Source organism: Moschus berezovskii, chromosome 9 (genome assembly GCF_049115385.1).
Source record: "Moschus berezovskii isolate FMDL1 chromosome 9, NW_MosBer_1.0, whole genome shotgun sequence".
Taxonomy (NCBI): Eukaryota; Metazoa; Chordata; class Mammalia; order Artiodactyla; family Moschidae; genus Moschus; species Moschus berezovskii.
In genome coordinates, this window is record NC_142468.1 from 57,312,746 (window position 1) to 57,372,442 (window position 59,697).

Here is a 59,697-nt window from a genome sequence, read left to right on the forward strand (position 1 = left end):
AGAAAACAGAGGTTAGAAATGGTATGTGGGAGGCTTTTCAAGAAGAAATAAGCTCATTTCATTCAGCACAAAAATGAACATCCAAACTCTTCACTGCTGAAAGTGTCCAAAGCTGTTAGCTTCATCTTGTAGCTAAGGCATCTGAAAGAATCATGCTAAAGGACTCCTAATCACCCAAATATCCCATATCCGACTCAGTAGGTATAATTATCCATTATGGGTATTTTTCTGAGTGACAGAGAACAATATCCTGGCTGAACATCCCTCTGCCATGACACAGAGATGATGGTCTCAAGCTATCTTGAAGGTGTTAGAGCCATCTTTATCCATTACTAATATTAACAGAGGACAAAACTTAATACTCTCTTTGCTCTGTATTTGTTAAATCACTTCTTGCCTTCATTAAAATGGATGGCCCATAATTGAGTCGGTAGTATGTGTATCACTGGAAGCTGAACACATGTTTGTTGGTTTTATTAATGTCACAGATTTCTAGGGAGGGTCTACTCAAAAACTAAGTCTAGTTTCACAGACACAAATAAATTATGATATAATTTTGAACAAATTCAGCCTCATCATAAAGGAAAGATACTGATACTTACTATTACCCTGCCCTTGAGGGGCTCTTGTAAAGCACTAAATAAAGTAATAGAGGCATGCATACATGCATAGATTTTCAGTGATATCTGTGCACACTTAAAAAGAACTCTACACAATATATTATAAAAATCTTGATGCTGTGTGTCCCTAGTTGCCAGCTCTCTACACCCGGGGCAGATTCATGTCAATGTATGGCAAAACCAACCAATATAATATTGTCAAAAAAAAAAAAAAAAAACAACTATCTAAATTAACAAGACCTTATCTATTAGGATAGCTATCAGAGTATTCCAAATTCTACTTCTTGTAGTACCCTGTCCCAACCATTTGCCTTCCTCTTTTCATTAGCCCTCAATCCAGAAGCCCTGGAGATTTGTTCATTAATTTGTGTACCTATTTAGTGATGTGGCCAATTTCTTAATCCCTTATCAAATTTCAGGTACCATTCTTCAGTATGTTTTATAGGGTGATGACACAGCAGTGATCAACACTGATGAATATACCCTCTCTCCAATTGAGGGGGCAGACAAAAATAAACAAGCAAATATAAATATATAAGTATAAATATGTAAATAAAAATTAAATAGATGCATAGAGTAACTAGTATATCAGGTAAGTGCTAGGGAAAAAATAGAAAGCATGGTAGGGAGATGGAGATGGCTGATAGAAGGCACCTGCCACTTGAAATTAAGTAATAAATGAAGGCGTTATGGGGAAGATAAAATGTATCAAGGAATTTAAGGTGGTTGTGGAAGGGAGCAAGGTGCATATCTGGGGAATGAATATTCCCAGCAGAAGGAACAGTCAGATGGCAAGAGGAGGAGGCAAGAATGTGCCTAGAGTATTCAAGGACAGAAAGGATGTCAGTGCGTGGGAAATAGAGTGAGCAAAGCAGAGAGAAGGAACAAGTCGGGAAGAAACAGAGGCCCAGATTTCTAGGCCTGTGGAGGCACTCTGAGGACTTTGCTTTTTAAGTCACTGAAGAGATCTGAGCAATACGACCTGATTTACGTTTTAACAGGATCTCTCTGGATGCCCTGTTGATTAGAAACTGCAAGAGAGTAAGGACAAGCTCTGGAAGACCGAGAGTTGACTCAAAGACATGATTTATTCAAAAACGCACCTCTTACTCAGTGACAATGTAGAGCAGGGACTGGCAAATAATTGCTCACAAATCACTGTGAGCTCAGCATGTTCTTTTATGACTGCTGAGCTAATACTGAACCTCACACTTTGAAAGGCTGCTGAAGAAAGAGGAGGAGGAGAAGCTACAGAAACTGCATACGGCCCACCAAGTCTAAGATACATATTTAAAAATCCAGACAATGTTTTCCAACACCTGATGTAAAGCATCTGGCTGGTAGTAGGTCCACAACAAAATTGGGAGGAGGAATACACGAGTGAATTAGCTGCTGAAAATATTGTAAAGTGACAGGTATCAAGAAACATTCACGGTTTCACCCTTAACCTTCAGAAATGATGCTATTTTCATTGAGCGGTTGAAAAATATAATCTAACTTTCAAAACAACAAATCAGAAGGCATCTTCTCACATAAGCAACGTCATAAATCACTGTCAAGTAAAACTGAAGTAGCAACAAATCAATAACCAAAAACATTTTTATGGAAAATGTTTAGAAAGCATTTGCATCTTCATTATCTAATGTAATCCTCAAATAATCCATGAAATAGTTATTATTATTTTCCCATTAGTAATTAGGAGAAGGCAATGGCAACCCAATGGCAACCCACTCCAGTACTCTTGCCTGGGAAATCCCATGGACAGAGGAGCCTGGTAGGCTACAGTCCATGGGGTCACGAGGAGTCGGACATGACTGAGCGACTTCACTTTCACTTTTCACTTTCATGCACTGGAGAAGGAAATGGCAACCCACTCTAGTATTCTTGCCTGGAGAATCCTAGGGACGGAGGAGCCTGGTGGGCTGCCAGCTATGGGGTCGCACAGAGTCCGTACACAACTGACGCAACTTAGCAGCAGCAGCAGCATTAGAAATTACCACATACTAAGTCCTTAGTGATTGCCCAAGAAAAGCTGAAATCTTGAGTGTTACACCTATTAATGCCAAGGTTCACCCCCCCTCCATGGAAATGCTGGATGCTAAAACTGACAGGGATTTTCAGCTCAACGTGGCAGACTAGGACACATATTTACTTTCTCTTCTTTCTGAAACCATATTTAAATAACAGTGCAAAAATACCAAAATTGACAAGCCAATAAAAGCCAAGAGGTTGTGGAAGTCATCAACTGCCATTTCTAGAAGGCAAAAAATGAAACAGAGTGATGAAAAAAATAATTAAGGAAAGATTGTCCTAAGAAGGGTCTGCACAAAGCCAGTTAGCTTTTGGTGAATTCTGGTTTTAGTAAAGGGCAAGGAGACAAGAGGAACTGAAAAACAAGGAAATTAAAGTTATTTTAGGGAAAAAAGTTACTCGAATGAGCTCCAGAGACCACTCAGCCTGATGTCATATTAATTCATGGATTACAATGGATTGTTGGTAAGCAAGACAAGGAAACAAGGAAGAAACAAAAATCAAGAGATTGTTCCTTACTGAACTCTTCTCAAACGAGATCAAGGAATTATGGTTAAATGCCATGGCTGTAAATCATTTCTGCTCCTAGAGAGGTCACATAGGGCTTATGACATTTCTCGCTTTTTTCAGACATAATTTCAGTCTGAGAAAAACCTTTTGTGTCCTCCAATCTCAAGTCTTATTGGGGATGGAAGTCCAAATTTACTCTGACATACTATAAAAAGAATCTCAAGAGCAGAGGGCAAAACTAATTTATAATATATGAATTATGTCCAGTGTTATTTTAAATATATTTTAAACAAAAATATATAAATAAAGTTTCACTGATCAATACAATTCTGGGTTCTGAAACCTCTACATGTCACATGTCTAATGTGTAACACACAATGTCAGCCCAGGAGAAAGAAAACACTCCAATGAAGTAAGCCAAAGAAACAAGATTTAAACTCAATAAAGCCATGTTAGACTAGGATTTTTCAGTTCTTTCCTATTCTTTTGAAGCTTCTACCTTGTGAATAATAACATGTTTCCCTTGTCCTAGACACCCAAGAGTGCGTCTTCTCTCCTGGGCATAAGAATCTCTAGAATTATATATAGTAGTAAAGAGTGGACCAAGCTGACATGCTCACAGTGACCAAATTGTACTATTCTAAACTGACACACACAAAAAAATAAATAAATAAACTGACACAGTGCTCCACTATGAAGCTGCAAAAACTTATGTGTTTGCTTTCTAGATGTGAATGAGTTGCCTCACTGAACATACTCCAGGAAGGCCATCCATAGAAATTGGCTTCTAATCCATACAGAATAATTCACTGGTAAATTTCTTTCAGGAAAGCCCACGCTTTATCTAGACTATAATCTTTACACATCTGGATTCTTCAAACTAGACCAAAGGGAAAACCTCCGCTGGTGCTATGCAGACAACTGGTGGTCCCCAGCCTGCATCTTCTGAGATCAGAACCCAGTGCGGTAGGTGATCAACTCATGAACTGAGCAAAAGAAAACCTTCTACAGGGTAGGATATAGGCTCATTATCGGTATGACACTTCGGGCTAACTGTCATCAGGAGTACAAGAAAAGAACAGTAATACATGAAGCATGTATGACCAGGAGGCACCACAGCCCAGAGAAGGCTTGGTTCAAATCCTGGCTAAGCCATTACTATCTGCACACCCTGAAGAACAGTCTAAAGTTGAACTGTTGTACCAAATTTCTAAAAAGACGTGAAGAAAGAGCCTTACCTGCCAGGAAGGGAGGTTGTGGGGGGCAGCATCCGGCCAGGTGAGGGCTCTGCATTCCCTGCCGGCTGGTGATGATGGCAGAGGAGCAGCAGTGGAGAAGGTGCTCCTGGTTCCAGGTCTCGCAGAGAAGCTGGGGAGGTCCCCATAGGTGCTGGACCACCCCCCGATAGGATGGGTGGCTCTTGCACTCAGCTTTGCACAGGCCTCTGAGACACAGGCAGGGAAGGGCTGACCTATACAAATGCAGGCACCAAGGGGGCTGCATGAGAAGGTGCTAGACAGGATGAGCTCTGGAGGAGGAGGCCCCCCACAGTCCTTAACAGTCTTTGCATGGTGGCCCCTCTGGTGCCAAACACCTGCCGCCCTACAGTGGGAAGTCTCAGCTGCTAGAGAGCCCGGGAGGGGTCATGCGCTGGGGCCCTGCCCTTCGCCCTGTAATTTGCCACGCCCGCGCGCGCGCGCGCAGCACAGTTTCTCTGTGACACGTATACCATGGACTCATCACAAAGGCCAGGCTGAGGACTCCCTCCTCCACTGCATGCTTGACCACGAGAGGAGTCAGAAGCTAGGGAGACACTCTCCCAGTTTCACACTCTATTCTCTGGCCGTTTGGTGCACAATCAGTACTATATGGGCAATTTACTCTGTAAATTTGTTTCTGCGCTCCGCCTCCGGCACCTGCAGGGCCGCCGCTCACTGGTTTTGCTCTCTCGGGATGCCATCACATCTGGCCGGGACCAAACCGCTGCTCCAGCTCCTGCTTTACACCCTGGTCTCAGGCTGCTCAACCAGGATCGAGTGCTTTTATTATCCAGCATTTGCATGATGCCGAAAAGGCAGTACACCATCCAGCAGGCTGGGTACTCCCGTGTGGGCGTTCCGCCCCTGGTGAAATTGAGGGTCTTGCCGAAGAAACAGCCCATCTTGTCCACTCGTAATTCCATGGTGTTCGGACCCTCAAGAACTCTCAGAATTCCTCCCCTGGGGGGGGCGAAAAACTATGCTCCTGCGTTCACTACCTGAGCTACCTGCTTGGGTAGTCAAGCCTGGGAAGCTGGTACCAACCAGTCACCTCCCACTTCCTTGCGCAAAGGAGAGAGAGGTGATTGCCCAAGAAGAGCCCAGGGAAGGCATGACAAAGGAGGAAGGCCACGCAGAGGCCGAAGGAGAGGACAATGGTCTGTACCACAATGGGGATGTGACAGTGACACCCAGGCCCCAGGAGACCAGCGGGGTCCTCGCATCCCTGCAGTGCAGTCCTGAGCCTCCAAACCTCCTTCCGGTGCACCCAGAAGGCAGCTTCCATGAGAAAGACCAGGCGTCTCGGATGAATTCTTCCTCCGAAAGCCCCGCCATCTGCTCAGCCGGCACTGCTGGAGACGGCCAGCCTCCCTCGCAGCCTGGGCCCCTGGCCACGGTGCTCTCTGCCCCACGTCCGTGCTGCAACCTGCTGCCCGAGAGGCCAATAGAAGTGCTGGGTGAAGACCACCGACCCAGCTCCCCAGAGTCACTGATGTCTGGGAAGGTGCTGCAGCATGAACAACCTTCAGACACCCCACGGAGAAGCTCTTCGCCCCTGGGATCTGCCAGCAGGAAGCACCCCATCAAGCGGAAGACACCCCTGCCGCTTTTTCTGCCACTGCTGCCACCACTGCCGCCTCTGCCGTGGGGTGGCAGCAACCTTCCCCCTCCTCCGAACCCTGAAACAAAGCATGGAGCATCAGCGGAACATAATCCTGAAGGATTCAAGGAAGGCCATGCGACGTCGCAGTGTCCCTCCGCCTGCCCCAGGGACAAGAGGCTCCCTGATTCCGGTCAGTCACACTTTGGAGGTCCCTCCTACTACCAGCAACTTGGCCGACCGGAACTCCAGATTCCTCAATCTGGCTGGCCGTCCACGTTGCCTGACAACTTGTATGGATCAGGGGGCAAGATACACAGCCCCCGTGTACTGTCATGCTGCTATTGCTGCACGTTCTCGTCTTCCTCCAGTTTTCAATCGCACTGTGGGAATTAACCTTAAGGAGGATGAAGGCACTCGGTGTTCAGTCAGAGCAGCACCACCTTTTACTAATGACCTCTCCAAACCACTGAGCACCCCAACCCTCTCCTTACCACCACCCTCCTACAAAACTGAATCCCCAACACCCATGTGTGTAGATTCTCCCCCTCCCTTATACTTACTCACCCCTCTTCCAAACCCTCCCATCGCCCCTGCTGTTCTAACTGTGCAGCCCATCACTTCTACTGCCGTCCCTTTTACGACCACTGTCACAGCATCTGCAAGTGTAACTTCCCTGTTTTCTTCAGATCTGGGCATTCGTGCCATGGACACTACGCCCCCTTCTCCAGCTGTGATTTTTCGGTCTCTCCCAGGGATTGGGGTGCAGCAGACACACACTGCACAGAGACCAGGGACGACAATCTCATTTGTGACCATGGCCCGCACTTCAATTTTTAACTATCCCTTTGACTCCCGAACCAACCCGCAGCCCACATTTGCGAGCACTGATAAGCAGCAGAGAGGCTCTGTCTACCCCAGCAACCCATCTGGGGCTCCATCTGAGGCTCCGGCTGCCGTCTTCCCCGGGCCCCCACTTGCGTCTCCGGCTGCCATCTTCCCCGGGCCCTCATCTGGGGCTCCGGCTGCCGTCTTCCCCGGGCCCGCATCTGGGGCTTCGGCTGCCGTCTTCCCCGGGCCCCCACTTGCGGATCCGGCTGCCGTCTTCCCCGGGCCCTCATCTGGGGCTCCGGCTGCCGTCTTCCCCGGGCCCTCATCTGCGTCTCCGGCTTCCATCTTCCCCGGGCCCTCATCTGGGGCTCCGGCTGCCATCTTCCCCGGGCCCACACCTTCGGCTCCGGCTGCCCTCTTCCCCGGGCCGTCATCTGGGGCTCCGGCTGCCGTCTTCCTCGGGCCCACACCTTCTGCTCCGGCTTCGTCTTCCCCGGGCCCTCATCTGGGGCTCCGGCTGCCGTCTTCCCCGGGCACCCTCCTGCGGCTCCGGCTGCCGTCTTCCCCGGGCACCAACCTGCGGCTCCGGCTGCCGTCTTCCCCGGGCCGTCATCTGGGGCTCCGGCTGCCGTCTTCCCCGGGCACCCACCTGCGGCTCCGGCTGCCGTCTTCCCCGGGCCCGCATCTGGGGCTCCGGCTTCCGTCTTCCCCGGGCCCTCATCTGGGGCTCAGGCTTCCCTCCTCCCCGGGCCCACACCTTCGGCTCCGGCTGCCGTCTTCCCCGGGCCCTCATGTGTGGCTCAAGCTTCCCTCTTCCCCGGGCCCACACCTTCGGCTCCGGCTGCCGTCTTCCCCGGGCCCCCATCTGGGGCTCCGGCTGCCGTCTTCCCCAGGCCGTCATCTGGGGCTCCGGCTTCCTTCTCCGGGCCCCCATCTGGGCCTCCGGCTTCCGTCTTCCCCGGGCCCTCATCTGTGGCTCAAGCTTCCCTCTTCCCCGGGCCCACACCTTCGGCTCCGGCTGCCGTCTTCCCCGGGCCATCATCTGGGGCTCCGGCTTCCGTCTTCCCCGGGCCCGCATCTGGGGCTCAGGCTTCCCTCTTCCCCGGGCCCACACCTTCGGCTCCGGCTGCCGTCTTCCCCGGGCCGTCATCTGGGGCTCCGGCTGCCGTCTTCCCCGGGCCGTCATCTGGGGCTCCGGCTGCCGTCTTCCTCGGGCCCACACCTTCTGCTCCGGCTTCGTCTTCCCCGGGCCCTCATCTGGGGCTCCGGCTGCCGTCTTCCCCGGGCACCCTCCTGCGGCTCCGGCTGCCGTCTTCCCCGGGCACCAACCTGCGGCTCCGGCTGCCGTCTTCCCCGGGCGCCAACCTGCGGCTCCGGCTGCCGTCTTCCTCGGGCAACAACCTGCGGCTCCGGCTGCCGTCTTCCCCCGGCTGTCATCTGAGGCTCCGGCTGCCGTCTTCCCCGGGCCCTCATCTGGGGCTCCGGCTGACGTCTTCCCCGGGCCCTCATCTGGGGCTTCGGCTTCCCTCTTCCCCGGGCCCACACCTTCGGCTCCGGCTGCCGTCTTCCCCGGGCCGTCATCTGGGGCTCCGGCTGCCGTCTTCCCCGGGCCGTCATCTGGGGCTCCGGCTGCCGTCTTCCACAGGCCCTCATCTGGGGCTCCGGCTGCCGTCTTCCCTGGGCCCTCATCTGGGGCTCCGGCTGCCGTCTTCCCCGGGCACCCACCTGCGGCTCCGGCTGCCGTCTTCCCCGGGCCCGCATCTGGGGATCCGGCTGCCGTCTTCCCCGGGCCCTCATCTGGGGCTCCGGCTGCCGTCTTCCCCGGGCAGTCATCTGGGCTCCGTCTTCCGTCTTCCTCGGGCCTTCATCTGGGGCTCCCGCTGCCGTCTTCCCCGGGCACCCTCCTGCGGCTCCGGCTGCCGTCTTCCCCGGGCACCAACCTGCGGCTCCGGCTGCCGTCTTCCCCGGGCCGTCATCTGGGGCTCCGGCTGCCGTCTTCCCCGGGCCGTCATCTGGGGCTCCGGCTGCCGTCTTCCCCGGGCCGTCATCTGGGGCTCCGGCTGCCGTCTTCCCCGGGCCCGCATCTGGGGCTCCGGCTGCCGTCTTCCCCGGGCCGTCATCTGGGGCTCCGGCTGCCGTCTTCCCCGGGCCCCCATCTGGGGCTCCGGCTGCCGTCTTCCCCGGGTCGTCATCTGGGGCTCCGGCTGCCGTCTTCCCCGGGCCCGCATCTGGGGCTCCGGCTGCCGTCTTCCCCGGACCCGCATCTGGGGCTCCGGCTGCCGTCTTCCCCGGGCCGTCATCTGGGGCTCCGGCTGCCGTCTTCCCCGGGCCGTCATCTGGGGCTCCGGCTGCCGTCTTCCCCGGACCCGCATCTGGGGCTCCGGCTGCCGTCTTCCCCGGGCCCACACCTTCGGCTCCGGCTGCCGTCTTCCCCGGGCCCCCACTTGCGTCTCCAGCTGCCATCTTCCCCGGGCCCTCATCTGGGGCTCCGGCTTCCGTCTTCCTCGGGCCCACACCTTCGGCTCCGGCTGCCGTCTTCCCCGGGCCCTCATCCGGGGCTCCGGCTGCCATCTTCCCTGGGCCGCAACCGGGGCTCCGGCTTCTGTCTTCCCGGGGCCCCCATCCGGGGCTCCGGCTTCCGTCTTCCCTGGGCCCCCATCCGGGGCTCCGGCTTCCGTCTTCCTCGGGCCCACACCTTCGGCTCCGGCTTCCGTCTTCCCCGGGCCCCCATCTGGGCTCAGGCTTCCGTCTTCCCCGGGCCCCCATCTGGGGCTCTGGCTTCAGTCTTCCCCGGGCCGTCATCTGGGGCTCCGGCTGCCATCTTCCCCGGGCCCCACCTGCGGCCTTGGATCCTGGTTTCCCCAGGTCCACTATCTAGAACTCCAGCCGATAACTTCCCCATCCCTCCATCTAGGGTCCGGCCGCTGTCTCCCTGCCCCACTCCCCCATCTATGGCTTCAGCTCCTGTTTTCCCCAGCCCCACATCTATGGCTTCAGTTCCTGTTTCCCCCAACCCCCCATCTATGGCTTCAGCTCCTGTTTCCCCCAACCCCCCATCTATGGCTTCAGCTCCTGTTTTCCCCAACCCCCCCATCTATGGCTTCAGCTCCTGTTTTCCCCAGCCCCCACCTATGGCTTTGGCAGTTATCTATGCTCCAGCAGATGGCATCTCTACAGATGCCAAACCAGTCTTTGACACAGATGCTATAGAAACAACACCTGCTCCTCAGACTGTTATTTTCCAGTCTACCTCTGACTCCAAGGAGAACCACTACCCATATCACGTGGCTGTTCTTGTTTCTGAGAACACAGCACCCAGTGGCGGCAATGCCTAGACCCAAGCCTCGACTTATTTACCTGTGGAGTTGGTCATCAGAGGTACCCACATTTCAAGTGAAGCTTGAAACCCAGAAACTTGGACTCAGAACTCACCCTTCAGCCCACATCTGGGGCCAACAATAGGAAGAAGCCTAACAAGTCTATCCCACTGGGAAACCCATTAGCCCTAGCACAAGATAAAAAGCTAACCTCTTCTGCAGTCCAGCCACCCAGAAGAAGCATAATGGATTCAGGTTTGCCAGATCCCCTGTCTGAGACCACCACCATCAACCTGCAGCCAGCCTTTGTCTACGACTCAGATATTTTCCCCAGGTATGTATCTGCTACTACTGGTTTTGGAGAGGATACCACAGTGCCCGGTACTGGACGCTGATACTTGTGCCTTAACACAAATTTCTTCTCTTTGGCGATGGGATTTGTAACTGTAGCTTTTCTACACTCATGTGGATCCTGAGTGCAGTGATGGGAAGTGGTAACACCCCGACCTCTAACCTCTAACCATAAGGATGGCAGTGTCCCCTGCCATCACTCTACCACCTGGATTCGGCTCAGGTAGACCCCAGGCATTTGGATTCAAGTTGGAAGCAGATATGTGCCTGGATGCTGGGATGGCGGCTTGCCCTTCCTACTGCAGCAGCCATGCTGCAATGAGATGCCCCCAGGTGATCTGGCCCACAGTAGGAACACTAGTGGTGCTGGGTGCCCCACACAGTTCTGTCCAAAAGTTAGGTGGGCCAGATGCTTCTGAATAAGTGAGGCCTAGGGCATTCACACCAACCCCAAAACTCCCACCAGCCATAGAGGCTGCAGGTCCCATCAACAGTGGGCCTGATCTGGTACTAGCAGACAGCAAGCTACCGTCTCCAGTCCTCTGCCATAGCTGCCCCCGTCTAGGGCCCCAGAAGTTTTTTACTCACGAATGATCCCCTCCTCCCAGAGTGCAGGGGACAGTCCCTGGAGGAGGGTCTGAGTGAGGAGGGGCAGACAGTAGCATCCAGCGGGGAGAGAAATGACAGGAAGGGGTCCTCCCTCAGGTCACAAGCCAGCGAGGACTAAAACTGACCTGGATTTCCTTGAGACCTCCCTCTCCCTGCCTCCTCACCCCCAGCCTGGGAAGAAGGGAGTCAGTTCCATCTTACCTGTGGTTTGGGGATAAGGCAGTCAAAGGAACTTGTTTTCATTTCTAAATTATTCCCATGAAGGTGGCCTGGTCCTTTCCTATCGTCCTTCAAAAGTTCTCTCACAGGAGTAATGTGTTCTCTCTTTCCTCATGTGGCTCAATCCTCTCCTCTGAGGAGGTGGTGAGGGACAGGGCTAGCCTGTGAGGAGGAGGAAACGTGGGCCTCAAGGCCCCAGGTGCAAACACTCGAAGAATCAGGGCCAGGCAGACCAAGGAACAGTGAAAGCCTCCAGCGAGGGGCAGCCCTCCTGCTGCTCTCGTGTCCTGAGTTTCATTTGCCACTATGGGCTTCCCTGGTGGCTCACACAGTAAAGAATCCGCCTGCAATGCGGGAGACCTGGGTTCGATCCAGGTTTCAACCCCTAGGTCAGGAAGATCCCCTGGAGAAGTGAATGACAACCCACTCCAGTATTCTTGCCTGCAGAATCTCATGGACAAAGGAGCCTGGTGCGCTACAATCCATGGGGTCACAAGAATCGGACACAACTGAGCGACTAACACTTTCATTTTCATGGCTCACGAATCCCTGCTTCTGAAAGACTTGTTAAAAAGGAGGTTTCCCAGACACCATCCCAGTGGGTGAGGGTGGAGCCCAGGAACATGCAGGTTTAACAAGTTCCTGGTGATTTCCATACAGGGTCTGTTCACCATGCCTGGAGAACTTTGATGAGCCCTTGCTACAGGCATACTAAGTCACTTCAGTTGTGTCCAGTTCTTTGCGACCCTATAGCCCACCAAGCTCCTCTGTCCATGGGATTCTCCAGGCAATACTGGAGTGGGTTTCCATGCCCTCCTCAAGGGGATCTTCCCCACCCGGGGATTGAACACGTTTCTTTCAACTCCTGCATTGGCAGGCGGGATCCTTACCATTAGCGCCACCTGAGAAGCCCGAGCCCTCCCTACTCACCCCCATAAACATCCACACATTTCCCCAAACAGCTGCACGTTCTTAAGGAGAAGTTTGTCCTGCTCACTGCTAAGATCCAGACTATGGAGGAAAGGGCCTTGCTGAACAAGCGCCGGGACAGTGCGCCCATCCTGCGACAGAGGGTCACTGGTCAAGGGAGGCCCGTGTACGAGGGTCAGGCCTGGGTGTTGGCAGCTGTTGCTTGCACAGGTACAGAGCAGACTTGCCTGCCACACCCAGGCAAGTTACCTTGGCTACCGCACAGAGTGTCTGCCTTGCTTCTTGCATTGCCCGGTACCCCCTGCCCCGTGACATCTCCAAAAGCAGCCACTGCCTCCACTCCGCAGCATTCCCCCACCTCCACCACACCTGTGCCTGCTTCCCATGCACCATCTGGCCAAGATGGCTTTTTCCCAGCCACTCCTCCCAACCAACTTCTGCTCCTTTTCCCAGATTCAGCAAAGCTGTGCCCATCTGGCGAGCTCTGCTCCCAAACTCCCCAAAGCTCCTCCCTGCCTCTGCCCCGGAAAAGCCAGTCCCAGTGCTCTGTTGAAGCCCCCCGCTGTCCACTCCACCTGCTGTGTATCTTGTCTGTTTCTCATTACTTGGCCTGCATGTAGCCTAGGGCAGGCGGGTGTCAGCTCCCGTGCCCCTTCTTTCCACAATGTCACCTGGCATTTAGGACCATGAAAGTGCCCGGTGTCCAGAGGAGACACTGAGAACACTAGCCGTAGACCCCATCCCTCGCGTCCCAGGCCTCTCTGGTGCCCTGACCCTCTGCTCGCTTGCCCGCAGTGCTGCGAGGCCTGGGAATCCCTGCCCGTGTCGTTACCGCCTTCACCTCCGCCCAGAGCACCAGCGGGGGCCTGCTGGTAGACGAGTACTACAACGAGGAGGGGCGGCGGAATGGAGAAGGCAACAGAGGCAGAGCCTGGTGAGAAGCCCAAAGGGGATGCATGACGTCCCAGACCTGAAAGGGCTCCAAACCCGCAGCTGTCCTCCACGGGAACCACCCCCCCTCCAAGCAGCCCTGCTTTGAATAGGTCTTCCGGATTCTGGAAGGCAGGATTCTGAAGGTCAGGGTGAATGTGAGATGCACGCCCCTTCCTGGGAGTATTGGAACCACTCGTCCACAGTGTCCTCCCAGCCACTCAGTATCAGCTCTGTCATCTCCAGGGCTGCTTCCAGACTTTTCCCTCCCACTTGTATTGTTCCTTTTGCTTCAGGATCTTCCAGACTTCCACAGAGTGCTGGATGGCCCGGCCTGCTCTGCCTGAGGGTTATGACGGATGGCAGATTCTATACCCAAGTGCTCTTAAAGGAGGTGAAGGTAAAGCCTGGGGTGGGCCTAGGACCCCTGGGTTACACAGTGCTGCAAGAGTACAAGGAGTCCCTTGGAGAGGAAGCAGGGGCAGCAGGTGGTCCATAGTGGGTCTGCAACCCCTAAAACAGAAGGGGTGGCAGGACTGATGGTGAGCAGTGGGATGCTGGCCCAAGCCCCCCAGGAACAGAACAGTCACAGAGCCAGGCACGCAGGAAGTGCTCAACAAAGGCAGCCTACTCCTGTCATGTCTGCGCTCAAGCTGGCTTAGGAACTCCCATGTCCTCTGTAACTCTGAGATCTCGTCCAGCTTCTGAGAGGGCGCCTGCCACAGACCATGACCAAAAAGCTTTGTCACTAAAAGTGAGCCTCACCTCCTCTGTGCCCTCAGAAACCCTGCCTAGTGCCCACCTCTGACCTTGATTCCAGCAGAGGGGCAACAGGGCGTTAGGATGGGGACAGAGGTTTGGCTGCTCTGACCGAAGCCAAGGTCTGGGTGTGGTTCCTGTCACTCACTGACGTTTCTCTCCCTCAGTCCTGGAGGCCTGTGATCTGGTCCCAGTCGAGCGGTCAAGGAGGGGACAGTGCAGCTGACCCCTGCAGTAGCGGACATTTTTGCCTCAATAAATGCCTCATGTGTGGTCTGGAGGTGCCGTGAGGACGGGACCCTGGAGTTGACTGACTGCACCCCTAAGGATTTTGGCAATAATATCAGCACCGAGAATGTGGACGGTGACCGCCGTGAGGACATCACACAGAACTACAAGTATCCTGAAGGTACCAGGCAGTGGGAGGCTTCTCGGGTGGCTCAGAGGTAAAGAATCTGCCCACCAATGCAGGAGATGCCAGTTCGATCCCTGGGTCGGGAAGATCCCCTGGAGTAGGAAATGGCAACCCACTCGTTTTCTTGCCCAGAAAAATTCCATGGACAGACTGAACGGATACAGTCTGTGGGGTTGCAGAGGGTTGGAGACGACTGAAGCAATTTAGCATGCACGCACCAGGCGGAAGAGGGCCCCAAACAGCAACAGAGGGAAAGGAATGGGCCAGACACATGCAGGTCAGGGAGACGTGCTGTCCGCTCCCCATCACATAAAACAGGACTGCTCAGCCCTGTTTGACTTTATTCACATTTTGGACCAGATATCTTTGCTCTCTGGGAGGCTGTGCAACCTGGGACATTCAGAAGCCTTCCTGGTCTCTATCCTCTAGATGCCAGCCCCTCCTCAACCACCACCACCAGTTGTGACAACCAGAATGTCTCCTGACATTTCCAAATGTCCCCTGGGGGCAAAATTGTCCCCAGCTGAGAACCACTGCTATAGAACAGAATACTTAATACCAAGCCCAGGTGACTTCCCTGGTGGTCCAGTGGTTAAGACTCTGCACTTCTACTGCCGGGGGTTAATCCCTGGTTGGGAAGCTAAGATCCCACATGTCACATGTGGCATGGCCAAAGACAAAAGAAAAACCAAGCCCAGCTGCCAGGAAATATTCTCTGTCTCCTGCTGTTTTCCAACACTCCCCACCCTCCCTGTGGATTCCCCTCCACATTAGTTATTAGAGTGCCCCGCTGCCCTGTCCTCCCATTTGTCCAAACAAGGAGGCCTGCACTGTTCTTGAGCCTCCCAATGGCACCCTCACACCCATCTCCTCATCTCCTTCCCCACTGCCTGCAGGTCTCTCAGGGCCTCTTCATCTCTTTTCTAGAGGATTATAGTAGCCTCCTAATTGGACCCCTGCCTCCAGTTTCCCCATCATTATTCCACCTCTAACTTACAGTTTCCAGAGTGAGCTTCCCAGGACACAAATATATTTATGTGACAGAATATTCCTGCTCCAGAATATTCCATGGCCTCCATTTCCCTTGGAATAAGTCCAAACTCCTTCACTTAGGAAAATACAAGTTCCTGCAACTTGTGCAAAAACTAGCTTTCCCACCATTCAAGGGGCAAATTCACAGTACTTGAAGAACTTGACCCCTGAGTGACTTGGAAGAGGCACACTGTATCTGTGGTGCGTTTGTCTAACACAAACCTTTCTTTTAACTACATGTGGCGCAAGAGGTTTGCAAGGCTCTTGTGGCCTTGGCAAATTTGAGCAGTAGTGGGTCAATGAACCTTAATCCTGAGCTTTTATTAGAAGGGTCTATACCTGCTGGGTAAGAGGCCTGCTTTGTTTATTCCATTCTTCAGGATCTTCTCAAGAAAAAGTGGTGCTGGAGGAAGTCCAGAAATACGTAATGAAACACAAGAAAGATGGTGACATCTATCCTCCTTGTTGTGAGACTGAGATCCTCTACATCTGTTTTTGAAAGCACCGAGTTCCCTAGCCCTGGGAAAGAATGTAGAGTTCTCTGTGAACTTGTTAAAGCCCAGGGACCAGGAGAAGGAAGTGCAGCTGGCAGTTGGGCTGCAGGCAGTGTACTACAATGGCGTCCTTGCTGCCAAGCTCTGGAGGAAGAAGTCTGTCCTTACACTCAGTGCCAACTCAGGTAACGCTCTGGGGACCCTTCCTAACACTCTACACACCCAGCTCCCACCTGTATGGCAGCAGCCATACAGCAACCCCTGCAGATTTGAAGACATGGTTTCTAGTTCCTGATGGGCTCGCTCGCTCTCTGTCTCATTCACTACATATTTACTGAGCTTCACACAGGAAAAACAAAACCCACAATTCTGATTGTAGTCGTTTGAGTAAACAGACTGTGGAGCAGGGTAAGAAGTGTTTGACGAAGTAAACACAGTACAATGGTGGATTAGCATCTCTCCCAGGCTGGAGCAGGCTGCCCCCAGGTAAATCAGGCTGCCCTGGGTCTTGAAGGATGGGTAAGGCAGTGTCAGACAGAGAATTGAGTCATGGGCTTTCCAGGCAGAAGGGACATATGCCCAGGTTCTTCCTCCTCCTTGAGAATCTTATGTAATTGATCTGGAGCCGGATCCAGGCACTGGACTTTTTTCAGAGCTCCCTGTGTTATTCTAGGGTTGAAATTCCCTGGACTAGAGCAGCTAGTTCTGCTCTAGTTCTCATGGAAAAGTTCTCCAACTTTGCTGCATGTAAGAACCAACTGGGGGAAGTTTGATGCTCACCCTGCACCCCAGACCAATTAAGTCAGAAACTCCACAATTTGACCCAAACATCAAAAATATTGTTAAGTCCCTGGGTGACTCCAATGTGCAGGCAAGAGAATCAGTGGAATAGAGCTTGTTTACATGATTGCAGCTCCCTCCTGACTGGTCCCCCTGCCTCCAGTCTTTCCACCCTGTTCCCTTTCCAAGAGTGGGAGGAGTGGAGTGGGGGAGTTGTGTGAGAGCCAGACTGGGCCAGATCTTGAAGTGGCTTGTAGATGCTGCTCAAGAGTTGGGTTTTATTCTCTGGGCAATGGGAAGCTGGTAAAAGGTTTTAACCAGAGGAGTCAATGGGATTAGAAATTCATTTTTGAAAAAGAACTTTTGGTAGAATGGAATGGAAGGGGTCATATTAGAGTCATGTATCTCAACCTTGTCTGTATGTTCAATCACCTGGAGAACTTTAAATATACTGATTCCTAGGTTTCTTGGTCGGAGTCTGTTTTAATTGACTTGGGGTGTGGCTTGGCATTGGGAATTTTTAAAGCTTCCCATATGATTCTAATGTATATCTAATGTGTATCCAACAACCACAAATTAAAGTTGGAAGGTTTTGAAAAAATCGAAGGACAAAGTAAACTAGCAAAACTTTTCAAATGAAGTCATATTATAGAGGTGGGCTAGATTGAACTTGTGTATGCGGCTAGAAGGTGCTTCCAGTTTGGGTGAGCCTCTAAACTAGGGCCAATGGGAAAGAACAGGTTTGGGGAGAAAGATGACGCGTTCTGTTTGTTGCATGTTGGGTTTGAAATCCCAGAAGACATCTGAGCTGTGATGGACAGTAGGCAGCTGGAAACCTAAACCTGGTATTTTGGATAAAGTCCTGGATGGGGGCAGGGGAGAGTGGGGAAGGGCTGAGAAAATGAGAGGGTGAGGAGAAAACCCAGGCAGCACCAGCGTGCAGGCACCAGACAGGGAGACCTAGAGTGAGAGCCTAAGTCAGAGAGGAGGAGGGGGAGCCCGCACGGCCAGCGGAGGGGCTGGGAGAGGTCAAGGCGGGGAAGCCTCTACTGACAGGGAGGCCGGTGGAGAAGCAGTAGGATCCTGGGGCTTAAACTGACTGAGAGCTGAGGAGGTGAGACAAGGTACGCAGTCCTTCCTGGAAGAATGGATGGAAAAAGAAGAGAGGCTGGGTGGCAGACGGGGACCCTCGGGAGAGGGAAGGTGTTCTTTGTTTTAAATGATAGAGAGCAGAACCTGCTTATATGCTGAAGAAGAATTAACAGAGAGAAAAAGACAAAGCCTCAGGAGAGATGGGTTATAATCGATGGTGCAACCTCTGAGGAAATGAGACACAACTAGAATAATTATAGCTGACATTTATTGAGCACTTATTTTCGGCAAACATGATGTTAAGTGTTCTGCATGCATTATCTCATTTATCCTCATAATGAGCTTATGAGGCAGGAACCATTATCATCCCACTTTACAGATGAGGAGACCAAGACACAGAGAGTTAAATAAACTGCCCACAGTTACACAGCTAAGCAGCGGTGGTGTTGGGATGGAGCACTGATCTAAAAAGCAGAGGACAGGATCTGCGCACAGAGGGGGGCCTCGCCCTGGAGGCAGTGGCGAGGAGGGAAGCGTGGCTTCATTTTCTCTGCAAACGGGAAAGAACAGAAGCAGAGAAGGGGAGGGGACCAAGCAAGCATATATTCAGCCATGACTGGGTGGCAGGTCTGAGGCCAGCACTTAACAACTGTCTCATGAACCAGAAGCCATCCCGCCAGGTAGGTGTTATTACTAGACAAGGAGACTGAGGCTCCACTTGTCGTCCACAGGGCCCTTTCCAGAGCCCTGTGGAGGTGGTCTACCAAGAGTGTTGTGCCCATGATGCTGATGCTGGCCTTGGATGGGTTGCTTGTCTGTTTTATTTTGGCTGCCCCTGGTCTTAGTTGCAGCATGCGGGCTCTTGGTGGTGGAATGTGGGAATTGTTTCCTGACTGGGGGTTGAACCTGGACCCCCTGCCTTGGGACCACGGAGTCCTAACCACTGGACCACTCGCCAAGTCCTTTTGGGTGGGTTCTTGAGCGAGTTCATTCTGAAATTGCTGTGAGGAATGAGGCATCTTTCTGGCGTCAGTGAGGCCCTGATTCCTGGGAGTCATGTGTGAAACCACTGCTTGTCTCTGGGGCACGTGCACTCACTCCTGGGCCCTGACTCCCCCTGTTACGTGTCTCAGCTAAGAAAATTTCTACCTCCCTGTTCAACTCCAATTTTGAACAAAGCCTGCCAGAGAATAGCTTCCTCAGACTCACTGCCATGGCAACGCACTCCAGCCTTACCTGCTTCGCCCAGCAAGACATTGCCATTTGCAGACCACACCTTGCCATCGAGGTTGGCACCGGTCCTTCCCAAAATCGCTGTGTTTGCTGCTATTCAGGTCGCCATTCAGAAAGAACAGAGCCCCTCAAGCTTCAGAGCAGGTGACCGTGCTGAAGAAACTATCAGGAAATGCTGGGTTGAGAGCTCCTTCTCTTGAAAGAGATGATTTCTTATAGATGATACTAAGATTTAAATCTTTCCACTTTAAGTAAAGGTTTCTAAAATTGGAGTCTTCTCAGTGGCTGCCTCCAAACTTACAAAGATAATAGCCTACGGTCATTTACCACTTTATACAATACCAATGTGTTTTCACGTTTTACTTCTTTGAATACAACAGCCCTGGGAGGTGAACTCTTCCCATTATTCAGATGAGGAAAGCATCATCATAAAAATGGCCTGTCTTAGAGGCTTAGGGCTCTTAGTCCAGTCCTCTTTCCACATGTGTACTCGGATCAAAATGAACGTGACTTGGTCTCTGCCCTGGAGGGGGTTACAGTTGGGCAAGGGTGCCACCACATGTGGTCTTCTATGTAACAGCTTTCAGAGGAGCAGTCACTCTGGCACAAGTGAAGTAAAGAGGCCTATTTCTGGCTGGGGGTTTGGGAACACCTCATGGAGGAGGTGGCATTTGTGTCAGGCTTTGAACAACAGGTGAGCTTTCAGTGCAGAGGAGGGAGAAGGCCATTGCAGATGGAAGACTGAGTAAAGAGGCCCAAAGGAAGGGAGCCTGAGGGCTGTGCTGGGGCTGGGAAACTGCCCACAGAGGCTAGGGTGGAGTCAGGGGTTGGACAGATGAGCCTGGGATAGATTGGGCTTAGATTGTGACGGCCTCTGAAGGCCAACCAAAGCTGAATTCTGAAGACAATGCGAAACCTTCCAAGGTTTCCAAGTGAAGGAAAGGCACCATCAGTGTTGTCAGTGATAGATCAAGGCTGAGAGGACATACAGAAGACCAAGTAGAGGGGCGGGAAGTCAGCAGTTGAGTTTAGGTGAGGATGGTAGAGATAGGAGAATAACCAAGAAAGGGTTCAGGACGGTGGCCAGGAGGGGAAGGCGTGACTACAGCTCTGTGCTCTTGGGATCCCCCATAGATGCCAGAGACAGCAGAGCAACATCAGCCCCTGATGGCCTTGGTCAGCATCCATAAGCCCCTCGATGTTCCCTTGGAAGACTGTGTGATCTCTATCTTCAGAAGGGGGCTCATTCACAGAGAGAAGAGCTACAGATAAGAGGCCACAAGCTTCTCATCCCACAGAAGTGTCTCAACCTGTCAGGAAGGCAAGAACCTGGGCTTCCCTGGCGGCTCAAATAGTAAAGAATGGCAGGAACCCAAGACCGATGACACTCTGTTTGCTATGTCCATGAAGACAGAGCAAATACCTGCCAGAGTTGAACTAAGAGATCAGGGCCTCTCTCACCCTGGGGCCATCAATGTTTACAGGGTACAGGAGAGAGGGGGGCTCTGTGCCCCTTGGGCACCTGATGCTGGTTAAGGCCCTGGTCATGCAGAGAGGGCCTGGGGATTCCTGATGAGCGCAGGTGAGGGGGTTAGGGAACATCACAGGCAGGAGCTGCACTCTACCAGTGACAACACAGCACAGAAGTTTATTTCCACATTCCCTTTACTCCTATTCCCTACTCCCATTCTCTCAGATCCTTGTCTTAGTATGTGTACAATGTGTACTGTTGCTTCTCGAGCCTGTATTTTTAAACTATATAAATGTGAGGTCTAATTCATTTCACTCAGAACAGTTTTTCACTCATCCACAGGTCGTCCATTGCTTCTGTTACAAATTTCTCCGTCACGTATACCCCTGCTTCCCACCACACCCCTCCACAGTGCCTCCAACTCTCAGACACCGCAAATACACATATTCCCTGATACACCTGCTTGAAAATTTGTGTGTGTGGGGGGGGCGGTAAATGCACAGGAATGGAGTTGCTGAGACATAGGATAAGACCTGGTTTGACCACATGCTACCAGATTGGTTTGTAGAATACCTGCAGTTCCCTCCAGCAGTACTTGACAGCTTCTATATTCTTACCATTCCTCCATTCTTGGCAATACGCACTTTTCTCTTTTAATCCAGTCTAACAGGAATAAAATAACATCTCATATCATTGTTTTAATTTGCAACTCTTCATGTTTATTAGCCTTTTCCATTTCCTCCTCTGTATAGTTCCTTAACTTTGCCCACTTTTTTTGCTGTTCCTTTTTTCCTTGTTGATCTGTGGGTATATATATACACACATATATTCATACACACAGACCCTGTATAATCTAGGTTATTAGCACCTTGTTGGCTTTAGATGTTGCAAGTATCTCTGTTAATCATTGCTCCTTCTCTCGTCAGGTCCACAGCATCCTCCACTAAACACACACATACAGTTTAGAGTTCACGATGCCTATTCCTACAACCCCGAGGTCCCTGACAGGTTGTGTGGTTGTTGAGCCACCACCTCAGCCTCAAGAAACTCAGTCAGTCACTCTTGGCCAAAGTCACTCTTGACGGAAGGACTGCCAGCATTTAACCAGACTTCTGTGGTCTCCCAGATAGATTGTAAGGCAAAGCTTCTCAAAAGAAATCTGCACCATGTGCTCAGTCACCATATGAAGGTCCACAGGTAGACAAGAAAGCTGCTGATAGGCCTCCAAACAGCAGCTGCCGGCATCCTGACATCTCAGTATGCCCACTACACCCGCTGCAGTTAGCAACGAGGATTCTAAAACCATAGTTTTCACAAGCCTACTATTACCAAGAATGGGACCAGACTGAAGTCACGGGTGATGAAACAACAGATGCAACCTGGAAGCCCTTGGAATAGGATGTTTCTCAACCATAGCTGCTCACCATGAAGGCTCCTGCCTTCCACCCCCTTCAAACCTCCTCTGTTTTAACAGCTGGCTACTTACATGTTTATTTCTTCAGGGTCCACCTCTGTAAGCAGGGAAGGATCAGATTCACTGGGACAAGCAAAGGAATGGCCCTGAGACAGAACTAGGACGTTTCTTTTCTTCTATTTCAGAGTGAATTCGGTGCAGCCCAGAAACACTTTGCGCACCCAACTCGAGTTCATGCCAGTGAAGGTGGGGCACCAGAGGCTCACTGTGGAAATGGACTGAAACATGTTCCAGAACCTAACCAACTTCCGAACTGTCACGGTGGTAGCCCCTGAGCCTCCAGCTTAAACTTCCAGCTCCCGCATCACGTTCCCCAACCACCTCCTCAATCTACAATCTAAAACCAAGCATGCTGGGAAGAGAAACTTTGCTTATCAGACAAATGATTCTCTGCTCAGGTTAAGCAGGAGAGGACCAAGAACAAAACTAGATTCCCCACCTCAAAAAAACTTATATTCTCAGAAATCAACAGAAAAAACACTCATTTCTGTCACCCCAGCTCAAGGCACCTATGAAGACTAGTTGTCTTAAAATAGAAACTATTGGGCTCGAGGAATTTTTTTAAAAAGCCTTTATAAAGGTATTCAGATAATTAAGATTTTTTTGAGTTCAGGGTTTTTCATAACCATTTACTATTCATCAATACATACATTCATTTATAGGTAAGGAAAATAACCTAAGATTTAAAGCACTCTTGTATTTCTGATGAAATGGGACAATATTAAATAAAAATATGATTTTTAGACAATCCTGATTATACTGGTCAATGCCATCCCTGACCATTATCCTTAAAGATCCAAAGATGACTAAAGAAAGTTATAAAATACACAGCGTAAGACCTGAGTGGAGAATGATCTTCAATATTTAGCTATGGATAAGTCCTTATTAGAGCTGAATATTATGAAAGAGTAAATATTCCACAATTAAGTGTCATGTTAAAAACATGAATTTGGTCCAGTAGAGAAATATGCAATTATTAAGTATAAAGAAAATAGGACCTGTAAAAAAAACTGGACTCCTTTTGTACAAAGTTAACATTTGTTTCGTTGTTTCCATTTTGTCGCTTTGATACTCTCGGTTTTAGTTCCTTTTCTTTGTAATACTTGTGAACAAGTACAGAATGGCACTTTATTAAAGTAAAGTAAAACTCCTGACTCAAAGAATTTCAGCTTCAAGTACACAGTATTCTCTCCAAAGAACGGATGCTGGACTTGCAGGCTACTATGCTAAGTGAAATAAGTCAGACAGAGAAAGATAGACACTGTATGATATCACTTACATGTGGAATCTAAAAAATATAACAAATTAGTGAACATAACAAAAAAGAAGGGGTGGTGGGAATAAAAAACAGGACAGCGACTGTTGCTGAGTGCGCCTAAAGAGACCATGGGGATGTCAGATGGGCTGATGTGATGAAGAACATCTACACAAGACAAAGGACGCCCAGAAGAAGTGCGGAGACCTGTAGGACAGGCATAAGGCCTAGTCAGGGATAGCACTGTACACCCTGCTTTCTAAGATGTTACTTTCCAGGTTTACCTTGCTTTCCAATATGTGATCTTCCAGACTGATGCAAAAATATAATTAACCGGTGATGGTTTTGCAAAAGGATTAACTGAAGAGGCCCTTAATACTACATAAACACTATAATATTATACATTCAAAATTTTTTGATTTATAAAACTTTTGTACTTACATTTGGGGACAGGCAATACAAAACAGAGAACAATATAAATACGTATAAGGAAAATAAGTGTTCAATACAGTGAACCCACCTAACAACTGAGCTTGTTGACCTAAAATATGAAACAGCCAGTTATTTTACCAGCAAAACGGGTTTATTCGGGAACAACAAACAACTGCAATTAGAGTCAAGCCAGCGACAGTAAAAACCACAGCCAAGTTCCACAAAGGAAGGAAGCAAAGGGAGGAAGTTGGGAGCAGTTGTTTTGAACAAAATTTCATGGAGGAAAGCGAGAGTTCAGGGTGATGAGGGGTTCTCATTAGCTTAGTAGCCAGGGTCAATTTCCTGGAGGAGATAAAATGTACACCATTCCTGTCTATAATTGACAATCCTTCCTGTTATTTACCTAGAGTAATACTGTGTGGGGCTTCCCTGGTGGTTCAGAGGTTAAAGCGTCTGCCTCCAATGCGGGAGACCCGGGTTCGATCCCTGGGTCGGGAAGATCCCCTGGAGAAGGAAACGGTAACCCACTCCAGTATTCTTGCCTGGAGAATCCCATGGACGGAGAAGCCTGGTAGGCTACAGTCCACGGGGTCGCATAGAGTCGGACACGACTGAGCAACGGAACGGAATACTGTGTGAGAGCTCCTCCTTCTGGCCTCTCGACTCCATTTTAAATAAGGTTTCACTTTATTGATTTTCCAGCTTCCCAGGTGGCACTAGCAGTAAAGAAACTGCCTGCCAATGCAGGAGACGTAAGAGACTCGGGTTTGATCTCTGGGTTGGGAAGATCCCCTGGAAAAGGAAATGGCAAATCACTCCAGTGTTCTTGCCTAGAAAATCGCTAAGACAGAGAAGCCTGGCAGGCTACAGTCTACAGGGTCGCAAAGAGTCAGACATGACTGAGCAACTAACACACTTAATAATTTTCACAAGCTCAAGACCAACAGAACTCTCTCTTGTGTGCTCAGCTGTGAGGCTCTTCTGTCCATGGAATTTTTCAGGCAGGAATACTGGAGTGGGCTGCCATTTCCTTCTCCAGTAGATCTTCCCAACCCAGGGAGTGAACCTTGTCTCCTGCGTCTCCTGCATTGCAGGCAGATTCTTTACTGCTGAGCCATTGGGAAGCCCTTCAATAACAATATAGTAATGGAACAAACTGGAATAACATTCAAAAGAACTTGATGATAAGAATAATATTCAGCAACATGCTAAAATATATCTTTGACAATGACACATTTTATTGAATAGGGAATACGGCAGCTTCCCCAGGGATCTCTGAGAGGTCAGTTCAGTTCAGTTCAGTCGCTCAGTCGTGTCCGACTCTCCGCGACCCCATGAATCACAGCACGCCAGGCCTCCCTGTCCATCACCAACTCCTGGAGTTCACTCAAACTCATGTCCACAGAGTCGGTGATGCCATCCAGCCATCTCATTCTCTGTCGTCCCCTTCTCCTCCCGCCCCCAACCCTTCCCAGCATCAGAGTCTTTTCCATTGAGTCAACTCGTCGCATGAGGTGGCCAAAGTACTGGAGTTTCAGCTTTAGCATCAGTCCTTCCAATGAACACCCAGGATTGATCTCCTTTAGAATGGACTGGTTGGATCTCCTTGCAGTACAAGGGACTCTCAAGAGTCTTCTCCAGCACCACAGTCACTCAATCACAAAAACTCATGTAATTGTCTTTTGTATCTAGCACAGAAAAATATACTCATATGGTTTATAAATAATTGCCAGTTTGGCCTAATCACCAAACTTTGGTAATTGTGTCTCTTAGTAAGTACAGATACTCCCTTCTAATCCAGAAAGCATCCTAGCTCCATTCTCAAAGCAGACATCAGAGCTTGGCTGTAACAGTAAGAAAGAGAAGAGAGTTCAAATGAACCATGATTGAAATTCATGATTCAACTTCATTCTGAGAGAGAGTTCTTTGATTCTGTTCATGCAATGATCAACAGCATTAATAAGTAAAGGAATCCAATTATCTTCTGGCTGTGGGGTCACATGACTTGCTCTGCAAATGCAATGGGGAAAAGAGAAGTTAAATTTATTACACTGTCAAGGGAAAGACCTATCCTCAAAAGGGGGCACAGGGAAAACTACAGTAAAAGAGGGCAAGGGTCTCAGCTGCTCCATAAGCAAAGCTGAGAGAAAATACCACACTCACTCTCTACGCTTCGAGATGGGGGTTTGGGAGTTGAGAATGGCTGTACAGGCTTATTCTCAAAAAGCTATTTTGGGATAAGTCTTCATACTCACTTTGTTATTTCCAGTGCCTTCTTTAAAACGGATACAAGTTTTGCAGACTAGAAAAAAAAAGAAACAAGAGAAGTTATTCACCCTGAGCCCTATCACAAAAAGGAAAGGATAGGGGACTTCCCTGGAGGTCCAGTGGCTGGGACTCTGAGCTCCCAGTGCAGGGGGCCTGGGTTCAACCCCTGGTCAGGGAAGTAGACCCCACAGGCCACAACTAAAAGATCCTTCATGCCACAACAAAGACCAAAGATACTTCGGGGTATAGCTAAAACTCAGCACAGCCAAACAAATAAAACAGATATTTAGGGGAAAAAAAGGAAAGGAGGAAAAAGTGGTGGCGGGGGGGAGAGTAGAGCTAAAAATATTTTACTTGAATATTAAAATATTTAATACTTTAGCTCTCTTCCCCTTTTTTTTCACATTCACTTTTTAAAAACTGACTTAAGAAATAAACATCTTTAGCATTTCGCCATGTCAGTTACCCTAGAAACAATTTTAAGGAATGCACGGTACATTGGTAGCATTCATACATCCTCACGTTATTTTGTCACTGGTATTCTTAAAATTCTGTAAGCTAAAAAAAACAAAAACAGTTGTTTCTGCTATACATATCCTGAACTATCAGCAGAGGTGGGACAAGAAGTCAATTTTTTAAAAGTGAAAGTGAGAAAAAAGGAAGGAGGAGAGTTAAAATATTATAATATTTTAATACTCAAGTAATAAGTCATTAAAAAAAAACAAAACCTTGGAGAAAACAGTCAAAAATAAAAATGTTGATTAGGTGGCCGGATCATGGACTCTTTTCTATTTAGCAAAATCTTATTAATACTGCTGCCATAGTATCTTTATAAGCTTTTTTATATTTAAAATTTTTTTAAAGAAAACAAAAAAAGGAAAAATATAACCTAAATTTGCCCTAACTGCTGATAGTTCAGAATATATACAGCAGAAACAACTGGGTTTTTTTTAAAAACTTAAAATCTTAAGAATACCAATAACAAGGTAACATGAGGATGTATGCATCCTACCAGCACACCACGCATTCCTTAAAACTGCTTTTAGGTAACTGACATGGCGTATTACTAAGGATGTTTATTTCTTCAGAAGTCAATTTTTAAAAAGTGAATGTGGAAAAAAAAGTTAATGTCCAAAAGGATCCTAATTCTACTCCAAGGTGTTTCCACATTGTGAAGATACATTTGATGACTCTATTAATAATTTCCACAAATTTACCAAATATTATTAGAACTGATACATCTGACGGTAAAATATAAGCTATCCACAATTTTACTTCTCTTTCTTATAAAATGAGACATAATAACTTAAAGTTTATAAAAAATAAGAGAACAGAACTCTAGCACAGGACCTAGGAGTTCAAAGAAAACAAAAAAATCAGATTTTTATAAAGAGCTTAACCCTTCATGACCACTCACGGTTAAATCACATAATATGTCGATATTAGAATAGAGAATAGATACAGAATTAGAATAGATATTAAACATATTCTAATGATGAAAGTGAAAGAGGAGAGTGAAAAGGTTGGCTTGAAGCTCAACATTCAGAAAACAAAGATCATGGCATCTGGTCCCATCACTTCATGGGAAATAGATGGAAAAACAGTGGAAACAGTGTCAGACTTTATTTTTTTGGGCTCCAAAATCACTGCAGATGCTGATTGCAGCCATGAAATTAAAAGACGCTTGCTCCTTGGAAGGAAAGTTATGACCAACCTTGATAGTATATTAAAAAGCAGAGACATTACTTTGCCAACCAAGGTCCGTCTAGTCAAGGCTATGGTTTTTCCCGTGGTCATGTATGGATGTGAGAGTTGGACTGTGAAGAAGGCTGATCGCCGAAGAATCGATGCTTTTGAACTGTGGTGTTGGAGAAGACTCTTGAGAGTCCCTTATACTGCAAGGAGATCCAACCAGTCCATTCTAAGGGAGATCAATCCTGGGTGTTCATTGGAGGGACTGATGCTAAAGCTGAAACTGCAATACTTTGGCCACCTCATGCGACGAGTTGACTCACTGGAAAAGACTCTGATGCTGGGAAAGGTTGGGGGCGGGAGGAGAAGGGGACGACGGAGAATGAGATGGCTGGATGGCATCACCGACTCTGTGGACATGAGTTTGAGTGTACTCCGGGAGTTGGTGATGGACAGGGAGGCCTGGCGTGCTGTGATTCATGGGGTCGCGGAGAGTTGGACACGACTGAGCGACTGAACTGAACTGAATATTTTAAATTAGAGTATTCTCTATTAGACTATTTACCTATTTTGGCCAATACTGGAAATGAGAAACTTGTAACTTCACGGTGAAAGAATCCTAAAGCACTGGACTAATTTCTCTCAAGGCGTGGTTTTCTAAGGTTTTTGGGTGCATGCATACTAAGTCACTTCAGCTGTGTCTGACTCTTTGCAAACCTATAGACTGTGGCCCACCAGGCTTCTCCATCCATGGGATTCTCCAGGCACGAATCCTGGAGTGGGTTGCCATGCCCTCTTCCAAAGGATCCTGCTGACCCAGGGATCAAACCATGTCTCTTACGTCTCCCACATTGGCAGGTGCATTCTTTACTGCTAGCACCACCTAGGAAGCCCCTCTAAGGTCTTTGGGTTTTTCTAAACGATTACCCAAGTGGTTATGGAAGAGAGAGTACCATCAGAGCTCATTGCTATCAGAATTCAAATTCAACAACTATTTATCAGGCACAAACACATTGTGACATTACTATTGTACTTGCATCCACGTGTAACAAATAAACATATTCCCCACAGTTTAAGAAAATACCAGTGATTCCTGAAATTCTACCAATTAGGTCTGCAGCTATTCCCTCAAAGCTAGTACTTACAAGGGCACACAGGTGGGTAAATGCTCAGAGCCAAATCATCCACACTAAAGGGAGAAAGAAAAAATAACCATTAACCAAGAAGGAACAAAGCTCAACTAGGTGGTCTCCAGGATACAACTAAGAATGCAACGAGTGAGGAAATAATTCCCAGAAATGCTGCTGCTGCTGCTAAGTCACTTCAGTCGTGTCCGACTCTGTGTGACCCCATAGACGGAAGCCCACCAGGCTCCCCCGTCCCTGGGATTCTCCAGGCAAGAACACTGGAGTGGGTTGCCATTTCCTTCTCCAATGTGTGAAAGTGAAAAGTGAAAGTGAAGTTGCTCAGTCATGTCTGACCCTTAGCGACCCCACGGACTGCAGCCTACCAGGCTCCTCCATCCATGGGATTTTCTACGCAATAGTACTGGAGTGTCTTGCCATTGCCTTCTCCGTCCCAGAAATGCATCAGTTCCTTATTCTGGGCAACCAATAAATAAACAATTCAACTGGTATTTATGGAATACATACATACCCTGTTCTACTAAGAAGTTGAGGGTAGGGGGAACTCCCTTGGCCAGTAGGATGGGATATTATTAATTCAGTTAAAAATTTTAGGATCTGAAACCATAAGTTTAATAACTGATATAGGCAGGGTTCATCCCTGAATGCCATTAAAGGAGGCACCACTTTAATCAAGCAATCAAGTTAGTGCTGTACCACCAAAAAGAGGACAAACTAATACCATGTGCCTTTCCGATATGATGCAATGAAAAGCATGAAACACTCAACTAAGTGATATTCTTGCCAAAAATGTTTAACCTGAATATAATTATGAGAAAACAACCACACGAATCCAGATTGCTGGATATTTTACAATGCAACTGACTTGGATTCTTTAAAATTGTCAAGAAAATTTACAAAATTTTTAAATGTCAATGACAAAAAAAGCTAAAAAAGGACAGGGACTGCTTTAGTTGCAAGATACCAAAGAGAAGACAACCAGATGCAGTATGACCCCTTGACAGAACCCTGAATTAAACAAACAAACAAAAATGCTATAGAAGACGTTTTAGAGACAATTTGGGAAATCTGAATATTAGATAATATTATTAAATTCAGTATAACCTTTATCATCAGGGAATGGCAAACCACTCCAGTACTCTTGCCTGGAGAATTCCATGGACAGAGGCGCCTGGCAGGCTACAGTCCACGGGGTTGCAAAGAGTAGAACACGACTAAGCAACTAACACACACAAACACATATTCAATGTAAATTTCTGAAATGTAACATGAAAACTGTTTGTTCTTAGGAAATACATGCTGAAATATTCAGGGGAAAAAGTCACTTATGTCAGCAACTTACTCACGAATGCTTCAGGGATAAAAACAGCACATCGATTTCAGTTTTTAAAAAGGCACATCTAATTACAGAGAAATAAACCAATACAGGAAAAAAAGTGAACAACAGGTGAACCCAGACGGAAGTACAGGTACTCACTACAATACGTTATAACCCTTCCTACAGGTTTGAAAACTTTCAAAACAAAAAGATGGGGAAAAACCTTCAGCTGACGGCACAAGTTGAGATCAGAATGCTGCTGCTGGGAGGTTTTGAGTGGAGGTCACATATACCTAGGGCTGATCTCATCAGAAATGTCCACAATGTCATCCAGCTGGGCCACCTGATCCTTCTCCCCGTTCTCTGCCACTGAGAGCCGTGTTTTCTTCAGGCAGGCTTTGGATGCTCTCGCCAGTGCAAGGCATGGGATTATGAGCTCCTGGTCTTCCTCTGACCAATATGAGTCCCGATTGTTTGGACATCCCAATATATCCTCCTCATCAACACGGCTGTCAGAGCTGTCCTCCTCAATGTCACTCAAGAGGCCACAGGAAGGGTCACATTTTTCCACAGCCTAAGACACAATATGATATATGTGAATGCCAGAAAAAAAACCAAGTATTAATACTTTCAGCATCACGTCTGGGTTGTTCCCAAACTTCAGCCAGCTATTTCCCTAAGTGGCTACAGAGCTGAATCACCTCACACATGCTGTTCTAACTCTCCTAGTGCAGCAATGGAACAGAGAGGCATGGTACAAATCGCACCCCCACGTGGGGTGGGGGAGATGGAGGATGGGAGTGAGGGGGGACCCATGTGGTCCACGCTTGACACATCTTCTCTCTCTATAACCAATTCTCATCTACTAGACACAGAGTGGCCTTCCAATGACCATCAAAGAAAGAGGTCCTCTCACCTGCTCCACCTCCTCATGTGCATCCTTCACAAGATCCACACTCTGTCAGCACTGAAAGGGCTGCAGCTTTGTTATCTATGAGTGAAGAATCAGAAGCACCAGTTAGTGGAGAATCCCAACAATTCTCTTGAGTCTGCAAAAAGCAACAGTGTGCTCATCTGAAGGGAGTGCCAAGGACAGTAAACAAGGGCAGCAGTTGAATGTACAATTCTTCTCACATACATCCTCTGGGTGCCCAGACAGGGGGGTAAAAAGCTTTCTGTCATTCACCATAGGAAGAACTACAACAGTCACATGCTGGTTCTCAGAGTGGTGCCCTGGCATGACCACTGCTCTCGGCCTAGCAGGCTCTACCCCGTAACTGCTTCAGTGTCCCCAGAATGCTGCCCCTGAGGCGGGACCAGAAGAGGAAACCACATCTGTTCAACAAGAGACAGAGCCACAGCCAGAGGTGTGTGAGTCTACATGTTATGTGAACTAAAAAGACTGGCAACAAGAATACCTATCATTTCATGTCGGCGATAAACTAGACCTGTTTCACTAAGTTCTTTACGTAAGTAAAGATACATACATACTATAAAACTGACAGTTAGATGTGAGGTCTGTCAGCTTTGGCCAGCAGAGCCAATGTCTACTTTCCACTCTCACCCACCTTTTGGGATCTGAGGGACATGTTGGCACGCATCCCAGACACTGTTATAGGAAATCAGGTTCTCAGGGCTGCTGAAAGCAATCAATAAGGATATATCAATAACTCGGTTCCTGTTTCCTACCAACGTCCTTCCTGCTGGTCATTAATCTCAGTTATCAGTAACTTTGCTGTTAAAATGACTTTTCCCCCCCTCCCAGAACCAAAGAACCCCATTACCCAATAACTCCAGCTATGGCATCACTACTCTAAGCTGGATTGATGTAAAGTGCTTCCACAAGCTGAGCCATGTCATCCACGATGTCCAGAGTGGCGCTCCGCACCAGCTTTCGCAGGGTGATGCCTGTAGCCAGACCCAAAGACTAAGCAGCCTATTCATCTCTCCAGAAGTCTGGAAAGTCTTCCCGAGAATCTAAGCCCTACAGAATTTGAGGTAATGTGCACCCACATGCTTTAACTGCAGTGCCAACACAAAACCCAGGTCTCATGTATATCCCCATGTCATTTGCTTGCTCCTCCCACCATTCCTTAGTGGTATTCTCCAAAAGAGATCTGGAACAAAATTGTTCCATGACAGCACGTATTCACTCATTAAAGAGTAGTTTCTTTCCTGGTGGTCCAGTGGCTAAGACTCTACGCTGCCAATGCAGGGGCCAGGGTTCAATCTCTGGTCGGGTAACTAGATCCTACACGCCACAGCTTAGGAGTTCACATGCTGCAACTGAAGACCCTGCATGCCAAAGCAAAGACTGAAGAGCGCCCCTGCCACAGCCAAATAAATACAATAATACATTTTCTAAAGAACAGTGATTTCTTGACATTTGTGGATAAAACACTTCAAGTTTAAACCACGAGTTAACCCTGAAGATCCATGAGACATGTCTTCATTTATAACTGTAACCTGATAATAATCAAGACACGAATATGCAAGCAGAGCTGGAGGCTACTTAACCTATAAGGGAGCTCAGAAACAGCATGTGATGAGGAGGAGGAGCCTGGGGATGGCACTGATAACCAAGCAGTATCTGTGGTGATTATAATGAGTTAGAGACAGAGAAGCCAGTGAGAATTAAAAACGTAAGGCAGGGGACATGAGAACACAGTATCTGAACTTTAGCACAAAGGCTTACTTACGGAGGTCACTTATATAACTACCTTTGACTGCATTTAATGGGAGAAAGTTACATACTCAAATTGAGGAAAAGGTAAAATTCTCAGGACATAAGTTGTCACATTAGCAAAGATCTACCCCATAAACTGAACACTTATGTGTATGGAGTGGCTTACCCTGATCCTTGGGAAACAAATAGTACACTGCAATAATTGCCTTGATGGCAGCATGCACTTGTTCACAGAACCTCTGGGTTTCCTATGAGATGATAGGCCAATTTCAGAAAGAAAAAAAGAAATGGATTAGATCAATGTGGTCAAGCCATCTACAGGGGAAAAGAGCAGACATCTGTACAGCATCATCAAACATTTTCTGAAGTCCTTTTATGCATCAGGCCCTGTGCTGTTCTCATCACATACCAGGGAGGAGTTAGCTGGATACCAGATACTGAGCAGAAACTCAGTAAGACATGAAGAAACTAGGAAAAACATCCCTGATAATCTATATCCCAAGATATCTGTGATTGGCTTTGAGGTATTCACCATATCTTAGACCAGGAGTTTGCAAACTAGGGCCCAAGGGCCCAATCCGGCTCACTGCCAGTTTTTGCAAATAAAATGTTTCTGGGACACAGCCATGATCATGCGTTTACATGTTGTCTATAATCGTATTCGCACTACAGAGGCAGAGTGGAGTAGCTGGACTGCAAAGCCTGACATGTTTACTATTTGGCCCGTTACAGAAAAGTTGTCAGCTCCATCTTAGACCATTAACCAGCTGTCTGTCTCTCTGCCTCTGTGTCTGTCTCTGTCTGTCTGTCTCTAACAGAATCTCAGTATACCTAAAGGAAATTAGAAGGGACTTTACAATGCTCAATGTTGACTATTTTCCTTCGAGGCAGTCACTGGCTTTCCCTTATCTTCCTTGTCCTCACTGCTCTGCTAAATTCCAAGCCAGTGCTACGCAAAATGTGATCTACGAGATTGGTGCCAGTCCATAAATGATGTTACCAGTCTGAGATGGATAGGTACAAAGATTGAGAATACTTAGAAACTTTTATGCCAATTTGACATTGTTTCAACATCCAAACATATAATTTTGTAAAAATACCACGTTGTATGGACTGGAATTGAAAAAAAAAAAAAAAACACCCATTCTTTGGCAGAATTAATGTGCTGAGATGTGCTGAGATCCTAAGAAAGCAATCGTGATTCAAATATATATAATTCATATAAAGCCATATTCTAATTTTTCATCTACGAATGAAAAAACCACTGTCCTGAGCATGTACAGAGTAATCAAACTGACAAAAATTAAAGACAAAGATAAAATATGAAAAGCAACAAGGGAAAAGTGACAAATAACATACAAGAGAACTCCCATAAGGTTACCAGCTGATTTCTCAACAGAAACTCTTAATCACATGTGTAAAAAGAAGAAACCATATGCATTTAAGTGTGAATATGCATAGCATATATATGGAATAATACCAAAGGAACCAGAGACAGGAGATATAAACTGTTAGCACATTTAACTTTGATATCTTTTGAACCTTATACTGTCTACATTATTAAAATTAAGTATAAAAATAATTCAGTACAAACGAGTATTATGTAGTATAATAGAAAAGGTGGAATTCAAACATCAGATAGAACCTAGCTCCACTACTTATCTACTTTAAACTGAGCCTCTGAGCCTGCCTGTTCATCTGTCAGAAAGGGATCATGTGTGTGAAAACACTTAGCAAACAGAAAGTACTTTTAAAAATGTCAGAAAGGAAATAACCAGGATGAACCTCAGAATGAATCAATATTTAGAAGAGCCATCTACCCCATGACAACTACTGCATCTGACAAGCTGATCTTCAGAACAATCCTGTGGTTTGAGAAACTTCATCTTACTCGACAGATTGAGGAAATTAAATCCCCAGATTTGAGTGAAAAAGGTGGAAAGAAAATGAGAGGCTTCCTAAGGAATACTGAAGCAGCACAAGAATTCTAGAAAAGTGAAGCCCACCTGTGGAGATGGCAGTGGAAGTCGAGAGAAGGCTACGGTCAGAGTCGTGGCTTCCCTTGACACTGTCACAGCTGCCTCATCTGGGGGGGTGACATAGCAGGTGGCAAGAGCCAATATGTTAGTGCCAAAAGGACAAGGCTGCAACGGCTGCAAGGCCTGTGCAGATAATGCGTTCCCTCTCCACCCATGCCCGCTGAGACGTCTCAAAAACAACTCCAAAAATCAGTGTTTTCTATTTCCACCTCGGAGGTACCAAGGATGGGTAAGGAGGAGTATCCCCGCAGAGAGGCCGGGGCGGGGGGAGGTGGTGGGGAGCAGGAAGGAAAGGAGGAGGGAAGAGATGAGACAGCCGTCTCCAATCGGAGAGGCACTCACTGAGTCTTCCCCAAAAGGCCTCCCGATCAAACTCCTTGGTGGTTTCCTGCGCTTCGCCGACTAGTGGGTGCGGGGTGTGGGCCGGGCGGCGACAAACGAAAGAGCACAGGTAAGCGGAACGACCTCCCGGCCCCAGCCCCTCCGCCCGGCTCCGCCGCCGCGGCCGCCAAAGCCTGGCCCCTTCCCACCCAAGCCCGGCCCTGCGGTCGCCCGGCCCCGCTAGTTCAGCTCACCCCGCACTCCAGGAAGCAGCTGCCGCAGCTCCCCGGCCAGGTGCCGAAGCTGCTCCAGAGGCGGATCCAGGGTGGGGTCTGGGGCTGCAGCTACAGCTGCGCTCTCCATCCCAGCACCGTTAGGAGGCAGCGGACCAAGCCCCACAGCGGCCTCCGGAGCCGCACCGCTGCCGCAGCTCCTCTTCCACGCCACGGTTTGGCTCCGGCAACAACCTGCCCCGCCTCGAAGCCCAGCCACGCCCCTTCCGCTCTCAGAAGCCCCGCCTCACTCCCGCTCCAGCTACACAGGCAAGACCCCGACCGAGGTGTTTCTTATTCATCCTTCATTTATTGGTCTTTGATTAGTTGAAAACACCCCCGACTGAGGAAGCAGAGAGCCCATAATCCTGTTGAAAAAAGGACTAGGAACTAATCAAGGGTAGTCAGGGTCAGGTCCAAGTTTGCACGTTCCCTGTCCCTAAAGTGGCCTCCTTACAGGATGCCAAGTTCCAGACACTGTGCTAGGTACTTTACATGAGCTATCTAAAAAACACACTGAGTGGGCCTCAGATACTCCCATATCCATCAGCCCCTGCCCTGTGGAACTCCTAGATAAACGCTTTCTCTTCACAAAAGGAAATCAACCCTTTCCCTTCTTGGGGAAAGAAGGAATCACGGCATTATATACAGAATTTTCTGCAGTCCATTCTGCAAGAATCAGTAGTAGGTAATCCCCCAAACTCCCAGGTGTCCAAGGAACAGCAGCTCCCTGAAGTTTGCCCATCAATACTGGCCTTTCGCCTGCTGCTGAGGCAGAGGCCTGGGCTACAGAGGTGGATGAGGAGATACAGACTTCAGGAGCTCAAGTGACTTTTTAACCGCATTATGAAGGTTCCAAGCTCCACAGAGTTCAGTGTCCAAACACAACGAATGAGAACAGGTGTCGCCAGTGTCAACCAGGTCCGTAAAGGGGAGAATAATAAAGCTAGAGTGCCATACGTCATATGAAGAAAGTAGCAGGAATAAATATGCCAAATGTACAGCAGTAACATAAGTAGGTGAACAGGTATAATTTTCAAGTATTTTCCTTGACGGAGATGAGACCTGAGGCTGTGACCAAAGCACCGCTGCAGCAAAATCCAACACAGGTAAACCATCAAGGGGATGTTAAAAAACACCAGCTGGAAAGAACAGAACAGAACTATTAGCTTATTAAGCCCTGGTGGGGTCAGGTCTCACTAACACATTATTGCTGGCTCCTAAAAATATGTTGCTTTCTCTCTTGGGGGTTAACTGATCCCTTATGCTTTATTCACACTGTGTCAAAGTCGTTTATTTGCCTGCATCCTTCTGTTCACCTTAAAGGCAAGTGTCATTTCATTTCTGTTGAAGCCCTCAAATGTTTAAGGTAGAAATGAATATATATGTCTACGTACAAACACATACACACACATACATACATACATACATACAGTACTCTTTTTTTTTTTGGCAGAGTGAGGGGGGAACTTGGATATCAATATTTTTTCTTGACTTTGCATTTGTAATTGAAGTAACATAATGAATACTGGAATACAAACTAGAAGATTTAAGATTTGTAATCCAACCATAACTACAATATGAGTTTTCATTCACCAAATAATTATTGAGCACTCATTATGTGGCAGGCACCGTGCAAGGCTCTAGGCAGGGGACACACTGATGAACAAGTCAGAAAAGATGCTTCAGACAGCTTACATTCTAGGACAGAGAAGAGGAAACCAACCCCCCAAAAAAGAGGAGGGGGAAGATAATTACAGATGGTGATAAATTCAATGAAGAAAATAACTGGTTACAGGGCAACGGGAGATGGGCCCTCTGAGGTCTGAAGGACAGAAATGAGTCAGTGGAAGAGCATTCCAGGCAGAAGAATAAATAAAAAGCCCAGAGATGGGCCCATCTCCCATTACCCTCCTGTTGACCTAGAACATGATAAGGCAGGTGGAATTGGGGGCAGTCAGCAGGACCCAGATCATGTCACGGATCTGTTTTAAGCTGACAACAGGGAGACAAGAGCAACAATGGGAAACCAGTTAGGGGGTTACTGTAGTAGCCCAGGCAAGAAATAATTACTGGGGACTTCCCTGGTTCACTGCAAGAATCCACCTTGCAATGCAGGGGATGTGGGTTTGATCCCTGGTTGGGGAACTAAGATCCCTTACGCCGTGGAGCAACTACGCCCATGCACCACAACTACTGAGTGCCTGTGCTCCAGAGCCCGAGCACCACAACCGGAGCCCAAGTGCTGCAAGGAGAGGCCCCTCATGACGCAACGAAGAGCCTGCACGCTGCCATGAAGACCTGACCCAGCCAAACAGTTTTTTTAATAAAGAAATATAACTAGGTAAGAATGGTGGTAACAATGACAGAGAAAAGACATGCACAGTGCTACTTGCTGATAAACTAGACAAAAAGTGTGAGGGAAGGGGAGGAACTTAAGATGCATCCTAAATAATGTATTGAAACTGAGAAGAACTGGGGAGAAACAGGTTTGGGGATACAAATGAAAGGTTCTGTTAGAGGTATATTAAGTTGAGATTCCTGTGAGATATCTAAGGAAGATGCGAAATGCCAGTTGTATATACAGGCACCTGAGGAGGAGAGAAGAAGTCTAGGTCAGAGATACAATAGATTTATGAGCTATGGGCCTAGATGATACATAAAATCCATTCTTGGTATGCTATTTATTAAAATATGACTGTAAACCCACCTTTTGGTAAAGCTCAGATTTTAGTTGGAATAAGGATGCTCCTGTCAAAGCTATGGTTTTTCCAGTAGTTATGTATATAGATATTAGAATTGGACAATAAAGAAAGCTGAGCACCAAAGAATTGATGCTTTTGAACTGTGGTGTTGGAGAAGACTCTTGAGAGTCCCTTGGACTGCAAGGAGGTCAAACCAGTCAGTCAGTCCTAAAAGAAATCAGTCCTGAATACTCATTGGAAGGACTGATGTGAAAGCTGAAGCTCCAACACTTTGGCCACCTAATGGCGAAGAACTGACTCACTGAAAAAGACCCTGATGCTGGGAAACATTGAAGGCAGGAGGAGAAAGGGACGATAGAGGATGAGATGGTTGGATGGCATCACTGACTCGATGGACATGAGTTTCAGCAAGTTCTGGGGGTTGGCGACGGACAGGGAAGCCTGGTGTGCTGCAGTCCGTCAGATGCAAAGAGTCAGACGTGACTGAGGGACTGAACTGAACTGAAGGATGCTCCTGAGAGACAGCCTCCATCTATGTAATAGAAAACTGAACTAGACCTGGATCTCGTCACATATGAAATGCTGCTAACCAGAATATTCTGGCTTGTGGTCAGTGTTCACTAGGCAGAGATCTTCCCTACTTGTCTGCAGATCATGCTTTACTGGCCTCTTATGAGGCTATGAACTCATTTTGAACAGTGTTTTTGGATCTCTTATAAAACTTCAGATCATCACCTCAGATTTTGATCCATTAGCCCCATTAGGTGAGAACAATAAATAAATAAATTGTTAGGTAAACAGTTTTCAAACCTGGTTACAGAGGTTTGCTATGGGTCTGGGTTTTTTATTTGCGTTTGTTCTAAAGAAATCTCAATCCAAATGTAAACCTAATATATCAGTGTTTTCATAAACAAGTGAACTGCTAAGACAGCTAGATAGCTTACACTGGGTAACTGATCCACTTTTCTTGTATGTCTACTTTTCCTTTCCTCCCTCTGAAATAGTTTCCTTCTTCATTATCATAACGGATTTTGGTTTACCCAGAGGTCTATCATTTATTCTACCATAAGTCTCTTCTTTCACTGTTTGTAGATGAAAAAGCACAGTGAAACAAACAATAAAAACCTCTCTCACCTCTTATAAACCCTCCTGCCAAAAATGTATCTTAGATGCTTACAAGAGTGGTGGAAGAAAGAGCTTGGAAAGCACTATAAAAACAAATAAAACACCAAATACTAAAGACTGCCCTGCCGGTAAGTTCGGACACATGATCTGTGGTATTTAATTTGGGATTTGGGATATAATTCATAATTGTTATGCAATTAGTCCAGCAAGACCAAGATGTTCTTAAATTGTATTTCTGAATTCTTACCTGGAGAATTTCAACTATAAACGTCATACTGCCTTGTAGGAAATGTCCATCAACAAAGATCCCAAAGGAGAAGCAGCAGCCCAATTTGCCTTTAGTGATTTCACCAACAAACCATGGGCCTGAAAGAGGCAATGGACAGGAAAGGAATTTATATAACTATGACTCTGATTACACATATCACAAGATACATTTTAGGACTAATGAAGAAATATGGACAAGTCATCTATAAGCATTCATTTGCATAGCTTTTCTTCTCTGTTAATCTCTGTTGTACCCAATATCCCAGCTAACCAATTATTTGCTCTTTTGCTCCCTGTTTCTCTAGATTATAAAATTGCCTAAGTGCTATATCTGGAATAGATTCCAGTAACAGACTGGAGTACATTTACAAATTTTAGAAGATTCTATTGTAGTAATGCATTTACTTTCCTTTAAGAAGCAAAGAGGTACTCCATCGACACCATACTTAATTTTCCAGATAATTGAAATTTACTCCTTTAAGCAATAAGACTTCAACCACTTTAATCATTCTAAAATGTACTTATCTTTCTTATTAATATTAATGAATATATTTTATCCTTTTCTTGCTGACCCACAATCCTTACTTTGTACATCAACTACATACTCTGGGTTAACATGTTCATAGCTTAACTCACTTCTTTAATTTTTCAGCTGCAATGCCAGAATGACTTTTCTCTACTCCCTGTTATTATTTACTGCTCCTTCTCAATGTGCAGGCTTCTGGAACTACTATATTGTCAGGAGTGATTAAGAGATAGTCAGATTTCCCTTCTCAAAATGCAATACTATCATTTGCTGGTAAGAGTAGAGTTCAACTTTAAAAAGTCACAGGTAATTTTCTCAGATATATATTATATATACTCCATTAGATACATCTTAGTTTAAGTTTTAACCTTTAAAAATGAAACAACTTCTCCTCTTCTAATGTTTCCCTTTACAGTCAGGAAACAAATCACTTGCTTTTGTCCTAGTGGAAAACAAGTGTCTGAAACAGCCTCAACCCATCTTCTAACAAGGAAACCGACCTCCAAAGGGGAATCTGCCTTAGCTTGTTATACAAAATTGTAAAGGGTCATATTTTTATTTAACTACTTTCTGTTCTCTGGTGAGAGTAACTAATGAGGAAATAAAAGTCCAAAGATGGACTAAAAGTATAAAATATAGACTAAAGATATATTAACTCCTAAATGACTCTTGGGCTTCCCTGGTGGCTCAGAGGTTAAAGCGTCTGACTCCAATGCGGGAGACCTGGGTTTGATCCCTGGGTCGGGAAGATCCCCTGGAGAAGGAAATGGTAAACCACTCCAGTATTCTTGCCTGGAGAATCCCATGGACGGAGAAGCCTGGTAGGCTACAGTCCACGGGGTCGCAAAGAGTCAGACACGACTGAGCAACGGAAGGGGAAGGGAAATGACTCTTAGTAAAGAACATTTGTAAAAAGTTTTAAAAAGAGACTCACAGGACTTTCTGTTTCCATAAATGACTAAAGTGATTTTGTCCATATTGAGTGTAATAATTAATATGAGAAGAGTTCAGATGCCTGAACTCACTGCTTATCTCAGTTTCTCTCTCTTTTGAGCTGAGTGTTTAGGAGTCACATGGTAGTAAAGAGTCATTCAACTACATAATAGGCATTGTGCTTACTGCTGTGCATAGAGAGGAACAAGATAGATGAGACATCAATCAATATTCTAATGAGGGGAGAGAAGACATACACAGAAGATAATCACAAATTCTGACAAAGTAATGAAAGAAATAAAGGGTGGTGAACTAGAGGACAAAACTTTCATATGATCAAAGGCTGCTCTGAGGAGATGACATTTAAATGGAACTCCTGTCTTCTATTAAGTTTCTACACAAATACTGATTGTCACGGTCCTCTCGGCACCCTTGAGTTAGCGTGGTGTTGATTAAATGTGCTTTAAGTTAGGACATCTGTATCCCCCAGATCACGCCCCAGGAAATGGAGAAGTCACGTGCCAGTCACTGTGCTCCTCAGAGCCTAAATGGCTAATGTGAAAATTCTCAGTACATTCTTTGGCAGAATTCTCCACAATTTTCAGGTTTCCTAAATGACTTACCCAGCACTGTATACAGGGTCAGCAACAACACAGAATAGTAGGAGAGATTTAGTTTGCTCAAGACATGAAGGGAAAATGACGTCAAATTTATAAATCCCAGCAGTCCTAAACAGAATAAATTTGAAAAATCCAGTAAACACATTCAAAGTTCAGGTTCTTTAAAATATTTTCTAGAAGACTTCCAATGGCTATCTACTACATCTACAGCAAATCATTTGTAATATGGATGACTTGACTTTAAATCAGAAGTTGGCAGGAATTCTGGTAAGCCATTTCACTTAGAATTACAGAGAAGTTCAAAGCAATGGTGTAGTTGCAAGACACATACATACACACACACACACATAAATATTCTGTGCTCAAAAAATGATCAAGTCTTTGGTTTCCATGAGACTTAGTATCTTGGACTCTAAAATCACTGTGAATGGTGACTGCAGCCATGAAATTAAAAGACGCTTTTTCCTTGGAAGAAAAGCTATGACCAACCTAGACAGCGTATTAAAAAACAGAGACATTACTTTGCCAACCAACGTCTGTAGTCAAAGCTATAGTTTTTCCAGGAGTCACATACATATGTGAGAGCTGGACAATAACAAATGCTGAGCGCCGAAGAACTGATGCCTTCAAACTGTGGTCCTGGAGAAGACTCTTGAGAGTCCCTTGGACAGCAAGGAGTTCAAACCAGTCAATCCTGAAGGAAATCAGTCCTGAATATTCATCGGAAGGACTAATGCTGAAGATGAAGCCCCAATACTGGCCACCTGATGTGAAAAGCCAACTCACTGGAAAAGACCCTGATACTGGGAAAGATTGAAGGCAGGAGGAGAAGGGGACCACAGAGGATGAGACGGTTGGATGGCCTCACCAACTCAATGGACATGAGTCTGAGCAAGCTCCAGGAGCTGGTGATGGAGAGGGAAGCCTGGCGTGTGACAATCCACAGGGTCACACAGAGCTGGATATGAGTGAGTGACTGAACAGCAACAACTGTGCAGCATAGGGAGCTCTGCTCAATGTTCTGTGATGACCTCCATGAGGAGAGAGCCTGAGAGAGAATGGACACGTGCATGTGTTTAGCTGAATCACTGTGCTGTGTACCTGAAATACAACAGTATAAATCAAATATACTCCAATGAATTTTTTTAACTATATATATATATATATATCTCAAAGGCAAATATCAAACTTTAATCTTAAATATGAATATCTAAAGTTACCATGAGTATCTGTCCAAATATTCCCTTCCCATATGTGATGCAGCTCTTAACTCAGTTATCCTCTTACTTCAACTGAAAGGGATCCCTAAAAGATCTCCAGATTAACACCTCTTAAAATACAGTGCCAGAAAGCCAAAGCGCCAGGGCTTTATTCTGCAGCCACAGACTAGAGCATCACAGATCCTCAGCCCAGCCAGCCATTTCACTGGTCTGCGGCTGGTCGTATACCAGGTATCAGAAGACTCTGATGGGAAGCTCAGGACACACTGAGCAACACCTGAGGGCAAACTATCTAAAGGACTGGCCCCAGGGAAAGACAGCCTGATAGAAGTTAAACGGCAGGTCTTCCCTAGTAGACCAGCACGTTCATTTTACACTCATAACACTGTGCAACCCGACAGACAGTCACAGACGAAGCCTGACGCCGCGCGGCCTTTCTCACCCTGTGTGTTGCACCCTTCCTGCTCATTCCTCTCTCCTTCCAGCCTGGTACTCCTCAGGGGATGATCCACGTATCCATCCATCATCATTGTTCATTTATTTTAAATATAGCATTCTTTAGCCTGAGAGGCAGCTATGTTCTACATTTTAAGGAATGATTCTCTACTTGGACCATTCATTAGAATAACCTGGGGGAACTTTTAGAAAATACTTATGCCCAAGTCTCACCCTCCAGAGATTCTGATTTAGTTGGCCTGGCAAAAAGGGGAGTTGAGGCAGCAACCCAGGGGATTCTAGGCAGCAGGACTGAGAGATACTGCTCTGGACAGAGCCGTGCTTCTCAGCCCTACCACACACTGGGATCATCTGAGGAGCTTTAAAAAATACTGATGCTTAGGTCCTACCCACAGACATTCTGTGTAAGCACTGAAAGTACTGTGTAGACACTGCGATTTTAAAAGTTCTCCAGGGCATTCTAAGGTGTAGTCAGATTGAGAAGTGTTGTTTACAAAAAAGAACTGACCTGGAGTCAGACTCTTATTAGTTGTAAGACACTAGATAACCTACATTAACTCTGCAATCCTCAGTTTTCTAGTCTTTAAATGGGAAACAATAATACCTACCTCACAGGATTGTTGTAAGATTAAGATAATGTAAGTAAAAATACGTCGTGAATTTTAAATAACTATACAAAAATACTGGTAGTCCCACATGAGGCTGAGGCCTCCCTCAAATATTTATTTATTTACATTTTGTGCAATAATGCTTTTTGAAATTTTTCACAGAATTTTAAAAAATGTATATAAGCAGGAAAACATTCAGTAGGATATGAATACTACCTATGCAGTTAACCATCTTATGGTTTAATCTTTACCACAGTCCTCCCCTTCCCCACAATGAGTTCCTGGGATTTCATCCAAGCCAGGAAGGAATAAGGAACATTTACTTCAACAAGTGTCAATATTTATTGTCTGTAATACACAAACTCAGAGCTGGGTGCTGTAGAAAACAGAAAAGAAGTACTAAACAAGGACTCCTATATTGAGGAACTTGAGTCTGGTTGAGGAGAAAATATATACATTTGAAGTTGTGATGTAAACAAGGTGATTGGCTGGTTAAGTACAGAATTAATCCTTAGGAAGGACTCTTGGCATTAGAGACAAAAGTTCATTATGACCTGGAATGGTTGGAGAAAATGGTACGGAATAGGGAGTTTGAAGTGAACACGATAGTTTGAAGGAAGCACCTCACAGAGTTCAGGCGAAGACAGTCTGCACTGGTATTTATTTAGTCAGGAGATTATGGGATGCATAAAAGTAAGGCCTTCTAAGAATAAAAGGAACCCATGGTGACTAACCGTTATGCTCTGCATATGCTTGATACCGAAAAATAATGAGAACAATGAGCTGCATCAGCGCAATCATCACAAATATGACCCGGGCCTGCAGACAAAGAGAAATTAACATGGAACAGACATATGGATACATCTTCAGTTTTTATAAACAGCCCCATTAACACAAATGGAAACGACATCATTAGGAGAAATGACTATATAAGAAAAATATACAGTCAAAGAGAATTGAAAATCTGATGCAGCAGAGAAGATAATTATAAGTTGCCACAGAATTTGTCTTTTAAGATTTGGATACCTGGACCAACATTGAAACTAAATAATCTCATACAGTTACATAAAATCAAATTAAAATAGTCCACTTTCAGTGTACTAGGTTAAGTATACTTTGTGCTGTTTTATTTAAAGTCTTAAAAGAGTGTTACAAACTTACAGTTACAGGGGGAGGGCAGAAGGGGAGAAGGGATAGTTAGGTAGTTTGGGATGGACATGTACATATTGTTATATTTAAAGTGGAGAATCAGCAAAGACCTACTGTATAGCACAGGGAACTCTGCTCAATATTATGTAACAACCTATATGGAAAAAGAATTTGAAAAAGAATAGATACATGTAAATGTATAACTGAATCACTTTGCTGTACACTTGAAACTATCACAACACCGTTAATCAACTACACTCCAATATCAAATAAAAAGTTTTTTTAAAAAGTATAAAAGTGGAAAAAGAAAAAACCCAGTATGCAGTACACTACAAGCTGAATGGAGACTGCATTTCCTTATGCTTTCTCCACCAGGAAATCACTCACTTGAAGATTAATTCATAGTAAAGAGACATGTAATCTAAGTTCTTGTTCTCCAAGGATGGGCCCCAGGTCATCTCTGGAATCACCTTGAGCCTCTTAGGAATGCAGAGTCTCAGGCCCCATTTCAGCTCTACTAATCAGAATCAGCGTCTTATTCACATTTCCAGGTGATTCATAAGTACACCAAAGTTTTCAAAGCCTGATCTAGGTGACTATTAAAAATCACCAAAAAAAGAAAAAATAATAAATGATTTGTAAAAATGACATGCAAATGCCCATTAGGCATATTTTTAAATGTTCAATCACACAAGAAATAAAAGTATATTAAAATAATAAGTAATGCACATTAAATCTGTGAGGATATAAGAGGGTATTAAGCTATCTTTGGAAGGTGAAATGAAAGGGGCTTAAATTTTCTTCTCAACATTGTAGTGCACTTTATGTTAATACCCCGGAGAGGGAGATCTGAGGAAACTAGACTGTAAATTGCCAAAGATTCTCTGAAAGACAGTTTGACAGTGTATTAAAAACTAAAAAAACAACAAAAAAATTTATTCATTCAAGAAATACTTATTTGAGGGTCTACTTGTGTTAGGCATACCAAAAGACATTCTTGCCCTCATGGGACTTATCTTTTCATGAGGGAGAAGAGACCAAAAACAACAAATATAATAAATAATTTTAAAACCTGTGTAATTATATAAATTATATAATAAATAAATGAAGCATGTAGAATAATGTGTCCATTCTTTGATCCAACAATTCATTTCTAGAAATTTCCAAAAAAACTATTAAATGCAGAAACAAGCAATTTGTTTACAGTAGAGGGAAAAATTGGAAACAAATGCTCAACAATAGGGAAATGGTCAAATAAATTAAGGTATATCTATGACAATATAATACAGCCAATAAGCATCATTTATAAAACAAATCTGATGAAAGAAAATCATCAAAACAAATTCCTCAGTAGAAGAAATCAAATGGAAAAAGAGAATGAAAAGTATATTACCATTTTATACTAAAAACTTATATCCAAATGTAAATAAGAGAAAAATAAACAAATAGTAGAGAAATACAATGGTTCTAATGGTTAGTGTGATAAAAGAATGATGTGGGGTTCATTATACTTTATTTCTAAATTTTCCAGTTTTTCTGTATTAAGCATGTATTATTTATGTGGGAAGAAATATTTTTGAAATATCCTAATTTAGCACAGTTCCTATAATTCCCTTAGTGATCCTTGTTTTATGTCATTACTTAGAACCAGGTTCCAGAACAGGTACTACATGTCCGTGTCTCCTCTTCTTTTAATTCAAATCAATTTAAAGCCATTGTATTCTTCTAGACAGACAACTAATCTTTTAATTTGATAAGGTTCTGCTTTCTCATCACATGAGTACATTATTTATGACATTAGACCTACCAAATCTAGTAAAAACATATATAATACTAAGTTGAATTTACTCACCACAGTACAATGGTCAGTAAAGAGAATAAATGATGCCAGGGGATCAAATCTGAGATGAATATCCTCTCGAGCTGAAAATATGTGGTGAACACTCTTACTTCTTCCAGCAGAATCCTAGTATTAAGCACAATAGGAAAGCAACCCTCATGTGCAAATATGTACAATGGTCCAAGATTAAGTTTCCAATAATTTTCGTCAATTATCTCAGAATAAGTGACACCTTTTTTCATTTATTTTTGAGTCTTCCTATAAGAACTTGAATTTTTTTCCAGAGTATCTTCGTACTTTATTTTTTTTTTTCACTTTAAACTTTTTCTTTTGTACTGGGGTATAGCTGATTAACAATGTTGTGGTAGTTGCAGGTGAACATACGAGCACTTCAAATAAAACTTCTTTTAAACTTTGTAATTCTAGATTTGAATTGGAAATACCAGTGTATATCACAAAGTAGTCTTAAAAAAAAATCTGTATTTCCCTTTGTTTATTGAAAAGACATAAAAACAGTAATGAGCTAGCTGGGCTAGTGCCCAGATTTGGTCTCAAAATAAAATTCCCCACTACAAGAAACCAATGGTCTTTAGAGAAATAGCTGATTCCAATTCTTTTTTTTTTTAATTTATTTATTTTAATTTTTGAGTAAGAAATGCATGAGGGCTTGGAACATCTTTGTACCAGAAAGCAAGAAAATGTAACAAGGACTATTAGGCTTGTATCAGAGGACTTAGTGGCCAACTTAAAGAGGCTCCTACTAGCCAAAGATGGGACGACTGAGCATCAAAAAAACATAAATGCAATGGAGTGAAACATACCAACCACGTTTTTTTAAACTATGACTTCTTAATGATACTAAAAGACTCATTTGGTTACCTTTGGCAGACGGTAGAGAACTCATCATTCTGAAAGCAGGTTTAGAAAAGGGAAGGTGGAGGATGAATGAAGACTTTATCCTGCCTTTCCCGTATGAACTCTGTATCTGGGTATCAAATAGGTGAGGCAGATTTTTTCTTTATGGGAATCTTCTAATTAATACTCATATAAGTAAGAGTGGCAATTTGAATATCACCATTTTATAACTCCAATGAAATAATGTATCTAGTCCCAGACTCTCAGTAGGTGCTAGAATTCCCACAGTGAAAAGCTGGTTGGGTACTTCATAATGAATGGAGGATAAGCCAGCAATGTGCTGGCACTGACTTGTCTGACAAGGGCCAATTGCTACACGTTCAGGAACATTGCAGACCAGCTAATGTGTTGGTAGCTTAAAACCAGCTACAGGAGGAATATTTATACTATGGAAATTGGGATAAATCAAGTTCCTCCCTTCAAATATGCCCCAAGTTAGTAGCTAAACATTTACCAGCACACCACTGTGTAGGGTCAACAATATCTACATACAGTGATCAATTTTGATATTGTTAAAAGAAAGACAACCAGATATTATAGACTTCTGATAAAAGCATAAAACACCAAAGGAAGTATTCCAGCCAAAAAACAGACTCAAATATGATCAAAAATTAAAATATAACTACCAGTTATAGAAACTAGAGGGGATGGAGAATCATACTACATAATACCACATGGATACAAACGGCAAAAGTCCAGAATACAGAAACACTAGAGGATAAAAGGTCCAGTTTCCAAAGTAAACAAATTGCAAGGGGGAAAAAGGAAGGAGGATGGAAAGGTAACCTACAGATTAAGAAACTAAAAAGACAAATCAGCTAAATGCAATATTTGAGCCTTGTCTGAATTCCGATTTGAACCAACCAAATGCAATATAAATGACAAAATGGGAAAACTGGAACATTAGCTAACTAGTTTGAAATTAAGGTATAAGTGTTAATTTTTCAGGTGTGATATGGTATTATCATTACTTTTTAAAAATAGTTATCTTTTAGTGATACATACTACATATTAATATTTACACAGATGAAATAACATTGTAGTACACGAAGAAGTAGATGGGGTATACATGAAACAAGACTGTTCATGAGTTGATAATCTTTAAAGTTGGGTGATTCGTTAAAGTTGGGAATTCATTATAGTATTATCTCTTGAATTTATTTAAAAAATTCCCTATCATGAAAAGCTTTAAACTAGCAAAAAGAACTTGCACTGGTGTTTATCAAACTTTTATTTCTCAAATGTTCTTACTCTGAATTACATATTCTCGGTTTTTTTTTTTTTTTAGTTCTTATTTAAATGCAGGGATTCTCTTTGAGAGAGATTTCTAGAGTTTACTCTTTAAATTGGCAAAGCAGGCACAATAATCTTACATTCTGGTTTTCAAACTTTAGTGCACATCAGAATCACCTGGAGGGATTGTCAAAACATAGGGTTAGCTTCCATCTCCAGAGTGTCTGATTCATAGGTTTGAGATGGGACTTCTAATGAGTTTCCAGGTGATGTTGATGCTACTACTTCAGGAACCACACTGAGAACTGATTGAAAGGTCTATTTGGTACTAGGTTGCCTGGAAATGTACAGATATTCAATAAATACATGCATAGATAAAATAAATCAGTGTCTTCTCCCATGAAGTTTTCTCTCAGACTTATCTATATGTAAACTATATTTGTAAATACAAATATCTATATGTAAACTATATAAACTTATACATAAACTTATCTATATGTAAACTATATGTAAATCTGTATGTAAAAGGACAGAATTTTCTCATTGATGAATAAGGGGACTAGGTTCCCTATTTTAGTATTCAGTAGACTAATTTCGACTGTGAAGAAAGCTGATCGCCGAAGAATCGATGCTTTTGAACTGTGGTGTTGGAGAAGACTCTTGAGAGTCCCTTATACTGCAAGGAGATCCAACCAGTCCATTCTAAAGGAGATCAACCCTGGATGTTCATTGGAGGGACTGATGCTAAAGCTGAAACTGCAATACTTTGGCCACCTCATGCGACGAGTTGACTCACTGGAAAAGACTCTGATGCTGGGAAAGGTTGGGGGCGGGAGGAGAAGGGGACGACCGAGAATGAGATGGCTGGATGGCATCACCGACTCTGTGGACATGAGTTTGAGTGAACTCCGGGAGTTGGTGATGGACAGGGAGGCCTGGCGTGCTGTGATTCATGGGGTCGCGGAGAGTCGGACACGACTGAGCGACTGAACTTAACTGAACTGAACTGAGACTAATTTCTTAGAATTATATTCATATAGACAGAAAACAGATCAGTGGTTGCCTTAAATGGGGGTAGAAGGAAAGCAGTTGCAAAAGGACATAAGAAGACTTTTCAGGGAGACAGATGGTATTGATTGTAGGAATGGTTTCAAGGATGTGTAAGTAAGTCAAAACTCACCAAACTGTACTCTTAAATAGATGGGGTTTTAAATATAAATTACATCTCAAAAATGTAAGAAATATGAAACATATAAAAATATATGTTATTTCACATTTTTACTAAGGATTCAACTAAGCAGGCAGGAATGTTTTGAGGAAAGTGAACTATGGTTTCTTCCTTATAAAACAAGCAATCCAAAGATTTGGGAGTTCTACATTCCTACAAGGAGCAGGTCTCCTGTGGTTGCTCTCACTTCTTCCCCGTGACTGTAAAGATAGGGAACAATTTATTCTATGTGTACTTATATCTTCAAGTCGTTTTAAAAATAAGTCAACTTCTAATATGAAAGACATTAAGGAGAGCATCTCCTCCTTCCACATCCTACCCATGAGTTTCTTCTTCCTTCTAAGCAGATGGGTAGCACTGCAAAGTGCCTTCTCCTGTTTCCTCATCTATGAACTGGGGATAAAACTTACAACATGGAACATTGCTACATGGATTTAGTAAAAAAAAAAAAAAAATCCTAAGTGTCTTAGAAGAAGCTCAGTAAATAGCTCCTTCCTGCTCAAAATCCTTCTCTGAGGCACACATATAAAAAAGATGAGACTAATTACATGTGTTTTCTGAAGGATTACTCGGCAATCTTCAAACTCAGACTTAACATTAAAAGATCAGCTTCAAACTGTCATCAAACCATAGTGAGGTAGAGATTGACAGGTTTTTTTTCAAGAAACTAATTTTTTAGCACAGTCTATCACCTAACGCATTTCAGTGTATTGATAAAACTGCTCTATTTTGGTAATGATGATCACTTTCTACTCTGGCAGGTCTGCTGAATTAAATGCCCCACAAGTTGAATCACAAAAGGGATAGGCAGGCAGTCACTGCACACCCTATCAATGCCCACTCCTCCCCCAAAAAATCTCTTTGATGCCTTGAAAATTCTCTATCCTAGGCTTTCAAAATAGTAAAAATAATTTTTTTACTATGTGTACTTATATCTTCAAGTCATTTTAAAATAAGCCAACTTCTAATATGAAAGACATTAAGGAGAGCATCCCCTCCTTCCACATGAGTACAGCAATCAAAGGTGTGGACACATAAATACATGTTTTCTGACTTATTCTATTATCTTTAGGTATATTGGGGAAATTCTGGCCAAAGTTGGAAGAAAGCAAAAGAATGATTCCCTGGGATTAAAAAAGAGGGAACTGTAGTTGGTAGTTGCACACTCATGTTCTCTGCCCAGTTTTCAGTCTAACAGCAGAATTGCTCCTGAGTGGATATGTTCAGAACATATTAAATCCAGTGTATTCAAAATTTTTTACTTAGTTTCATCTTAATCAACTGACTAAAAAAAAAAAAATCAAAGTTCAATGTGGCTACTAATCATTTACATACCAAGTTGAAAATTACTAACTTACCTGAACGATTACTTCTATGTTATGTGTCTTATTACTGTAGTTTCTCGGGTTCCACTTTAGTATGAAAATAGGACCAGACAAATGACTAGCTTGTCCTAAATGAACTCCATCAATCTTAACTGCAACTGAAGTAATGGAGGATAAGGAAAAGGCCAAGACTCTAAAATGAAAGCATAAATGCATGGTTTTAGGTATTTGCCATTGTTTCTATAAAGAAGAATAACCCTGTTATAACCTGAAAAGATGTAAGTATAGTAAACCTTCTGTCGGTTGATCTTCAGGTTCCTGAGATGTGGAACCTGTGGATTCAACCAACCATGGATTGAAAATATTCAAAAAAGATAAATTTCACAAAACTTGCATTTGCCTTGCACCAGCAACTATTTACACAGAAGTTACACTGTATTAGGTATTATTAAGTAATCTGTTATTGTTCAGTCACTAAGTTGTATCCAACTCTTTTGCAACCCCATGGAATATGGCCCAGCAGATCCTTTGTCCATGGGATTTCCCAGGCAAAAATACTGGAGTGGGTTGCCATTTCCTTCTCCAGGGGATCTTCCCAACCCAGGGATTGCACAAGCATCTCCAGCATTGCAGGCAGATTCTTTACCACTGAGCCACCAGAAAAGTCCATAGGTAATCTAGGTAAGATTTGAAGTATAGGTTATAGGCAAATACTACACCATATTACATAAGGGACTTGAGCATCTGAAGACTCTGGTATTTGCAGGGGGTCCTGGAATCAATCTCGCAGAGATACTGAAGGGCAACTGTAAAATAGACCATTACACTCTGCAACTGTTCATACAACACTATTCATATGAGCTGATTTCTTTTTAAACGGTGGCTTCTGGAGTTGTATAACTCAGCAAACCTGAAAAGGTGAGAAATTAGAAACTACTCTAAATCTAAATCTGATATCCAGCTCCTATCAAAAAACATAACCGAGAGATATATGTTCCACTTACCTAGTAATCAAAAGAAATAAAACAGCTTAGTACCCGTTTTTTCCAGAATAATGAGTAAATATTTTTAAAAGTACAGTATCCAATAATGATAAGAGTTCTGTGAAACCTGCACTCCTATTTCTTGGTAACATTATAAATTAGTACCTGTTTTAGAAAATAATCAGGTTCCTTGTACACTGCTGGTGAGAATGTGAAATGACACAGCCACTATGGAAAACAGTATGGCAGTTTCTCAAAAAATTAAACAGAATTACCAAATGATCCAGCAATTCCACTTCTGAATATATACCCAAAAGAACGGAAAGCAGTGACTGGAACACATATATTTATACACACGTTCATAGCATTATTCACAATAGTGAAAAGGTGGAAGCAAAAGTGTCTATCAACAGATGAATAGGCTGGTAGGTTTAGTTGCTCAGTTCAGTTTGGTTCAGTTCAGTCGCTCAGTCGTGTCCAACTCTTTGCAACTCCACGAATCACAGCATGCCAGGCCTCCCTGTCCATCACCAACTCCCGGAGTTCACTCAAACTCATGTCCATCGAGTCATGTCCAGCTCTTTTGCAACCCCATGGACTATAGCCCACCAGGCTCCTCTGTCCTTGGGACTCTCCAGGCAAGAATACTGGAGTGGGTTGCCATTTCCTTCTCCAGGGGATCTTCCTGATCCAGGGATCGAACTTGAGTCTCCTGCATTGCTAGCAGACTCTTTGACAACTGAGCCACCTCAACAGATGAATGGATAAGCAAAATATGGTATATACTTGCAATGCAATAATATTCAGTCTTAAAAAGGAAGAAGATTCTGACACATGCTTCAAAATTGGTGAAGACAGAATTCCTTGGTGGCACAGTGGATAATAATCTGCCTCCTGATGCAGGGGACATGGGTTCAATCCCTGGTCTGGGAACATTCCTCGTGCCTCAGAGCAACTAAGCCATTACACAACTTGTAGGCCGTAACTACTGAAGCCTGTGCACCTAGAGCGTGTGCTCCACAACAAGAGAAGCCACTGGAGTGAGAAGCCTGCACATCACCAACTAGAGGGTAGCCCCAGCCCGCTCCAACTAGAGAAAGCCCATGCAGCAATGAAGACCCAACGCAACCAAAAAGAAACAAATAAATCTTTAAAAAAAAATTGGTGAAGACATTAAATGAAAGAAGCCAGTCACCAAAGGCCAGATATATGATTCTCCTATATGAGGTACCTAAAGTAGTCAAGTTCATAGAGACGAAAAGTAGAATCATGGTTGCTGGGGGCTGCGGGGAGGGAGAATAGGGAGTTAGTGTTGAATGGGTACAGAGTTACAGTTTTGGAAGATAAAACAAATGGTGGTGATGGTTGTACAACAATATGAAAGTACTGTACACTAAAAATGGTTAACATGGGAAATTTTATGTATATTTTACCAAATTTTTTTTAAAAGAGTAATGATTTTAGTTGCAAAAAAATAAAGTAGTTAGAAAACCTTTATCAACAGTCACAAAGGAATTCAAACTATTTCAGCTGGAATCTCATTTCTAGAACTCTATCGAAAGCAATTATTCAAATGAAGGAAGAATCTGTATGCATCAGATGTTCATCCTCAAACTAGAAGAAAATCTAAAAGTTCACCAGGAAGATAGGAAAATAGTTATATATACTATGATCCATTCTCTCTGTTGACAGAAAAAAGGTAGGAATTAGAATATACTGTACTGTATGATTATGACTATGTAAATACATGCCTGAAAGAGAATGTCTGAGAAAGAAAACTCATGTTAACAATAGTTCTATTAGGGGGTGGGGGATGGGACAGAAATACACATATAATCCCATTACCCTATTTTCCAAAAGTTATGTCATGCTACTTTGCAAAATAAAATTTTATAAAGTATATTAAAACAAGTGTCCTTATGTTTGCAAAAGGTTATAAGTCTCTTTCCAAAAGGAATGGTAATGTTTCATTACGATTCTATTTAATACTACTCAGCCATAAAAAAGAACAAAATAATGCCACTTTCAGGAACATGGATGCAACTAGAGATTATCACCATAAGTGAAGTAAGTCAGAAAGATAAAGACAAATACTCTATGATATCACTTATATGTGGAATCTAAAACACAACACAAAGGAACTTATCTATGAAACAGAAACAGAATCAGGGACATAGAGATAGAATGACAAGGGGGAGGGGAGTGGGAGAGGGTTGGACTGGTATATATAGAATAGAGAAACAACAAGGTCCTACTGTACAGCACAGGAAACTATATTCAATATCTTGTGATAAACCATAATGGAAAAGAAAATGAAACAGAATGTATATAAATGTGTAACTGAATCACTTTGCTGTACAGGAATAATTGACACAACATTGTAATTCAACTAGACTTCAATAAAAAATAAGTTGGGACCTCCCTGGATGTCCAGTGGTTAAGACTCCATGCTTTCACTGCAAGGGACATAGGTTCAATCCCTGGTTGGGAAACCAGGATCTCCCATGCTGCACAGCAGAGCCAGAAAAAATTAAAAAAGAAAAAATATTCCATTGACATATACTGTCAAATTCATATGCCAAATGAATTTTCAATTCCATAAGATTTATACAGTTTTTGCTTTTTTGAAAGGCTATGCAGCAAAATGTTAAAATATATATTTCTGATCTATGATATAAATTTGTTACAGTAGGATACAAATGAATAGATACATTATGATTATGGCAATGTAAAAACATGCATATACAAAAGGTGGAATAAAAGACAAACAATAATGGTAGAATTGTGGGTTTCTAAATTTTTTTTTAATTTCAGCAGCTTAACTATTTTTTAAGCTGAATGGGAATGAAATAGTAGGCAATGTATATAATGTTTAGACTGTTGATAAAACTAAAGTGGGGCATCTCACAGCTTTCACATGAGAATGCAATCACAACGTTGACTTATTCTCCATCCATAACAAACTAAAAGTAAATTCTGAAAAATTGCTACATACCTGATGTGTGTTGAGTGAAGGAGTCTTTCTAGCGGTTCATGTTTAGCAGAACTATAGAGAAGTGACTTAGGATTAGTGATAAGAACCACAGGCCACTCGCCAAAGATCAAATCTGCAAAGCTAAAGAGGTCATGATCAAAAGCAAAGATCTGGTACCTAGAGACCAGAGAACAATGAGGTAATTTACTCATTTCATATTTTAAGAGGGACTGAAGGATAAAAACAGAACAAAGGTAAAAATATAAAATTATACTTTCTGAGATGACTTATTGGAATGCAGAGTAAAAACATGGTCCGTGTTTCTTTCCTTGAGCCTTTCACGTTTACATTTTGTCATACGTGACATTTGTCACAATCGGAATCTGATTGAAACAATGAATTTTCACTGTGTCCTAAAATAATGCCTGGTATATAGCATGTACTCTTAATTTTTAAATAAATGTTTATTGAATTAAATCATTTGATTTCTATACTTTAAGACTATTTTGAACCTAAAATATTCATCATAAGCCTAACATCTAACATTCTTCATCCTATTAACAATGCTACATAAAATATTAAAATGAGCACAATTAGAAACCTTTAAGTCTTCTTTAAAACATTTATTTCTATAATTTCAAAGAAAATAGCAAAAGTTAAGTGGTTTTGATTTTCTAAATGCACATTGGAAGGTATAACTACTCATTAAAGAGTAAGCAAAGTTTTGTATTTTCTAACTTTTAAAACTAAGGAGAAAAATGATTAGCTATGGCTGAAACAATAGTGCTCACCAAATGTTCCACGTGCTCCCCTGCATTTCCCAGTCTCCCTGGTATTAGGTTGGGACCATGTGACTAGTTCTTGCCAATGGGCTGTGAAAAGAAGTGACATGTATCACACTTCTGGTCCAAAGTACTTAAGAGTGGATATGAGTTTTCCATGCTCTCTTCCCTGCCCTGGAATTGAGGTGTTGAAATAGTCACGTTATGAGATGGAGGAAGTCTGAATCCCAGAGTTACCCTGTGGCTGTGAATTTCCCTGACTCATACTATGAGTCATACTCCCAGTATGAGTTTACAAAAATGAAAAACAAAACTAATATCTGTTGGGTTAAGCCACTGATATTTCTAGATGTATCTGCATACACAACAAAGCCTAGTCTAATATTACTAATATACTAACTATTTTTAAAAACTCTTCCAGGGAATTTCCTAGCAGTTCAATGGCTAGGATTCTGCACTTTCTTTTGCTGAGGGCATCGGTTCAGTCCCTGGTTGGGAAACTAAGATCCCACAAGCAGCACAGTGAAACTGGGGAAAAAAAAAAAACAAACTCTTCTATTGTACTAATACATAATATTAGGGCAAGGCAGCTGGATGGCATCACTGACTCAATGGACATGAATTTGAGCAAGTTCCAGGAGATGGTGAAAGACAGGGAAGCCTGGCATGCTGCAGTCTATGGGGTCACAAAGAGTTGGATACGACTGAGTGACTGAACAATACATATTAAAATTTAAATATTTATAAGGGCAGATAAAGGTTAGTTTCTTTCAGTAAGACAAACTCTAGGTAAAACCCTAGGGTGGAACACAGGAGAGCAGGTGGGAAGAGAAAGAAAGGAAATGGTTTCATAATTAACATGACTTAACTTGTAACTGTAGCATATATAAGAAATCGAGAAGTTGAACAAGGTTTAGGAAGGCTACCTGGTAAAAAGCAATTCTGGTCCAGCCCACAGCCTCACCATCATGAACAGGCAGGTCTTAGTTCAAAGTAATTACAGTTGCCAAATAATTAGAGGCTTCAAGCTTAGCTCTTACACAGTTTCTAGAAAAGCCAACTGAAATGAATAAGTACTTTCCAAGATATAAAACTGCTTTTTAATTAATGGAAGTACAGCTGACCCTTGAACAATGCAGGGGTTAGGGGCACCAACCCCCAAGCAGTCGAAAATCTAAGTATGACTTCCCAGCCACACCTCCACAACCTCAGTTCTGCACCCATGGATTCAACTAACCACAGATTGTGAGGTACTGTAGTAAGTACTTTGTGAAAAAAATCCGAGTATACGTGGACCTGCACAGTTCAGACTGTGCTGTTCAAAGGTCAACTGTAGTTAAAAGTAGCAAGATAACATTCAGCTTAACAAATATTTACTGAGTATCTAATATCTTCATAGCACTGGGTTTAACAAAGTTAAATAGCAGTTGATATAAAACAATGAGATGGTAGTTATCTATATTTGCACTTAAATAGTTATTCTCAAATATATACTGCATTCTTCTCAATAAATATACATTCAACTATACTGTACGCTTTTGATGAATAAGTTATGTTTCTCTTCAAAACACTCTAACCCTAGAACTACCATATGATCCAGCACTTCCACTCCTGGGTATATATCCAATTTGAAAAGATACATGCACCCCAATGTTCATAGCAGAATTATTTACAACTGCCAAGATATGGAAGCAACCTAAGTGTCCATCAACATAAAAATGGATAAAGATATGGTATATATACAATGGAATAATACTCAGCCATAAAAAAGAATGGAATTTTGCCATTTGTAACAATGATGGACTTGGAGGGTAGTATGCTAAGTGAATAAATCAGACAGAGAAAGGCAAATACCGTATAAGATCACTTATATGTGCAATCTAAAAACTACAACAAACGAGGGAATATAATGAAAAAGAAACAGACTTATAGATAAAGAGAATAAACTGGTGGTTACCATTGGGGAGAGGAAAGAAAGGAGGAGCAAGATAGAAGCAAGGGGTTAAGAGGTACAAACTATTACATATAAAGGAAGCTATGGGATATTGTGCAACACAGGGAATATAGCCAATATTTTGTAATAATAATTGAGTATAACTTTTAAAAACTGTGAATCACTATATTGTATACCTGTAACTTATACAATATTATACAACTATACTACAATTTTAAACATGCTTAATAATAATAATTTTTAAAAGACTTTAACCTTAATAAAAACCAACTGTAATCTATTTGAAGAACTTAAATCACTAATATATTGCAGCAGTAAATAGAAAGGCAAATACAAAATTTAGGGAAAGATATGACATATTTCTAGCCCGAATGTTTCTCAAAGTATAGTCTTTTGAGCACTTGGTAGACTTTTTAAAAAAAAAAGTAGTTTCTTGTGTCCTAACCCAGACCAACACAGCCAAAATCTCTAGAGTGAGGGCCTGGTAATCTTTATTTTTCATAAGTTCTTCTAAGAGCTTGTGTACACTGCCATTTGAAAACTATTTCCGAGAGGATGCATTTGAAACTCCAATGTAACATAGCAATGGCAAACATAACTGCCACAACAAGGTTTCTGCATAAGGATAAAGACTGCCAGATATATATTTCCCTTCAAAAACAGAGAGATATCACCAAGTTTTTCCTTAACTGGGATCACTCATGGTAGTGATCAGAAAACTATTATTGCTTTAGCAAAACTTACACGTATAAGCTGTATTTTGTGGCGTAGTTCCCTTACCTTCTGTTATCCTTCCAGTCTCCTAGCTCAAGTTCCAAAGTGCCCTGGAAGTGACGAGTGTGCAAAACAGGCATGAGTCCACCAAGGGTATGAAGATGCCCACACAAATAAGCTGTAGCTAAACTAACCAATAAAAAGCAAATGAAATAAATGAACAAAGATAGCTTGTGATGCCAAGTTAATAAAAATACCTCTTTAGAAAAGCAAAATAGGTAGAAAACAGAAAAGACCTAAAAACAATCTTGATTTTGGAAGCCTGTCTCACCTCATTATTGACCGAAGTCCTGGTGATGGAGAAAAGACAGTGGATGTTGTAAAGTGTCCAAACCAAACACTGTGGTTGCTCCAGCTACTTTCCTTGGCCAGTAACAAAAGCGCCTCCATCTGTTTCTGAAATCAGAGAAAAGTAGGAGGCGCTTTAACGAGGGCTCAGGCTGCAATCTAATGTCAATGGATTATACAACTGCCTTGAGGTTTTATAATAAGTATATTATGTCTAAGGCTTAAACTTGACTAATCAATGACCTGTATGGACCTCTGTAAGTTTCAAACTGTTTAAACATACATTATAATTCATTTGATCCTAAAAATAAGTTTGCACTAACTAGGACAGGGATTATTCCCATTTGACAGATCAGGAAACAGAAATAAAGAATAATCTTTAAATTACATAAATTTCTTTCTTTACT

General features: G+C 44.0%; 1 protein-coding gene and 2 pseudogenes across 2 annotated transcripts; 1 reads left to right on the forward strand and 2 right to left on the reverse strand.

Annotated features, from left to right (window-relative positions):
* Nucleotides 1-10,413: 10,413 nt before the first annotated feature.
* Nucleotides 10,414-22,445, forward strand: LOC129563424 (protein 4.2-like; annotated as a pseudogene).
* Nucleotides 22,446-22,569: 124 nt separating this feature from the next.
* Nucleotides 22,570-35,568, reverse strand: LOC129563330 (cyclin-D1-binding protein 1-like; annotated as a pseudogene). Its single transcript, XR_016038343.1, has 12 exons — nucleotides 35,368-35,568; nucleotides 35,135-35,194; nucleotides 34,760-34,839; nucleotides 32,920-33,001; nucleotides 31,882-31,975; nucleotides 31,636-31,709; nucleotides 30,984-31,058; nucleotides 30,361-30,641; nucleotides 28,750-28,793; nucleotides 28,532-28,572; nucleotides 25,900-25,946; nucleotides 22,570-25,654 (listed from the first exon to the last, which is right to left on the reverse strand). The product of XR_016038343.1 is annotated as a cyclin-D1-binding protein 1-like (transcript).
* A 160-nt stretch (nucleotides 35,569-35,728) lies between these two features.
* Nucleotides 35,729-59,126, reverse strand: LOC129563235 (transmembrane protein 62-like). Its single transcript, XM_088840299.1, has 7 exons — nucleotides 59,009-59,126; nucleotides 55,514-55,564; nucleotides 51,569-51,728; nucleotides 46,847-46,960; nucleotides 44,580-44,664; nucleotides 39,463-39,581; nucleotides 35,729-36,527 (listed from the first exon to the last, which is right to left on the reverse strand). The coding sequence occupies exons 1-7, from the start codon at nucleotides 59,080-59,082 to the stop codon at nucleotides 36,201-36,203; spliced, it is 930 nt and encodes a 309-aa protein (XP_088696425.1). The 5' UTR covers nucleotides 59,083-59,126; the 3' UTR covers nucleotides 35,729-36,200.
* Between the last annotated feature and the right edge of the window lie 571 nt (nucleotides 59,127-59,697).

Coding starts and splice junctions, on each gene's coding strand:
- LOC129563235 (XM_088840299.1), bottom strand. CDS start 59,082: ATGCCTGTTTTGCACACTCGTCACTTCCAGGGCACTTTGGAACTTGAG. Junction 55,565..59,008: donor GACTGGAAGGATAACAGAAG/GTAAGGGAACTA, acceptor ACTTCTCTATAG/TTCTGCTAAACATGAACCGC. Junction 44,665..46,846: donor TTACTGACCATTGTACTGTG/GTGAGTAAATTC, acceptor CTTTGTCTGCAG/GCCCGGGTCATATTTGTGAT.